The sequence below is a fragment of the Salvia miltiorrhiza genome, chromosome 6, assembly GCF_028751815.1.
Source record: "Salvia miltiorrhiza cultivar Shanhuang (shh) chromosome 6, IMPLAD_Smil_shh, whole genome shotgun sequence".
NCBI classification, from domain to species: Eukaryota; Viridiplantae; Streptophyta; class Magnoliopsida; order Lamiales; family Lamiaceae; genus Salvia; species Salvia miltiorrhiza.
In genome coordinates, this window is record NC_080392.1 from 36,118,380 (window position 1) to 36,190,468 (window position 72,089).

The 72,089-nt window shown below is 34.9% G+C and overlaps 3 protein-coding genes and 1 long non-coding RNA gene across 6 annotated transcripts in view; 1 reads left to right on the forward strand and 3 right to left on the reverse strand.

Moving 5' to 3' along the window:
- The first annotated feature begins 23,242 nt into the window (after window positions 1–23,242).
- On the forward strand, window positions 23,243–25,029 carry LOC130989316 (uncharacterized). Its single transcript, XR_009090561.1, has 3 exons — window positions 23,243–23,662; window positions 23,906–23,994; window positions 24,122–25,029. It is a non-coding gene; the product is annotated as an uncharacterized LOC130989316 (long non-coding RNA).
- A 4,905-nt stretch (window positions 25,030–29,934) lies between these two features.
- Window positions 29,935–32,634, reverse strand: LOC130989317 (protein EARLY-RESPONSIVE TO DEHYDRATION 7, chloroplastic-like). 2 transcript variants are annotated; one of them, XM_057913278.1, is made up of 4 exons: window positions 31,427–32,634; window positions 30,706–30,872; window positions 30,426–30,510; window positions 29,935–30,312 (listed from the first exon to the last, which is right to left on the reverse strand). In XM_057913278.1, the coding sequence occupies exons 1-4, from the start codon at window positions 32,314–32,316 to the stop codon at window positions 30,123–30,125; spliced, it is 1,332 nt and encodes a 443-aa protein (XP_057769261.1). In that variant the 5' UTR covers window positions 32,317–32,634; the 3' UTR covers window positions 29,935–30,122. The 2 variants fall into 2 exon arrangements, with proteins under 2 accessions (XP_057769261.1, XP_057769262.1); XM_057913279.1 differs by having other exon boundaries at window positions 29,935–30,510.
- Window positions 32,635–41,270: 8,636 nt separating this feature from the next.
- On the reverse strand, window positions 41,271–43,943 carry LOC130989318 (subtilisin-like protease SBT1.6). Its single transcript, XM_057913280.1, is given in 2 exon segments — window positions 41,271–42,086; window positions 42,088–43,943. Coding segments are annotated over 2 exon segments (2,388 nt in total). The 5' UTR covers window positions 43,915–43,943; the 3' UTR covers window positions 41,271–41,525.
- Window positions 43,944–70,268: 26,325 nt separating this feature from the next.
- The window catches only part of LOC130989319 (actin-depolymerizing factor 5-like), a 2,462-nt gene continuing 641 nt past the window's right edge, over window positions 70,269–72,089 (reverse strand). The window contains exon 3 of one of the 2 annotated variants that reach the window (XM_057913282.1): window positions 70,269–70,713. In XM_057913282.1, the coding sequence (XP_057769265.1) occupies window positions 70,563–70,713 (151 nt within the window). In that variant the 3' untranslated portion in view covers window positions 70,269–70,562. The other variant, XM_057913281.1, reaches the window with a different exon arrangement.

Genomic DNA, 72,089 nt, shown 5'->3' on the forward strand with positions numbered 1-72,089 from the left:
TAATTTTTATTTTATTTGAAAATATTATATATACATGTAATATTTGATTCATGGAATTCTAAGACTTGGTGAAATAAAATCAATATAACTATTCAAAAAGTATATGATTTTCAATATTATAATTTTCTTTAAACATATGTTACAATTTTATGTTTCAATAATATTCACAATCTTAACTTTGAATCTAAATTAGAAACACGATTATAAGTGAGCTTGGGTAATAAGTGGGTATTATTATACGAGTTTGGGATGAGAATGAGTTGTAAAATCATTGTTTTAATTATATTTGAGATTGGTATGAGTTTATAAATTGTAAATTAGTTCAAACATTAATCAATATGACTACATATTTTTTGTTTTTACTTTTTTAATCTTAGTCTTGTTATTTAGTTTATTTATATTAATATTTACTTTGTAATGTCATTTGTTACTGTGACAGATAATCAATTAGTGTGACAATATATTTTTATAAACTCAAATAGGCTCAAGTACATAGTGAGTATAATACGCATATTTGAGATTAGAATTAACAGTAAAATCACTTTTAAGTGATTTATGACGGGTACATGTATTTATATATATACTCCCTCCGTCCCGGCCAAGACGCTACATTTGCTTCTCGGCACGGGATTTAAGGAGTTATAGATTAATGTTTTAAGTGTGTAATAATAAAATGAAAAAGTAGGAGAGAGAAAGTAATAAAGTGATAAAGTAAGAAAGAAAATGTAATAAAGTGATAAAGTAGGAGAGAATGTAATAAAGAAATACTTAATTAGTGTTAATTAAGTGTTTAAAATTCCTTATATTTGCCAAATATAGAAATGTAGCATCTTCGTTGGGACGGCCCAAAAAGGAATATGTAGCATCTTGGGCGGGACGGAGGGAGTATATAATCTAGACGGGTTTTGAGTAGTTGAACTCTAGCCTTTTTATTCTAGTTGTAAATTATAAATAATTTGGAATATCACATGTATTTTGATTTATACTATTTATTAGGTTTGACAAATAAATCAGTTTTTATCTCTTTTTTATTTTGCTTTTCGTCGTTAGTAAGCTGGGGTTATTTAGGGGCGATTGTTCGGCTGGAGCTTCAGAAATAACCTCAACTCAGCTTACTAACATTTTCTCTCTGTAGTCGAGTACTCTTTTTCCTCACTAAGGTTTTTCCCTCGCGAGTTTTTCTTAATGAGGTTTTAATGAGGCTCGGCCTTAGTCTGTTTTTTTGTGCTTTCAAGGGTTCTTTAAGTGTTCTTTTTTCTAATAAAATTTAATTTAATAATAATAAGTTTGACAAATAAATAAGGTTTTCAAAATAAATAATTTTTGGTGGTACCTCTTTTCGATTTTGGTGATAGTAAATGTTTAGAATTATTAAAATATTACTTAATATAAACATCAAATTAAATAAACTATTTCATATTAATATAACACTGTAATACCTTTTCGATTTTGGTGGTAGTAAATGTTTAGATTATTAAGATATTACTGTTGAGATTGAACATGGATATAAAAATATTTTAGATAAATACATGTTATTAATACATATTGTATGTGATGTATTAATATATAATAATATTACTTTAATACTTCATATAATATTGTAGTACATTTTCGATATTGTGGTAGTAAATATTGAGATTATTAATACTCTCTCTGCCCCCCCCCCCCCCCAAATAACGTTCTAAGAGGGAGATACACGAATTTTAAGGTAAAATTGTTGAGTGTATTGAAAGTTGTGAAAAATAGTTAGGCTACAATTATTCACAATTGGTTGTCAAAAGTTGTAACTAAAAGATAAAAAAATTGTAAAAATAAAAAGACAAAATAAAAAAAATAATGAATAACCTGTCATGTGCATAGTGCACACACCAACCTTAAACAATCAATTATCTCGCTTATTATCATGACATGTTAATTATAAAATATATATATAACAATAAATAATAGTATAATAAAATATATTTTAGGTTGAAGTAGGTTATTGATAAAACATAATAGAAAATGATTTTTTATTAAAAGGTCAGGTTCAGATGGGTTGTTGATAAAGATAGCCTTATAATTAATTAGTATTGAAAGCGTTGAAAAGATGAAAAATAAGAATAATTGGGGTATTATTAGTGTTGGCGTAGTGTCCCAAAATGGATAGGAAGTTATTTGGGGGGCGATCCAAAAAAGAAAGATATGAAGTTATTTTGGGGGGGGGGGAGGGGGGCGAAGGGAGTATATTATTTAAGTGGCGGGTATTACTATAAGAAACTAAGACATGAATGAGTACGAAAATATATTTTAATTGAACTTGAGATTAATATGAGTATATAAATTATAAACATGAATAAATATATAAATTTGTAACAGCTTATATTTATAAAATTAAATAAGTTCATGTAAACAATCAAAATTGGGATGAGTACAAGTATATATACATTTTAGACGGATAAGAACATTTATCAACATGCCTTCGTGGAATTTTCTCTAATTTTAATTGTTTTATTATTCAAATTATCTGGGTATGAGTAACATACATTTTTTACGGGTACAAACATTTTATCAACATGTTTACATGATTTTTTTTTCTTCTAATTATCTCTTAATTTTGTATATGGGTGTTTATTCTTCAATATTCGAGTCTCTAATGAGACGGATAACCAATTATTGTGATAAGTTATATTTGTAAATGTAAATATGTGAGGATATTTAACACAAGTTACTATACACTTTTGTGATGAGAACAAGTCATAAAATCTTATTTACATAGCAAATTTATTACTTTAGTTTAAATATTATTATAATTATAAATATAACTAGAACAAGTACCCGGCCAAATTACACGCTAGTTACAAATTAAATAAGCTTGTTAGTTTTATCTATTGAAATCTTGTATGCTACGAAGAACTCTAAGTGGTTAAAAATTTACAAAAATTGGAGAAATACGTTCAAATAAATTAAAAAATCGATCAACTTCTTATGATAAGAAAATAAAAGGATTCAGGGGCAGTAGCGCGAATTGGTTGGAGTGTTGGGGCCGATCTGGGAATAGAGGAAAAATGAGGGCCTCAAACGTAATTAGTGAAACGTCAGCTATTAATTCCTGTGGTTGCCGTTGTGGGCGGTGGTTGGCCGCCGCCCGACGCAGACCGCAGCTCCCCTCCGTTTAAATAGTGGGCCCCACTCCGCCAACTGCATCCCGGGCCCGCTTCGATGTTTCTTTCTTATCTATTATTTTTATCGTTCCTGATATTATTTTCATTTTTGCTATTTTAATCTCTTTACGTTCATAATATTATTTTCACTTCTATTTATAATGGTAGGATTTGCAAATTTCACTCCTAATAATGATGAGACTAAAACTTCACTCACAATAATACTCAATACTATCAACTATTATTCATTATTTTTAAAAAAATTGTATCGTCCACAAAAAAATGAAAACAATATCCTGAACGGATGAAATTTAAATTACATAATTGCCCCACTAATTTTATAATTTATCATTTTCACTTATATTTGTAACTTCGTTAAATGGATGGGGCCCATTTCGCCAATTGCATTATCTCTTATCTCTTATCTATAATAAAATTACAACAAAATTACATAATCACGTAATTGTAATTTATTATTTTTCACTCATACTTGTAAATTATTGGTATTCCTCGAATTGTATTCTCTAAATAAATCATTTTCTCAATATTTATTGAGAAAGATAGTCTATACAAATTATAATTTTTCCCCCTAGGTTCCTAAATTTGCTAGTTTCTTCGTGTTTTATTGACTAAATGACGAGTTTAATAATTTGCTTAGTTTAAAATAATTAATGTGATTTTCTCTTACGGATGTTCAAGGTACTTGCCGTTTCCTTTTGCATATTTTTAGCTTATCACCTTTTTCTAAGAAGAATAATTGAATATGTCAACATAATTGTGATGAAACATATCTGAAAACGACATATTTAATACCTTGTTTATTCATCTTTTGCCGGAAATAAATATCCCATTATATGTAAACTAATATATATCATTGATAAATTATATACTACTTTTTCCTCAACACGTGTTATCATCCTACACTAAACGACATTTTATAGCATGAGTTTGCTGAATCATTCGTTGCAAAATAATCAAATTTGTTAAAAATATTTATATTTTAAATTTGTTAGTCTCTCTGTCAATTATTAAATCATGAAATCACCACCTGTTTCCATCGATGATTTCAGCAAATAATATAGAATTTCATATATCTTCTTTCTAAGCTGTATGTATTGTTCTATTTTACTAATTATTTTTGTTGTATTTAGGTTTGTATTATTTTACATTCTTCGCACAGAATGAGTGGACTCATTTATAAAATTACCTTATAAATCTATACTATATTAAAACAGCAGTTTTCAATTAGAAATTGATTTCAAATCAATTTGAAAATTGAATGGCGATTTTGTAGTTAAAACAAAATTGAAGATTTATTTATAAACTCTATTTATTCTTTTCATTTTCTTTTCTTTAACTTCTTATTTTTTTGTTTTATTTATTTCTAAAATTATGAAATTCGATTAATTATAAAATATTCAATATGCCTATCAAATTAAAGATCACGATAAGAGCTTTAATTTGATATAGTTTATGTAAATATAAGATTTAAAATGTAAAAATTATATTAGTTTAAATATTAAATTTTTAAAAATTTCTCTCTCCTCTCTCATCTTTTTTTTTACTAAATCTATTCTTTAATTCATTTTTCATTATTTTTTAATTTTGTAAACTTTTTTTTTTACGATTCATAATTTAAAATAAAATATTAAAATATTTAAGTCAACTAACTCACATTTCTAACAAACGTTTATTTACAGTTCTAGAATCTATAAAAAGGGTTTTATTTACTTTTTCTTTATCTTTTTATTTCTTTGTTTGTTCCTTTCAAAAATTTTGAAATTCGTTTAATTATAAAATATTTAATATGCATATTAAATTAAAGATTTTGATAAGAACTTTAATTTGATATATTTTATTTATAATATAAAATTTATATTTATTTAAAAATTAAAATTTTAAAAAATTATCTCTCCTCTCATTTTTTTTTTTTGAATAATTTTTTTAATTGTTTAAATTTTTAATTTTTTAACTTATTTTTTTTATTTACATAATATCAATTTTTTTATTATTGTGGATTCTTTTTTTTCAATATTCAATAAAATATATTTAATTTGTTAAAGTTAATTTTTTTTATTATATGTATAAATGTGATATTGAGTTGTTATCAATTTTATATAAATTTAGAAATATAAAAATATTTCCCGTGCATCGCACGGGGTGCAAATGCTAGTTTGATGAAATGCGAAAAATATTTACCATGAATCATTTACAGTTTTGTATTTAAAATAGCATTCCACGGAAACATAAGGAAAATAGAAGCATATAAATCCACATCAAGGAGATTGGCATAGTTGACAATAGGGATTTTAAGTCAACACTTCTCTCCCTCTCTCTCTCTCGTGTGTGTGTGTGTGGGGGGGGGGGGGGTTGTAGGAGGCAATTTGATTGACTTGAACTTGGACCAATAAACTAGCTAGTTCATATTTCATGATGGGATATATATATATAGGGGAGTGCTCATTGGAGACCCTTTATTTTTAGTGAGACCTGAGACACGATCTCGTGCGTTTATTTCATCAATTATATGGTTGATATTATATTTAGAGGGAGAATTTTTTTTTCTCAGAGTTCGAATCTTGGAGGGAGCAAAATATTTTAAATTTCGTTATTTATCAGTATTTACTGCATTATTCATCGGTATATATTGACTTGTTCATCAGTTAATGTCTTATTCATTACCATTTTTTTTAAATTTCGTTATTCATCAGTATATATATCTTATTCATTGTACTTAGTGTCTCACGAAAAATAGGGGGTCTTATACATATTTAATAATAATAAATTAACAGTACTAAATAAAGAAATTTAAAGATCGCGCCACAGGGGACTTGAACCCAAGATCTTTGGCCTTAGGCATTAACCCCTTACCGCTTGACCAACACATTTCATAATGGGATATAGGGGTGGGAAATTGTATAGTGAAATTTAATCTTTGAATTCTACTGTTTGTAATTTATTTTGGATATCGTCATATTAAAATTGATTGAGACTTTGAAATATTTTAAAGTTGATATTTCTTATAATCTGAGCTGAATTTCTCGAACATATCCTACTGAAAGGTGGGATTGGACAAATTTATATCTATATATTATATGAAAGACGAGTTTTAACGGTAATATTTTACTGCCATATTTTCTCTATCACACGTTTCTCCCTTACACGGTTTCTCTCTCTCCTCCAACGATCTCTTCATCTATCTTTTCATTTAACCTATCAAATTTTATCTTAAATGTCTCTTCATATACAAAACATCGTTGATTTTTTTTCCTCTACCCCAATTACAACGAATTTCATTTATTTAGAGCATTTACAATGGGTGACTCGATGGGGTTACTCGAGTCACCCACCCATCGAGTCACCCATCGAGTAAGCCCACTATGGCAAGGCCTTACTCGAGGCTTACCCGAAATTTTGAGTATGGCCCGATGTTGTTATAAGGGTGGCGCATGTTCATACGCGCCTAAATAAAAAAATTAATTTTTTTGAAATTAAAGTATCCAACAGCTATTTGGTCGATTCAATTTTTTTTTTCGTTTGTTTTGCTTCCAACAGCTGTACAGCCGTTTAACTTTTTTTTTCTTTTTTTTTTATTTCCTACCTCTCACCTCTCCAATTCATTCACACCTTCAATCTTTGTCTCTTTCTCTACTACAAGTTTTTCTCCTCCTCCAAAAATGGCCGAATGATTCGATGATACTTCGTTGTTTTCGTCCGACGGTGTTGCGCAAGAAATCATCGATGAGATCAAGAAGCAGAAACAAGTGATTGCTCAAATGTTCTCCCAACCAGAGCCGAGCGTGTTATTCACCACCGGTCTTACGTCTATCGTGATCGTGAGGCTACCCATTTACGTCTTATGCAAGACTACTTCAACGACAATCCAACCTACGGGCCTACATTTTTTTGACAGCGTTTTTGAATGCATAAGGAGTTGTTCTTGTGAATCGTTGATGTTGTGCAAGGTGAAGATAGTTACTTCCGGATGAGCCATGATGTTGCGGGTCGGGACTTTCTCACGCCTTTGCATACGGTGCCGAGTATCTTCGACGTCCTACGACGCCGGACGTCCAACGCCTTCTTCAGATGCACGAGGCACGACACGAATTTCCCGAGATGCTCGGGAGTCTTAATTGTATTCATTGGGCGTGGAATGATTGCCCAAAGGCGTGGCATGGCGCATATACAAGCCGTGATCAAGGGGAGCCCACCTTGATCTTGGAGGCTGTGGCATCCCACGATTTGTAGATTTGGCATGCCTTCTTCGGTGTCGCCGGTTCGAACAACGACATCAACATTCTGAACCAGTCGCCTCTGTTCTTCGACGTCTTGGAAGGAACGTCGGCCCCGGTGATCTTTGAGGCCAACTAACGATACTACCAGATGAGCTACTATTTGTGTGATGGCATGTATCCAGAATGGTGTTGCTTCATCAAGAGTCCACCGATGGCAACCAATCCAAAGGAGGCGTGGTTCAAAAAGATGCAAGAATCGGCACGAAAGGATGTCGAACGTGGCTTTGGAGTGCTTCAAGCTCGATGGGGAATCATTCGAAGTCCGGCGCGGAGTTGGTACGTCGAACATCTCAAGGACATCATGATGTGTTGCATCATTCTCCACAACATGATTGTGGAGAACGAAGGTGAAACGGCTACCCATTGGAAAGATGACGACGCAGGTTACGGGGCGTCTAGCAGTGACTCGACGGAGAGTGCTCAAGCAACCCTGCCTAGCTTCGAGGAATACATGCAAAGAGATGCGATTCTCCAAGATAGGTAGATACATGCTCAACTCCAACATGATTTGATCGAGCACGTTTGGGCACGTTTTGGACCTCTAGGGCCGGAATAGTTATTTTAGGATATGTTTTTACATTTTTAAGATTTATGTAATTTTTTTTATGTAATTTTTAGGATTTAAAAATTAAAGCAATTTTTATTTGAAGTAAATTGTGTTATTTAAATTGGTGCAATTAAATTTAAATGAAAAATACAAAAATCAAAACTAAAAATATCAAGTAAGAGAATGAGTCATCCCACTGTGGCCTCCTTATTCATTGTGGTCCCCTCCCCCATTCTATCAAGTAAGCTCCTTACTCAACCACTGTGAATGCAACTAATCTATTATTTTTCCTTTTTTCTCTCTTCCTTTTTTTTCTTTCTAAAAACCATGTAGTTTGAGTAATAAAAAAAATATTCAATATGCATATCAAATTAAAGAACGTGACAAGGGCTTTAATTTGATATATATTATGTTGAAAATGTATTTTAACTAAAAATATTATGAAAGTTAGAATCTCAAACATGATTTTTTTTTTTCTATATTAATGTAAAGAGAGAGAGAAGAGAGAACAGAGAAAAGAAAAAAAGGGGTGGAATTCACAGCCGATAATAAGGTAAAAGAGGATAGAGAAAAAAAATATATAGTGAGGATAGAGGAGAAAGAGAAAATATTTTTAAAACTTTAAATAATCATATATTATTTATTTCAAATTCATTTAAAATTGTATTATTTTAAATTAAAAAATTTGTCACGATCTTTAACTTAAAATGTATACTGAATAATTTTTTGTAAATAAAAAATATATGCAATATAAATATCTTATAGTATATAACAAGAACCTCTCCCAAAATAAGTTGTTGTACCATTTATTTATTTAAAAATCGTCAAATTTGAATTATGAAAAAAAAATCCGTATACATCTTAAATTAAAGATTATGAAATGATCATTAATTTGGCATAGAAATAATCAAAAAAAAATTGAGAACAAATAAAGCATCAGAAAACAATTTATAATTCTACAACAACTACTACTACTACTACTACTACTACTACTACTACTACTACTAATAATAATAATAATAATAATAATAATAATAATAATAATAATAATAATAATAATAATTACAACAACAACAATGTGTAATGTTAATTTAAATTACTGTTAGGTCCGGAGGGTCTCGAATAGGTGTGGGGGGGAGAGAATACACCTATAGGCTATTTTTCAATATCAAGATCTCAATACAGAGATCAAAAGCGAAACTACAAACACAAACTCAGACACCTGTTTACAGAAAAGAGTTTTGACCAAAACAGGGTTAACGACTGATACTGAAAGACTCTTCAGTAAGGAGTTATCAGTTAAGTTACGAGAACTTAACTGATGCACATAAGGCTTCAGTCGAGTTTGATAAACAGAGATGTTATAAGTCTCACTGACTATCAGAGGACAGATCAGTCAGACTGATAACACACGCAGCGAAAATCTTTTGTGTCGCAATAGCCTTTTGGGTTGAGCACGTTGTTAGTCTTATGTTTCTCTTTACGATTAATCAGTTTTCAGTTGAAGAGAGGAAGAACACAAGTAAGAAATGAAATACTGAAAGCTGTAAATAATACAGAGATTTTACGTGGTTCAGAAGATACTTCCTACATCCACGGTCGGTTGATCAGACCAACAACTTCACTCTGCAAGTGCTTACGGGTGCACTGCAAACAAATGCTCGTGCTTACGGGTGCACAGCAAACCGAACCGTGTGCTTGCGGGTGCACACAACCGAATCAACTGAAGATCCAATCTTCAATACCAACACACCTTGTTGGATTTCTCACTCCTAGCACGAACTGGCACTAGGACCTCACGGAGTCAGAGTACCTTCCTGAACTCCTTTGCAACTCAAACACTCGATTCTATCGGTCGAAGGGAGGTTTGAAATCTTGCCAACTGAACTTCAAAGAACAAGTTCTTTGGAGTTAGTTTGACCTAGACTTTGGATAATCAAGGTTTGCCTAAGGTCTAAGAGAATTTATGTAATTAGCAGTGACTGATTTTTGGCTTTGGGATTCTCTTCTTAGATTCAAGCTTTGGGAATTTGAGCTTTGGCTGAGAAGCAATTTTGGCAGAGCTTCAGCTTATGTTGTTGAATCGGTGAAGATTGAAGTGATCCTCGAGCTCTATTTATAGGAGAAGTCTTGAATAGATCCGTTGACGAAGAAGGTCTTCAAGATTTCTTCCGTTAGAGAGTAATTTGAACTTGGGCTGAGGCTTCAATCTTTGAGGTTCCTTGTTTGGTGAGAACGGCTATGTTGAAGAGCAGGAGATGCGACGTCTCTGATAAAGTAGTCACCAAATAGGAATGACCTCTGCAGAGAAAGGATGATCCTGAGATCTCTGCATTTAATGCGGCTGTACTTTTGGAGTACGTGGCTTCATTTGAACGTTGGAGGTTCAGTCCGAGGAAGAATGTTTAACTGATACTTGACTTTAGTATCAGTCCGTTGATTCCACGTGGCACGCATTAAGTAATCAGTTCAATACTGATTCTTCGACTGATACTTCAGTCGGAAACTTCAGTCTTCAGTCCTTCGTTCTTCAGTCTTCATTCTTCAGAACAACAACTAAACTAGAAAAGAACTCTAACACTTGAGTTCGAGCAGTTCTAATCTATTACAAATGAAACCTATGGATTTTGGTATCATCAAAACAAGGATTAGGATATTCCATAAAGTTCCCAACAATTACCTAGCAACTGTAATTATCATTACACTTTATATAAAGTTAATTTTTATTCTCATATTTGGATTTTTTATCGAATGATTGATGTGGATTATTTTATTTTTTAAAATTTATTTGCACTTGCTTATATTTTAATTATGTTTAATATTTATATTTATTTATTTAAATATATCTTTTAATATCTATGTTCGTCGTGCATCGTACGGCAGGATGTACTAATATAATATAAAATAGGAGTTTTTTTACATCCAAATTTTCTCTTTCCTCTCAAATTTTCCCACCAAATTTTCTCTCTTCTTTTTTCTATTTTAACTATTTTTAAGAAATTGTTAACTTCAATTCATGAAAAAATATTCAATATGTATGTTGAATTAAAGATTACGATAAGATCTGTAATTCGATGTAAAAAATAGTACTAAGTTATAATCTTTTAAAGTGTCAAATTATTTTTTTTCGCTCTTATTTATCTCTAATGTTGAACCTCGTACTATTTTTTCATTTGTTGGTGAAAAGTAAGTAGATGCCATTTTTTTCCTTTCCAAAAAGCTCACATGATTGTTTAATTATATTTATTTTAAAATAAGTATAATTTTTAATGCAATTAAGGATAGGAAACTTGTACTAACTTTAATATGAATTTGTAAATAAAAAATTAATTACATATCTTAAAATTAGAATTTAAAATAGAGTCAATATATGAAAGTAGCCATTTTCTTTTAGTAAACTTAAAATTTACCCACTCAAATAAAAACTTTAAAAATGATCCATTTTTGTGTTAAATGACTAAAGTGCCCCTAAGATTAAAATTAAAAAACTAGCCACATCTAATTTCTATCACTCTCGATCTCAAAACCTTTCAATCAAGTTCCCAAAACCTTTCGATCAAGTTGTGGATATATGGCGGAGAGCTGAAGCTCCAATCCTGCGTCAATTCCACCCTCATCTGTGCGGAAGAGTTGCTCAAAGAGCACAAAATCTGTTGTTTAATTTTGGTGTTATCACACAAGATTTTTTTCAAATCAGTTGCTCAATTCAACCCCCATTCCCGTTTTTCTGGTGTTATTGGCTCAATTTATTGTGAATCTCTTAACTTGAGAAGTTGACATGAATAATTTAGTTGAGCTCAATTTAAAGTTTCTGGTTTCTCTTGAGAATTTTTTGGCTTTAATCTTAACGTGTGGTTTTTTATTTTGATTGTGAAATTGGAACATTTTGATTAATGTTCTTAAATTCATAACCAGATCTATAATTCACAACTTAATATTCTTAAATTCACGATCAGATCTATGAATTCACAACTTAATGTTCTTGAATTCTCAACTAAAATTAGAATTCACAATTAACAATATTAGTAGTTGTGAGTTCATTTAAAACTTGAATTCATGACTAACAAGATTTCTAGTTGTGAATTCATTTAAAATTAACTTGAATTCACAACTAATGTTATTTATAGTTGTGAATTCACGCGAATTCACGACCAACAATATTTCTAGTTGTGAATTCACGACTAAAACTATTTATAGTTGTGAATTCTCGTTTTAAAACTTGAATTCACGACTAACACTGTTTTTACTTGTGAATTCGAATTTTAAAGCTTGAATTCACAACCAAAATAAATCTTGGTTGTGAATTCGACTGGGTGTGAAATGCGCGAGTATTTTTAAAATTTTTATATGCAAGGGTAAAATGGTAAGTGTGGGTATTATTTAAAGTTTTTATTTTAGTGGGTAATTTTTAAGTTTACTAAAAGAAATAGGCTATTTTCAAACTCCACTCTTTAAAATATTATATAGATGTAAGATTGTTTCCTCTATTTGGGACGAATGTCACAAATGGTTGAATATGTATATGGTATCTCATTCTGATCCCATCATACATTTTCTTCAACATTGCGATATTTTTGAAAAAGTAAAGTGTCAAAAGTTGCTGCTACAATTTGGATAGGAGTGGTGTGGTCGATTTGGAAGACAATAAATAAAATGGTTTGGTCTTGGGTTTTCTTACAGGATCGGAACTTGTCTGACGCTTCAATTGCTCGTTGGTTGTCTGATCCTAGGTCTTGTTTGAAGCTGTAAGGTGGTGATGTTTAGGAACTATATGGTAGGTGTTTTCAGTTTTGAGACAGTCTTTTTGTAAGGGACAGAGTACCCCCTGTACTCTAATTTTCTCTTAATTTATCTATTTTTTCCTAATAAAAAAATATAGATTTATTTAATTATATGTACGAATTATTTATTTACTTGTTTGAACATATTTGTTGTTACATTTTTCTATTTATATTATTCGTATCTTTCCTAATTTTTTTAATTCTTTTTGGGCTATTTAAATATCAATTTTTAATAATAATATAGTTTGGACTTTTAAGAACCCAATATTATTTTATTAAATGGCGGTTATTAATTTTGTTATATTGATGATTTTGTATTATTTGCTCAAAATGGGATTGGATTAAATTATTTGCTTTACAGTCTATAAATTTAATTATCATTATACATATTTAATTATTAGTATGCAATACTTATTAAATTTAATATTATATTCATTAAGTTGATAATATTATTAGTATACACTATTTTAAATCAAATACTAATGTTTAAATTAACATAAATTTTTTGTTATTAATTAATCAAACTCATTAATAATGACATCTAGATATTCTTTTTATATAATTTAAAATTTTAAAAATAAATAAATATAGTATGGTCCGTATAACGCACAGGAGGACGTGCTAGTAATAATAATAATAAAATAATAGTAATAAAGATAAAAATACTCAAATTTATATATCATCAATCATATAAAAAAAAACATATGTACCCTTTATATATACTACATTAATGCTTCTTTTTATGTCAATTGTAAATCATACAACGATTAATCATCCAAATTATTTTTTGGAAAGGAATTACAAGAAGGGGAAATAGTAAAAGGTCTAACATTGAAGAATTTGGATTTTGTATTTCAAATTGTGTAGGACACCAAATACATCAAATTCTTTGTTTTTTTTTTTGATCGGTCAAAGTCATGTTAGATGTTAGTAGTTAGTTCCCCATCCACTCCAAGAACCACCTTATCTCTCCATTCACCAAACTCCACCTTATATCTCCAATCACCAATTCGTTCCCAAGAGGGATCGAACCCGGGTCACTTCACTTAAGTGAGGACCCGGTGGCCAGTGGGCTAAGCCCCCTGGTTACATCAAATTCTTTGTACTTGCACCTACAATGATAAATCAAGCCTAACAATGCATTTAATTAGCAAATGGGCACGCATTAATTCCCATTACCAACCACTTGAAGATTGACAACGAAATATGGTGTCAAATAGGCGAATTTGATGTGATTTATATTATTATATATATACTTGATTTGATGTGCTCATAATTTAGTGATTTGTGTTGTTTTCAGTGATTTAATTGTGTGTGTGTGTGTGTGTTTGATTTTTTTTTTAAATCCATCGTTTTTATATTTTTTGGTGGGATGAGGGCTTAAATGATTTAAACTACTACTATTACAAACCGGATAATAAGCATGTTGGAATGATTAATTTAGAAAAATAAAAATAAAAAAAATCAGTTGTAAACAAACTGTAAAGTTATAAATCACATTAGTTGTATGAGTTTTTATAGCTTTGTTAATTAGCTTTAGTTGACTAAACAATGTAGTAAATGGCGTAGTAATTAAGCCATGCCATAAAAAGTCATTCTCATCTAAAACCAAAAGTCAAAGAATTATATGCTAGTAGTATTTAATTTTTAGACAAAGATATGTAAATAGATAAATTTTACTTGTATTACACTGATGCTCTAAACCACGCGCCGTATCTTTATAATCAATATACAATAAAATAAGAATTGTGAGCTCCTGAATTAGTTTATTCGGATTTTTGAGTTTCAACACTTGCTTTAAAAAATTCAAATAGTCTCAAATATAGAAATAACAGTTGGTCTTGCATGCGACCGGCCGTATACTATGTGACCGATTACTTTTAATAAGTACTACTCTCTCCGTCCCATGAAGCATGACACACTTCTTTTCGGCACGAGAATTAAGAAATTGGTATTTTGTGTGTTAAGTGTGGTAGGTGAAAAGTGAAAATGTGAATGAAAGGTAAATTTTTTGCTATTTTTAGAAACGTGTCATGCTTCGTGGGACAGACCAAAAAGAAAACTGTGTCATGCTTCGTGGGACGGAGGGAGTATAAGATATACATTTGTTCGCACAAATGTATATTTATATAGTAGTACAAATTCTCATGAATAAAAGTAACACTTATCGTGAATAAATATAATACTTTAGAAATTTACATTTTATTGTAATAATAATTATTTTTTGTGACGACAATTATTACTTGACTAAATAGTTAAGAATATAAGTACTCCCTTCGTCCCACGAATCTTGACACGTTTGGTTTCGGCACGGAAATTAAGGAGTTGTAAATTAGTGTTTTAAGTGTGTAGGTAATAAAGAATAAAAGTGATAAAGTAGGAGAGAGAAGATAATTAAGACCCTTTATTTTTGGACTAATTATTACCTTATTTGAAAATGTGTCAAGATTCGTGGGACGGCCCAAAAGGGAATACACATCAAGATTCGTGGAACAGATAGAGTATTAATAAGTAAAAATAACTAAAAGTAAAAGTTCTTATGAATAAAAGTTAACATTTTGTGAAGAAATGTAAACTTTCAAACCGATCGTATAATTTGCCTATAAGTAATAATTAGGACAACAAAATTACAAATACTACTTTATTACGTCACAAAACATCGTAAATAAAATTTCAGTTCACTGATTTGATTTTATTTTTTTGTAAAAAAAAAAGCCAAAAAAAAAAAAAGATCATTTAACTGCAGATCTCTACTCTTCACAAACTCTCAAAAACAAAAGAAACTCAACTTTTCTTCACGTAATATAAAATGCCAAAAACAACTCAAAAAAATACTAAGGTGCGCACGGCGCGCAGGATAGCAAAAGCAGGGCAGGTGAAAGAAGTTAACAAGTTTGGTGAGATATGATGAGAGGTGCGGTGGGCCCGTTGGGCCCATAGGCCCATTTGTAGATAAGAATTTGAAAAAGTTCATTTAACTTATTGAGGCAAATGGGCCCAACGGCCCATATCAAGTAGTGGGAAACGCCATCGTTTGGTGCTTGTCTCCCCTGCCCGTGACCATGATTTATTGGCCACTAACCTAACCCTATAATACTATATTCCTTTTTTTACGGTCAACTGCCCGTCCTTTTCCCCCAATTTTCCAATTGCTTCTTTTTCCCCATACTTACTTAACCCTAATTTAATACCGTGGGACCCACTTATTTTTTCTCTTTACTTTTTTTTTTTAAATATAAATATATATATATCATCAAATAAATCACTACACCGTATGCATGTTTCTTTTATATCGCACAAAAGTGATAAATATATTACACCACACGCAGACGATACCTTTATGCCATATGTGAGAAAATACTTTATTGAATGCAGGTGAGAGTGTCTCAATTTTGTCACTTAAATGTTGTGTTGGTAGCACTATGTGAGAGTTTTTTCTTTTTAATTATTGTTGTGTTGGTAGCACTATCTAGATTCTGCTTTCTAGTGAGTGAGTATTGTGAAGTGAATGACCGGATCTTATCTTCAACTTTGAACTCACATTTTTATTGTTTTATATTCCCATTGTTGGATTGGCATAGCGTGCATTTTGATTTTACAAAATAGTCTAATTTAATCATTTTAGAATATTCATAATATTTTTTTGGACAACATCTCATAATTTATTACCCTCAATATATTAAAGTATTTATATTATATGGTGTGCTCTTTTTTATACTCATAATAAAATTAATTATTATTATTATTAATTTTTTACTAAATAATTACTCTCTCCTTGACTTCGTCCCATTAATATAAAAGCTTACTTTCTTTTTTCATCTGTCACATTAATAATGATTTATCTCAAAAAAACAAAAATATTTTAAATCACAAAAAATCGTGAATTTTATCACTTTCTATCATTATTATTTTTTAATCAATTTTCTTTTAATAATCATGTTAAAAAATATGGACCCATATTTAATGAGAGGGGGGAAAAATCACTTAAAATTACAAATTCCTTTAAAAAATAAAAAAATTACAAATTCTTGGTTGGAGGGAAAAAAAAAATCCAAAGTCCAGAATATATCTGAGCAAACAGTGGCAAACAGTAGCTATAGAATTGGGTTTGGTAAAGGATTGATTGCGAACTGACAAATGCTGGGACGCAATTATTGTACATGCAAAGAAAAATACTACTCCATAAATTTATGCACACTAGTAGGGTCGTATTTATCCTCTTTTTAGCATAACTTCTTCAACATATATAAATCTTTATTTCAATCACACAAATCTTACCCAACACCACTAGGTATATTCACAATCGACTAGCTTCGCCTTTTAAATTCCATAACACGACTTACATATTTTAATACTCCATGTTTATAAATATTTTAATTTTAATTTGTAAGTGAGTGGATATATATATATATTGTAATTCGTGTTATGGCCTTAATTCGAACGTATTTAATATTATTGGGAAAATACAATTGATATTTTCATGTATATTTTTTTCACAATTGTATTTGAACCGATGCTGAAATAAGATTTTATTAAAAAGAAAAGAAACAACAACGTAGAACCAAAAACCCTTGAAAGCACAAAGCTGCAGACTAAGGGCCGAGCCTCGTTAAAACCTCATAACATCTGAGGAAAAAGAGTACTCGTCAAGGACCAAGGTTGACAGAGCTGAGTTAGGAGGTCTCAAGGATTCCGGCCGAACCATTACCCTTAGGCCTCCCGGCTCACAACCGATCCAGAACGAAGAGAAAAAAACCAAAAAATCAAGCGAAACGAGTAAAATAGGGAATAGAAACATCCTCCTTGACAAAATCATTTAAACCAGCAATGGCATGAGGCCAAAAACCCTCCTCCGAAGCTTGAGAAGCTAAAAAATCCGCCGATCTGTTGCCCTCACGAAAAATGTGAGAAATGCGCCACGTGAAAGAATGGAGTTTGGAGAGAGCAAGCTGCCACCGAGGCTTGAATCTCCAAGGAACCGTCTCCGATAGCGACTGAAGAAGCTGAACCACGTAAGAAGAATCCGACTCAAACCAAACTCTCTCCCATTTGGCGCGATGTGCAGATTCAATCGCAATAATAATAGCTAAAAGCTCTGCTTCGAACGCAACCCCATTGCCGCCTGAAAAATGATAACAACCAAGAACGTCGTTGAAGGCATTCCTAAAGACGCCCCCCGCGTGAATCCTCCCTTCACGGACCGAGCCATCAGTATTAACTTTAATCCAAGACGGCGGGGGAAGGTGCCAAGCAACGTAAATAAAGGAGAAAGGCTTCCTGGGTTGTCCGGCGATGGAAAGATTCTTAAGAATGAGTAGATCAGTAACCGAGTTGGCCATAGTGCCAAGGACGAAATTGTTGGCAGCTTCACAAAGAAAAACCCGGACCTGCTTGAGAATGAGGTGGCGCGAAGGTGCTAAATTGTTGTGTATGACGTTGTTGCGGTGAGACCAGAGACTCCAGAGGAGAGAGACCACCCCAACTTTCCACAAATTGCCAACTTGTTTGCTGTTATTCTGGTGGATAGAGAAGCGAATGATGCTGCCCACGTCCAACGGTAAAGTTTGCTCAATCAAAAACCAACGAAAGACATCCGCCCAAATAGAAGCCGAGAAGGAGCAGTTCAACAGAACGTGATCCATCGTCTCTTCTGCTGCGGAGCAAAAAGGGCAGCTGTTAGGCCCCTGAAAACCAAGGAGGCGATTCATATCAAAGGTAGGGAGCTTGCCAACAATAGTGCGCCAGACAAAGAGAGATCGTCGAGCAGGGATAAAAGGGGCCCAAATCCAGGATCCCCAGTCGACCTTAGGGAACTGAGGTCGTATGTGAGCAAAGGCCGATATTTGATTCGATTTTGTGGATGGTCGGATACTTAATTTTAAAATAGTACTACCATGTAAAATTAATTTTATTGTATGACTTTTTGGTCTCCATTTATGATGAAATTAATTTCGGATAATTATAAATAAATTTGAATCTCTGGTAATCTTGAATATTAATTTAAAATTTGCAAATATGGGGTATAATTGTAAAAGGAAAAAAAATGGCAATATTAAATAATACTATACGAATGGATGGTATTGAAAAGGGAAATGAAACAGTAAATAAAAATATTTTGAATTTGAGAGTATGCCTCAATAATTGCTTGAACAGTTGAAATGAACTACCTCTTTGTCTGCGGGGCCCAGGTACAACAAAGGTAGATTGGCAGTATAAAGAGTCTGAGATCGACCTAAATTAAATCGCCCAACTCCAATAAAAGATAAATAGTTTATAAATAAATATATACATATATATGAAGGAATTCTTTTCTCCATTTATTTTCTTTTTCCTTTCCTCCTTTCAACTTATAATCACTATCATACGTCTAAATTTTTATTTCAATTCAACAAACAAAAATATGGCCCTCACCAAAAATTTCAGCATGATAAGAAAGTTCATGCAATTGCAAAAGAAAAAATAATACTCCATCAATTCCATTATTTATGACTCAAAACTTTTGAATACGAAAATTATGTATCAATGTAAATTAGTTAAAAAATTATAGGATCCACACATTTTGAAAAATTATTTATTGTTTTTTTTTATAGAAATGAGCAAATAATAGTGGGATGGCGTTGTTTGAACCCGTTAGGGGCCACACAAATGTGGAGGCCCACGAAACACAAATCCTACGGAGAAACGGCCCAATTACTAAGATGAGTTAGAAAAACTGGGTATCAAACATTTCATAAATTTAGCCACGAGCCCAACTTCAACTAAAATGGGCCTACGTTTACGACCCAATCCGACTTATAAGGAAATACAAACATAGATAGGCTGATGTTTAAATGATAATTTTTATTTAAAATGAGAAAGAAGAATCATTCTCAGTCATTTGATCATGAAAATTCACAATAAATATATCATCTTGATTAGGGGTGGTACGGTACGGTATACCTTATTAAATCGATCATACCTTATACCTTACCTTTACTTCCGGTATGGAGAAAATTCATATCTTTACCTTACCTTTACCTACGGTATACCTTAGTTCGGTATACCTTAAGTACGGTATGGAGAATATACAAAACCTTTACCGTACCTTTATTTCGGTATACCTTACCGAATTTCGGTATACCATATTTTTACGGTATACCGCACTTTAACGGTATACCAAAATAATCGGTATTACCGAAATCGATAAAATTCAATACGGTAAAAAATTGTTAACTTATTTATTTAAAACATGTTTAGATAATTTATAAATATTTTTAAAAATATAAACATAAAAATATATATTATATATTTTACAACTATAGATTTTGATACGATATATACTGCGATTTTCGGTATACCAATATATACGGACAACTGCGGTATATCATAATAAGGTATTGTACCATATTATCGGTATATACCGAATATTAAGGTATACCATAATAAGGTATGATACCGCATCACCGGTATATACAGTAATATTCGGTATATGTCGGTATACCAGTAATACGGTATCATACCGTGTTCCGGTATATACCTTTAATACGGTATTTATTGATTTTTCCGGTATATACCGCGGTAACGGTATACGCCGGTATACCCCGGTATCTGGAAAATTCATACATTTACCTTACCTTAAATCTTCGGTACGGTATCATACCTTACCAAAAAAATCGGTATACCTTAAATTCGGTATTTTACGATACGGTATGGCCGGTATACCGAGTTTTTGGTATATTTTTCCAGCCCTAATTTTGATGGATGAATGCAACACTTGATGAGTGCAGTTAATTTCACAATAAATGGAGTAACTTTATATGTCAATACAATGTTTTCAGTTTTTATTTCAAATTGTGGTTTTCACGATAATCAACCCCTATCCCTATATTATATATATATATATATATATATATATATATATATATATAGATACTCTGTAGATCTTCATAATCGAAAGACTAAGAATGATTAGGGATAACAAACGGGTCGGATCTGGATCGGATCTCATCAATACCAGATCCAGATCTGTTTTATTTTATCAGATTCAGATCTGCCCCAAACGGATCTGAGAAATTTGTGATCTAGATCCGTTAGATCCGTTGGTCCACGGGTCTAGATCCATGGATCTAGTGCTGTTAATATAAATTCAAAACAACATATTTTCAGTACAAATCAGAATCAAAATTTCAATCATAAACATATACATATTTTTCGAATCAAGAATGGCATATTTTCGAATCATTCCCAACATCTAAATCTAACAAATTCAACATAAATATGGACATAGACATATCAAGTTTCTAACCTTTGATTCAGAGCATCTTGTGGTAGACATAGACATCTGGTGGAAATGGATGAACAGTGGCGGCGGTGGAGTGTTTTGGCAGCGAAAGGTGGAGGTACTGGCGACGAACGGTGAAGCCTCTGAACGCGTGGCGAGGCAGTGTTCTGGGCCGCTGAACTCGCGACGTTGGCGCCGAACGGTGGAATATTCTGGTGGCGAACGGTGAAGAAGTCGTTGTCGTTGAACTCGCCACGATGTAGTTTCTGGCCGCTGAACTCGCGATGTTGGCACCGGACGGGTCGACGACATTGGCGCCAACCGGCGAGATGGATGGAGATGGAGATGGTCAGATGGGCAGCCAGGGTTTCTTAGTTTTAATTTCTAAATCACTTTTGAATATAATTTGTGTATTATTTTTAATTTTTAATATATTTAATATTATTAGTAAAATAAATACTCACTTCGTCCTAATAAAAGTGGCACATTTCCATTTTGGTTTGTCCCATTAAAAGTGGCCACTTTCTTAAAATAGAAATGTTTAGTTTAATTAAGCTCAATTAATTAATTTAATTAACAAATTTCTAATTAAACATAAACCCTCTTTAAATAAAAACACACATACAAACACACGCGCAGACCCAAAACCTCCCCCTTCTCTCTTCTTCTCTGGCGGACGACAGCAGCGCTGGCCGTCGGCAGCCAGCCCGCCCCTTGACCGCCCTCTTCCTCGCCTTTGCTCTCTCTCTCTCTCTTTCTCTCTCTCTCTCCCCCTCTCTCACGTTGCGTACACACACACACACACACCCACACCGTAGTGCCGCTCAACACAAAACCTTCTCCTTCTCTCTTCTTCTTCGGCGGACGCCACCCCATGGCCGCCACCGCCTCTCGCCCCTCTGGACTCTCTCATAGATCCAATTGTGTTTTGGGAAAAATAAGCTTCAGCCAAACATCAACCTAAGGCCGATTATAGTTCTGCTTCAATCCATGGCTTCGGTTTGTAGCAACTCTGAATTTTAGCTTCGGTCGAGTGAGTCGACCGCGACAGTTGCAGTAGGCAACCACCCATCGGAGCAAGTCGCCAGATCGCGGGGTCATGGAGGGCGGCCTTACCACTGGGACGGCGGCATCTATTTGTCGCTGATTTGGTGGTGGCGGTAGGTATCGATTTGTGATATGGTTTGGGAATATGATTTTCTAGCTTTATTTTTTAGCCTCAATTCATTTCTAGTTTGAGATTTGCTTCATTTCTTGAAATTTTTTCCAAGATTTGAGCTGGTTTGCAATTTGCGATCTGGTTTGCTTCATTTCTTGTGGGATCTGGTTCGCGATTTGCGATCTGAGTCGCCGGCGACGCCGTCGACCAGAAAATGGAACAGATGTAGTGAAAAGAAGACTTAATTAACTCTTTAATTTTGGTGGACAACACTTAATTAAAACATAACAATCCCTTTCTTTATCTCTGTGCTGAAAAGAACGTGACCGCTTTTAACGGGACAGAGGGAGTAAAATATAAAAAAATATATATATATAAAAAACGGATCCACGGGCCGAATCTGAATCTAAAATTTCAAGATCCAGATCAAAATCCGTTTTATAAATTGAGATCCAGATCCGGCCCGGATCCGTCAGGTCCAAAAAATTGAGATCTTGATCCTTAAAAAAGGATGTGGATCCACGGATTTGGACCGGGTCCAATATCCATTGCCAACTCTAAGAATGATTCTCTATTTTCATTTTATTTAAAAAAATTTATTTGAATATCTTCCTGTATACTTTTTTTGTGACTCCATCAATAAAAAATAGTCATAATTTTTCTTTCTTAGATGGCCATAAAAAATACTCATATTTTACTTATGAACACTACCCCACAATATATTACCTTCAATCTACCAATTTATTTATATATTTGACCACATTTGGCCCCACCACTTATTATCTCCATTATTCACTAAACCACTAACTTTAAGATGTCTTTTTTTTTTTTCACTCATAATAAACTCATATGTTATTTATAGACTCTATCTCACAATATATTACCTTTAATCTACCAACTTATTTAGATATTTTTCCATACTTCCCATTATTTTTATCCCCATTATTCATTAAACCACTAATTTTAAGATGTCATTTTTTCTTTACTCATAATAAACTCAACACAAAAACTTATATGAGCGCAGTTCAAATCTTGCGCTCACGGAACGCGCGCGGGCTGGGCCGGGCCGGGCCGGACAAAAAGTGGATCTGTTGACTTATCTGGCTTTCTCTCTCTCGAAAGCTCCACTGCTTTCTCTCTCTTTTCCCTCAAACTCCCATCGCCGAAGACGTAGCCACCGCCGCCCTCAGCTCCGTCCTCTTCGACGAAGTCCAGATCTGCCTTCTCAAGCTCCATTCGCTGACGTCGCCGCTAGCTCTAATCGTTGGTCGTCGAGTCTCGCTACACCCTATATCTCTCCAGCCGCGTCCCCTCCAACCGTCGCCGCCCGTGAGGCGTTGCTCCGTCTCTGCAGAGCCTCTCTCTCTTTTCATCTCTCCTTTGTGGAACACCTACATCTCAAATCGAGCCCTAACTCTCTTTTAAATTCGGCCGCCTCTCTCTTTCTGAAATCCAGCGAGTCTCGCCACCGCCTGACCAGGTGACCCTCTCTCTCTCACACACTCGATTTCCTCTGCCCTCTGTTCTCTCTCTCAATCTCTCTTGCTTTTCTGTCTGTAATTGGTGGGTATGACGTTCTTAGACTGTAATTGAATCTTTAATTTTAGAGGTTTAATTTCACCTGCTTGGTATGGAATGTATGGAATCAGTTGGGTGAGTCGTGGGGATCACGAGATTTATGGCTAGTTGTCTTGTGATATTTTACATATGCCATTTTTCGCAGTGCCCGGAGGAAAACCAGTTATTGGACCGGTGCCTGGATTATCAAAGACTTTTCTTGCCGTTGGACACGAAGGAGAAGGGCTCTCACTGGTGAGCTTTCTCCCAACATTATTTGTTTTGTGGTACACCACTATGAAAATGTTTATTTTATTGAAGCAGAGAATTATAATCATTGCAGTTTTACATGTATATTCCTTAGAAATTCCTTTGAAAACAGGTCTGCATCATGGAGCTATAGATCATCGGCATACAGAATAATGCATCAGACCATTACAGTGAAGCTGACATCATTTTCCCTTTAATCTTCCCACTTATCACCACTTCAAATGATTTCTTTTCGTACAATGCTCCAAACGCAAGGATGCTAGGCTTCACCACGATCTTATTGTCTGGACCACTGCTCGTTGCAGCCTTGTACGTTGGTCCTACATTCTTAGCTGTTCTTGTGGTTCTCTCTGAAAATGTCACAACTCGATCACCTTTACCAGCATTGATACGACTAGTCATTGAAGGGTAATTGAATCTCTCCGGCTTGACAGCTGACATTTCCTCGAAACATTTTTGTGAGCAGTGCAGCATCATCCCCCAAACTGCAAAGCATTTTGATGTAATCTTGTGGAGATGTCTCGTAGACTAGGCCAGGATTGACAGCTTTGACTGGATCAACGAGCCCTGCCCCGTAGGAAAATTCTGCTTCGGAATCCCTATGGGAATCCATTTTCCAAGCTATGCATAAAAGTCATGGCGAGAAACAAGATTTCAAAGACTGCAGGAGAAGAGAGTTGACATTACCAGCAGTCATGAGGGCTAATTTGATAGCAGAAGGTGACCAATTAGGATGGAATGACTTCACATAAGCAGCTGCTCCTGAAACATGTGGGCAAGACATCAATGTTCCTGATAATACGCACACTGTACTTAACCGATCTGTGATCTTTATCGCTGTCAGAGGGCGAAGCTAGAGGTGAAAATGCTGCTAGGATTTCGACCCCGGGTGCTGCTATGTCTGGCTGTATAAGTATGATTAGTTACATTTTGCTGTTGTAAAATTTAGCAGAATAATTAAGCAGCATTGTTTATACCTTGACAATATCTGGGATAATGATAGTGTCTTTTATTAATGCAGATATTGTCTTTTACTAAGAAAAATAATGACTTTTACTAAAAAAAATAGTGTCATTTAGATTTGTTTAAAATGTCATTTGTAATCTAAATATATGTATCTTTTATTAATATAACCTTGTAAATGAAATTTTCTAAATTAGCACTTATCGAAAATATAAATGACACTATTTGTCAAGTGATATTATTAATACATCGAATTAACATTATGTGCTTTTGAAATGACACTACTTATAAGAATGACACTATCATTTATTCAAAATGAAACTATGTTACTTGTTAAGTGATACTATTTGGATATAGAAATGAAACTACTTATAATAATTGACACTATAACGTTGTAAATGACATTTTCTATAATTGACACTATTCGTAAATATAAATGACACTACTTGCCAAGTGACACTATTAATACATTGAATTGACATTAAGTGATTTAGAAATTGACACTATAACATTTTAAATGACATTTGAAATAACACTTTAAGATTTAGAATGACACTTAGCCATTTCGAATGACACTACAAGATTTCAAATGATTGTTTAACATTTCAAAGACACTACTCCAACATAAAAATGACACTACAATATTTCAAATGTCACTTTAACATTACAAAAGACACTATAACATTTGAAATGACACATTAATATTTTGAATAACACTACAAGATTTCTAATGACACTTTAAAAATTTGAATAACACTACTAGATTTCAAATGACACAATAACATTTGAAATGATACTACAATATTCTAAATGACACTATAATATTTCAAATGACACTTTAACATTTCAAAAGAAACTATAAAATATCAAATGACACTATTATATTTCAAATGACACTATAACATTTCAAAATACACTATAATATTTGAAATGACACTTTAAGATTTAGAATGACACTACAAGATTTCAAAAGACACTTTAACATTTGAAAAGACACTATAAGATTTGAAATTACACTTTAAGATTTAGAATGATGTTTAAGACATTTCGAATGACAATACTAGATTTCAAATGACACTATAACATTTGAAATGACACAATAACATTTGAAATATTATTGTGTCATTTGAAATCTTATAGTGTCATTTGAAATGTTATAGTGTCATTCGAAATGTTATAGTGCAATTTGAAATGTTATAGTGTCATTCGAAATCTTATAGTGTCATTTATAATCTCATAGTGTCATTTGAAATCTTATAGTGTCATTTGTATGTCATTCGAAGTGTCAGTTGAAATCTCATAGTGTCATTTGAAATCTTGTAGTGTCATTTTGATATGTTATAGTGTCTTTTGAAATCTTGTAGTGTCATTTCAATTGTTGAAATTTTATTTGAAATGTCATAGTGTCATTTGAAATCTTGTAGTGTCATTTGAAATGTCATAGTGTTATTTGAAATCTCGTAGTGTCATTCAATTTTTGAAGTTTCATTTGAAATGTCATAGTGTCATTTGAAATCTTGTAGTGTCATTTGAATTGTTGAAGTGTCATTTGAAATGGAATAATGTCATTTGAAATGTCATAGTGTCATTTAAAATCTTGTAGTATCATTTGAAATCTTCTAGTGTCATTTAAATTGTTGAAGTGTCATTTGAAATCTTGTAATGTCTTTGAAATCTTGTAGTGTCATTGGAAATGTCATAGTGTCATTTAAAATCTTGTAGTGTCATTTGAATGTCATAGTGTTATTTTTAAATCTTGTAGTGTCATTTGAAATGTTATAGTGTCATTTTGAATTGTTATAATGTCATTTGAAATGTCATAGTGTCATTTGAAATGTCATAGCGTCATTCGAAGTGTCTTTGAAATGTCATAGTAACATTTGAAATCTTATAGTGTCATTTTAATTGTTGAAGTTTCATTTGAAATCTCGTAGTGTCATTTGAACTGTCATAGTGTCATTTGATAGTGTCATAATGTTTAGGGTTTAGGGTTTAGGGTTTAGTATAATGTCATTTACATGTAAGTGTCATTTGAAATATTGTGGAACAAATGATACTATTTTTCTTACTAAATGAAACCTTTAATATAGAATAAAAGAACAAATGATACTATTTTTCTTACTAAATGAAACCTTTAATATAGAACAAATGATACTATTTTTCAAACTAAATGAAACCTTTAATATTGAACAAAGAAAGAAACTACAAAAAAAAAACTACATACTTAAAAGAAAGAAACTACAAGTATTATTTTAATAAATAAATTACATATTTAAAATAAAGAAACTACATACTTAAAAGAAAGAAACTACAAGTATTATTTTAATAAAAAAATTACATATTTAAAAGAAAAAAACTACAAAAAACTATATTTAAAAGAAAGAAACTACAAAAAAAGAAAGAAACTACAAAAAAAAACAAAAACTACAAGTATTACTTTAATAAACTACAAAAAAAAAAACTACAAGTATTATTTTAATAAAGAAATTACATACTTAAAAGAAAGAAACTACATACTTAAAAGAAAGAAACTACAAGTATTATTTTGAAACTACAAAAAAAAAGAAACTATATACTTAAAAGAAAGAAACTACAAGTATTAAAAGAAATAACAAAATAAATGAAACTATATACTTAAAAGAAAGAAACTACAAGTATTAAAAGAAATAACAAAATAAATGAAATGAAGCCCAAAATTTCGCTCCTAGTGGGTTTCGAACCCAGGTCTAGCTTGCATAAGCTGTGGAGCCTAAACCAACTGAGCTAAGGGCTCTCTTGATATTCAATGCTTTAACAGTTTTATATAATATATTAAAATCGGTTATATTTTTTTTTTTAATATTTAAGGTGGAGCCGGATCCGGGTCGGGTCGTGACCCAGACCCGCGCTCACACCATGCGCGCTCACTCCATGCGCTCACGTAAGTCCATCTCTAAACTCAATCACTTTTATTAAAATTCGTATGATTCCCCTTCATGCCTATTTTTTGGTGAATGGTAAGAGCATGTATATGTATATTTAGTTCATTTTTTTTCTACCTTATTATTTATTTATCATTTCGTGGACATTTCGTTTGGTTTTCAGTAAATGATTATGTAGGATAATTTGTAACCAGGATATTTAGCGTGGATAATGATAGATTATTAATACTGAGTTGGTATTTGCTATTATGGCTAAATAGAGAATATCCCGGTTTAAGTTAATCCTAGGGGGTAGGTGGTATTATTAATCCAGATATCTGGATTAATAATACTCGATCGTGGGATTAAACCGGGTCATCCGCATTATTACCAAATACTAGACTGATCTGTACTAAATTAGCTAATATAATGTATTAGCCAATATCAAACCCCTCCTATTTCACTTAACTTCTGATTTTTTTTTTTTTTTTGATCGGGCAAAGTCATTTTAGATATTAGTAGTTAGTTCCCCCATCCACTCCAAGAACCACCTTATCTCTCCATTCACCAAAATCCACCTTATATCTCCCCAATCTCCAATTCGCTCCCAAGAGGGGTCGAACCCGGGTCACTTCACTTAAGTGAGGACCCGGTGGCCAGTGGGCTAAGCCCCCTAGTTAACTTAACTTCTGATTTTATTGATCGTTACCTACCTTTTGGACTTGTTTTCATTTACCCCGATGATTTTGGCACTTATTTCCATCTGTTTTTTTTTTTTTTTTTTTCTTTTTCTTTTTTTTTCATCTGTATTTGTCGGTGCACAAATGAGAGAGGGTGAGAGATTTTTAACTATCACCATCTTTTCCAACATCGATTAAATTCACAGCAAGATCAAATTTTATAATGGGAAAATTGCACCTTAATACACAAACTTTGCCGAAAATCCATTTTTGACGCGATTCCAGGATTTTACATTTTAATACACCAATTTAAGAAGTTGTTCAATTTTGACGCAATTTTGAATTCCGGCGACCGGGATATTGACGTGGCAGCCGGAATCGCCACGTCACACACACACACACACACCCCACTCTCTCTCTCTCCACACGTCAGCTTCCCCCCAACCCCCCTCCCCCGGTCGGACCCTCCCCCTCCCCCAGAACCGCGTCGCACCGCCGCCGTCGAGCCCCCAGCCGCAAACCCTCCTTCCCGCCGTCAGCCACTTCCCCCTCCCAGAACCGCGTCGCACCCGCCGCCACTTCCCTCACCGGCTTCCCCCACCACCATCACTCTCTCTCACCGCCTCTTCCACCGCCGCCCCTGCTCTCCCCCACCACCACACCTCTTCCTCCACCGCCTTTCCCCACCACCATCACAGATCCGTCGCCCCTGCTCTTCCCCACCACCACACCTCTTCCTCCACCGCCTTTCCCCACCACCATCACAGATCCGCCGCCCCTGCTCTTCCCCACCACCACACCCCTTCCTCCACCGCCTTCCCCACCACCGCACTCCCCACGAATCTCTCCCTCCACCGCCCTTCCCCGCCAACAAAATCGACAAGGGATTAGGGCTCGATTTCTCCTCAAATCCAAAACCCAAAACCCGAATTCACCTCTGCAATTCCCCAATTCAGTACTCCGACAACGCATTTCTGAGGACCATGACCCCGATTCGGTACTCTGACGATGGGCTCGGCGGTTGTGGGGGAAGTGGCGGCGGGTGGTGGGGGAAGAAAAAGGGTCCGACGCGGTGGGAGAAGGGGGAGGGTCCGATCGGGGGGTGGGGGGAAGCTGACGTGTAGAGAGAGAGAGAGTAGGGTGTGAGAGAGAGAGGGTGGAGTGTGTGTGTGTGTGTGACGTGGTGATGACGTGGCGATTCCGGCCGCCACGTCAATATCCCGCTCGCTGGAATTCAAAATTGTGTCAAAATTGAACAACTTCTTAAATTGGTGTATTAAAATGTAAAATCCTGGAATCGCGTCAAAAATGAATTTTCGGCAAAGTTTGTGTATTTAGGTGCAATTTTCCCTTTTATAATTCAATTTCCAGAGCAAGATCCATGATGAGAAAGATGAGTCCATTGTAATGTAAAACCACATCATATATATAAAACAATGCCCAAACAATTTTCAAAATCCGGGACTGAGAGAGAGAGGGATAAAACGACATCTCAAGCAAACATAACACGTTTTATCTTCTAACCACAAACTACAAAAGGCTTTGTGCAAGTTGATTTGCCCAAAAACGATCATTTCTTCTGTTCATCCTTCAACTTACCAGCATTGGCCTTGGCAGCAGCCTTGACGAAGGCCGTAGGTCTAAACGCGCTTTTCGGGTTGAGAGCCTTCCTCAATTTGAACACGGCCCACGCTGTGCCAATGGCGTGACCTGCAGCCCCCATCCCGTTGTTTGTTGCTTCCCCCGCTTGCTCTCCATATCTACAAAAAAAATAAAAAAAAAAAACTCAAATCATGTACTCTATCTTACTAATCATGAAAGTTCTAAGTTCTCTGCAACACAATCTATTATCTTAAGACTGTAAAAGTTTTACTTTTGCGAGACGAGCTTCGTTGTAACCACTGATGTAGTCGACATCACATTCCTCCCAGAAACCTCAACGGCATCAAACACTTTATCTGTGATCACACACCAAAAAGGTTTGAGTTAACAATAACTTCCACTTCCCCAAAAAGCATCAAACAATATAGAGGAGCCAGGTGGGGGCTGAAAAGTGTAATTTATATAACACATTCCAAATGACAAGTCTCTCTCTTTCTCTCAGAGAGATAGATAGATAGATAGATATGAAAAGTGAGAGAGATTAAACATACTGAATCCATCCAAGGAAGCAAGGATGATCTCTCCGGGAAGTAGGCTGAAGAACTTCTGGCCCACCTTAGAATTCACAACTGAGCTTGTGAAGAAACCAGAGACCTTCAATACCCCGGAGAGCAGCCCCGTCGCCACTTTCTCCGACCTCTTCGTCATCTGCTTCACCCTGCCAGAATTGCAACCGTACATGGTCAAGACATGGGTAAGACTCATATTCCATTGATTCAAGAATTTCTAGAATACACCGGAGAAGTTGAAACAAACATCTATATATAGACTAAAAGCCCATAAACTGATGCAACATAAATAAAAGGCTTAATAGTTAAAATAAACTAATAAATAAAACACTCCAGTGTCATTCTCCATCACCACGCAAAACACACTTGTACATACAGCATTAGTACCAGTACCATAACTAACACAAGATGAAGCTCTCACTACACTACCCATTCAACAAATTTGCAATCCAAGAAAATGAAGCTCTCAAATTACCCATTTGGATACACCACAAACATACCAAGAAGTGAATGCAACCATAAAAAAACAAACCCTATTCAACAAATTTAAAAATTGGCAAAAAAGAAAATCAAAATCAAATCAGCCATATTAGATACAACAAACATACCAAGAAGTGAATGCAAGCCATCACACACAAAAACTCAATCTTGAAAAACAAATCTTTTTCAACAAATTTAAAGACTAAAAAAAAAAAAAAACTACCTCTTCAACCTCCTCATAGCCTGAGGGCTAATTTCAGAGCTGCAGCCCTTCCCCATCCTCTTAGTCAAGAACTCATTCCCCCATTTAAGCCTATCCACAGTGACATCCCCACACCACAAAATCCCCCTCACCAGCTGCCCCGACCCCGCCGCGATCATCTTCGCCACGCTCCCGCTGTACTCCTCCACATTCGGCGCCAGCGTGGTCCAATACGCGGTGGCGCTCTTCTCCACCTCCTCCTTTTTCTCCCCCTTCATCTCCTCCGGCGACACCCCCCTCGTCACCGCCCCCCACCACCCCTGCTCCACCCCCGCCGCCGCCTCCTCCACCTTGAACGCGCTGAACTTCTCCAGCACCGCGTCCAGCTCCCTCACCTTTCCCTCCTGCCCCTTCGCGGCAATCGTCAATCCGTAATTCAGCAAATCGTCGCCGTTGCCGCCGTCGGCGGAGGCGGGGACTCTGAGGCTGAAGAAGTAGTGCGAGTCGTCGAGCTTCACCGCCGCCTCGTCCCGCGCGAGCGGCCACTGGATCTCCTCCCCGATGCGCGCCAGCGCCGCCACCGCGTTGCCGCCCTGCAGGAGCTGCACCACCTCGAAATCGCCGCTCGCCAGCTCCACGCTGCGGTGCTTGTCGATCAAGTGCACGATCGCGCCCGGAATCGTGACGAGAACTTGCTCGAACGACTCGAATTCGGGTTGATTCGGCGCCCCTCTTTTGGGGATTTCTTCTTCGTCGGTCTCAGGAAACAGATTCTCAGCTAATTCATTCATCTGGATTGTCGGATACATGGAAGAGGATGAAGAAGAGTTATTGGGGATGAATGGAGAGTTGGATTCTGGGTTGGTTAGGGGAACTTCTGGATAGAGAGATTTAGGAGTGTTTGAAGACATAGTTGGGATATCTTGAAATTGAGGTGATGATATGGTGTGATATTTTTGGAAGATCTTAGCAATTAAGGAAAGAAATGGCGATGTCGGTTGAAGGAGAGGGAGAAAGTGTGAAGACTGTGACACGAAGCAAGAGACGCAGAAGCCGCGTTGCTGCCGCGGCGGTAAGCTGTAAAAGGTAACTGTTAACGGTTTACTAATTTGTTTGTTTTTGAGATTTTTTTTAAATATACATATATATATTTATCCACACGTCGGTAGATATTTAATTTAAAACAATTTGTACCGTTTAGGTCATTCGGTAATAGAAAAATAAAGAATTTATTATTATTATTATTATTATTATTATTATTATTATTATTATTATTATTATTATTATTATTATTATTGACTTGTATTTAGATAATGGAAACCATTGAAAATTGAGTAAATAAATAATAGATGCTATTTCGACAAAATATATTTAGACATAAAAGGTCAAATACATTAAATTTTTATTATTATTTATTCAAAACAAAAAAAATTAATTAATTTTACTATGTGTGTGTATAAAAATTATAATTTTGTAAAATACAAAGAATTACAAAGATAGCTACAATGTGGATAAAATAGTAAAATTAATTAAATTTTTTTGTTTTGAATAAATAATAAATGGACAATTTTTAATTTTACAATATAAAAGTGGCCATTTTAAAAATCCACTCTTTTATATATATATATATATATATATATATATATATATATATATATATATATATATATAGGGTGTGGTTCTAGAGAGAACTACATTATTTGTGAGAACGGGAGAACCATCAAATCTAATGCATCCACTGTAAAAATTAATGCATTCGCTGTTAAAATTAATGCACTAAAAAAATTAAAAAAAAATGCTCCCTTCAGGATTCGAACCTAGGATCTGCATTCATCCAACAAGATGATGCATCCACCGTAGATCTTGATGATCGAATGGCTGAAAATGATTCTCCGGTCTTCTTTTATTTATGGTTCTTTCTTGAACCTCTCCCTATATATATATAGTTGATTTTTAAAATGGCCACTTTTATATTGTAAAATTAAAAATTGTCCATTAAGATAAAAATATTAAAAAATGGCCACTGTTACCAAAATACCCTTCCACATTAAAAATTAAAAAAATGTCCACTTTACATCACCCCTTTAAACAATCCCGCAATTCACAACCAGTGTGAATTCACAACCAAAATTTTTTGGTTGTGAATTCACACTGGTTGTGAATTGAGAATTCACAACCAGAATTTTTTGTTTGTGAATTCACAACTAGTCGAATTCACAGTCAAAATTTAATTTACAACCAGTCGAATTCACAACCAAAATTTAATTCACAATTAGAATTTTTTGGTTGTGAATTCACAACCAAAATTTAATTCACAACCAGATTTATGTTGGTTGTGAATTCACAATCAGTCGAATTCACAACTAGAATTTATTTTGGTTGTGAATTTAAGTAGTTGTGAATTTGAGTTTTTAAAGTTTGAATTCACAATTAAAACTGTAATTTATTTTAATTGTGAATTTATAGATTTGGTTGTAAATTCAAGAATATTAAGTTGTGAATTCATCGAGCTAGTTGTGAATTCAAGAACATTAAGTTATTAATTCATCGACCTGGTTGTGAATTCTTAAATCTAGTTGTGAATTCATAAATGTGGTCGTGAATTCAAGAACATTAAATTGTGAATTCATAAATTTGGTTGTGAATTTAAGAACATTAAAAAAAGGGAAAAGGTGCAGATTGGCCCCCGAAGTAGTAGCCCTTATAGCGTATAACCCCTCTTACTCACTGTGTGTGCAACTAAACCCCTGAACTCCGAGAAAAGGGTGCAAATTCCCCCTCTGACCTAACGCCGTTAAGTGTCCGTTAACGTTTGGGTTTAATTGCACCCTCTACTTCAGGGGTGGATCTGCACCATAATTTTTTATTTTATTTTATTTATAATTTCAGCAACCCACCTCCGGCATCAATTTAACCACCCCCATACTCATCGATTCTGACTTGCACATTGTCAGCTCGCACGCGCCCAATCTCTTGGTTGTCGACTGCCCACCGCTTACATGCAGCAACGCCACCAGCTTCTTCACCGCCCCGCACAACAGCATCTCCTCCAACACCTTAACCTTTTAGGCTTATCTTATGATATTACTTGTGTATATATTTATCTATATAATATATATTTAAATTTTATTTATTTATTTTTGAATAATTATTAAAACTCTAGATAATAATTATGATTTTATTTTTGGTTAATTTAATATTTGTAAATTTATTTTATAAAAGAAAAAAGAATGGATCCGAGTCAGGACTCGAGACCCTGTGAATCTAATGGATGTGGACACGAATCTCGTTTTTTTAGACCTAATGGATTTGGACAAGATCCTGACCTAAGTAAAAAAATACGGATATGGATTTGGACCAAGCAGGATTCGATCCAGGTCCACATCTGGAGTTGGTGATGCTGCTGCATGTCGGCGGTAAGCAGTCGACGATCAAGAGATTGAGCGTGTGCGAGCTGACAAAGTGTAAGTTGGAGCCGATGAGTACGGGGGGCGGTTAAGTTGATGCCGGAGGTGGGTTGTTGAAATTAAAAAAAAATTAAAAAAAATTAAGGTGCAGATCCACCCCTGAAGTAGAGGGTGCAATTAAACCCAAACGTTAACGGACACTTAACGGCGTTAGGTCAGAGGGGGGAATTTGCACCATTTTCTCGGAGTTCAGGGGTTTAGTTGCACACACAGTGAGTAAGAGGGGTTATACGCTATAGGGGCTACTACTTCGGGGGCCAATCTGCACCTTTTCCCTTAAAAAAATAATTATACAGCTCAATCAAATTGTTGTACAACACCAAAATACAACAACTCAATCTACCATCAAAATACATCAATTCCTCTAAATCAACAATCAAAATACAACAAAATATTATCCGAATCAATTCAATCTACAATCAAAATACAACAATTCCTTCGAATCAACAATCTCAGCATTCAATCTCCAAATCAACAATCTCAGAACGAAAATCATTCACAAACGTCTCAGATCTAAAGTTTTTTTCAAGGAATTAAGACAAAAATCCCCAAAATTATTCAGATATGTAACTAGGATTTTTTTTGCCTGGAAAAATGTGCCGTCTCTGAGCGGCGCTGCTGCCGCTATGCATCGAGAATCTCCTCATCAACTCCCAATCAAACCCTGCCCAATTCGACGTCTTCAACCTCGAGAAATCCCTAATCCTGCCGCTCAGCGGCCGCGATTCGCCGTCGGCGATCGCCACCACGCCCTACGGCTCGCTCCACGTCGCCCACGGCAGCAAAATCACCTCATTTGATTGGTCGTTGCGGCGAAAATCCACGATTCTCACCCAATTCATGGTCGTCGATTCGTTGCTGGCGCTCTCCCCCTCCCTCGCCGTCGGCGGTGCCACCGACTTTTCCGGTCTACAGATCCTCGATCTCGATGAAGGCACGGTCGCAGAAACCCTAAATTGGAAGAACGTGACTAGGTCTGGTCCACCACCAAAACCTCCACCAACACAGAGAGAAACTAGAAAATTAGAAAGAATCTATCGAGAGAGATCTGTCGAATTGAGAGAGAGATCTGTCGAGAGAGAGAGATCTGCCTGAATCTGGATGGCCGGCGGATCTGGCTTCTCTTCGCCGGAGAGAGATAAGGGTAGGGGTGAGGACGTCTGGATTTGGGGGAGCTAGGGCTCAGGCGCCGGAGCTCGAGCAGAGAGGGAGAGTTGTTGAGGGCGGCGGCTGTAGCAGGAGTTGTGGTCGCCGGAGGAGATGAGAAAAAGGTGTTGTGCGTCGCGGTGGTGGTGGCTGTGCGGTGCTGCCGGAGATTGAGTGGCCGCGCGGCGCGGCGGACGAGTGGCGAGAGGGAGAGGGAGAGAGAGAGGATTGAAGGTGTGGTGTGAATTGTGACCGGCCATTTTTTACAATTTTTAAGTGGGGGGTAATTTTGTACTTTTACACAAAAACTGGCCATATTTTAATGTTTTTATTTCATAGGCTAGATTTTAGTTTTACAATATGAAAGTGGATACTTTTATATATTAACTCTATATAAAATATGAACAAAACAATAAGATGGATTAATTTTTTTATTATTATGAACTCAAAATTTTAAAATTTTGTTTTTGTGTATTTAACTACTTTTTATCTAGGCTTATTTTATCTAAATAGTTATTATTTTCATATGTAACAAAGTAACAAGAAAGTGAGAGACGAAATTATATTTATTGTGGATGTATAAAAAATACTCCCTCCGTTCACAAAAAGTTTGTGGTGAAGTGAAAAGCACGAATTTTAATAAAATAGTTGAAAATGTTATTTTAGTGTTGAAGGGTTCGACAAAAGATAGTATTTGATTCACTAAATTATAAAAAGTAAATGATGAGTATTTTATAAATATTGAATATGTCCCCAAGGGGACACCAAGCGGTGCGACCTCCTGTGTGTGAACAGTGAGGTCTCAGGTTCAAACCTCACTGCTCCCCCTCCCCAACTCCCCCAAATAAAAAATAAATAAATATTGAATATGGATATAAATAAAATTCTTATTTAAGAAAAACACATAATTTTTATGATTAAATAAAAATAATAATAATATACAATCTTCTTGTGAGTATTAAATATTTAGTGTAGAGCAAACCGTTCGCTTATGTATTTACCCTATCAAAAAAGTAAACCAACATATCTGTCAGAAATAAAATATTTCTCTTGGGAGTTTGTAAACATTTGACCAGCCGAATCTCAAGGTTTAATATTTTTTTAATAAATAAAAACTAATAGTATCTGATTTCTTTTTTAGTTTAAAATAATATCTAATCAGGTAGGTAGTTTTGTACATTTTGCGTCATCACAACATGGTGTTTATAATTATACACACTCGAGATTTCATGTTCCATTTTATTGTGCTTCACTAGGGTGTGTAATTATTTTTTAACATGGAGTATTTCAATTACATTAGTTAATAGGTGGCTTTGGATTGATTATTTAATAATTAGGATATGTAATTTTTTAAACTTCAATTTTTAATAATAAAACATTGATTAGGATTCATCATATTATGATAGTTTTTGTTTCTATAATAAATCTCATTAGATTAATAAATTCTACAATGGTATGCTAAATGAAAAGGGCCGAATAATAATATTAGAGGTGGCCCATTAATAGCCCAAACTTAAAGATTCGGGCCATTATAAAGCCCATAAAATTTCCTGCCATTGGGCTCAAATAATTGATGTTGACACTCAGAAGCCCAATCCCCAATTTAATATTAACTGATTTAAGGCAAAGTCCCAAAATAAAATATTTATTTTATTAAACAAATTTTCAGCTTATCAGGTTACCATTAGCCTCTAAATACAGAGTGATTCAAATGAGTCGAAATATACAACGCGTAAAATATGAAGCATTATCAGGATTTAGATCGCGAAAATTGACGATGGATTTATCATTTTTATTGAATGAATTCATGGTCTATGATTCTAATTTGGTGAACATTTCATTTTTTTTTTTGAATAAATCATTTTCAAAATGAAATCTTAATGTTTCAGTTACTCCCCATACCACGAATCTTGATACGTATTCTTTTTTGGGTCGTTCCACGAATTTTGACACATATTATTACCTTTTATCTCATACTTTATCACTTTTATTACATTATATTTCCTACTTTATCACTTTATCACTTTTATATTTTATTAACTATACATTTAAAACACTAATCTACAATTCCTTAATTCTCGTGCCAAAACCAAACGTGTCAAGAATCGTGGGACGGATAGAGTAATTCAAAGAGATTCATATAATAAATTTGGTTTGTATAATAACGCAACTCTATTTGTGTATATGGTATGATTTAATCAATTTGAGTCAAATATACTATTTTGCAAGTTCTGAGAGCTTGAAAAAAAATTATATTTATAACGTATTCGACTAGTAATTAAATAAAATTTGGGTGGATATCAATTAAATATACAAAAAAAATGTGTGAGACCGTTTCACCATGAATTCATGAGACTGGTCGAAATTCAAATCCAAATCCATATTTCAGTTATATATTTTGAATTATGCTAACTTATAATTATAAACATGTCACTAAATATGAATTTAAATTAATAAATCAATTCATCTCATAATAAAACGATCATCCATAACTCTGTCACACATCACACATGTTTGATTTTTTAATTGCTAGAAGTGCATTCCAAATAGATGGGCAACACTCTAGCATGAAAGATATATATATTTGGTAGGTAAAGTCATACAAAGAGAGTAAGAGCATCCGCAATGCTTGTTGCTTAGAGGGGTGTCTTAGGAGTGGGCCCCACCTAAGACACACCCCTCTCCAATGTATTGTGTCTTAGGTGGATGCTTAGATCCTCATTTTCACAAAATTCACATTTCTACACTTTTATTTTTAAAATTCATATTTTATTAAAATTAAAATATTACAATAATTAAAATTTGGTAAAAAAAAACTTAAAGAATTCAAAAGAAAAAATAATTTTAAAAGTTAAAAAAAAAAAAACAAGTAAAAAACCCAAACCCGCCCACACACCCTCTGCCTTTATTTGACTTCCCCACGCCTGCTTCTTCCCCAAATTTCCTTCGCCATTTAATCCCCAATTCATTATTTTTTCTATTGCTTTGCGCGTGTAGCGCACGAATTCAACAAATTCGGCCATCGACCCGTGTCACCGCTAAGACGCAGCCTCAACCTTGCCCAGGTCTCCAGCGCACAGCCTCCTCCCTCGCACCGCGTCGAACCGGGTCTCCACAGCTGCGCTGTGGATGCTCTAAGGTGACATGATTATGTATAATTGGCCTTACTAATCACATTGTAATTTTGTTTAGTTTCATTTGGTGAAAATGCCTTTTTGATTCAAGCTTAGCTAGAATCTAAATGGCTTTTAGTAGGTAAGATCATGTCAGCTGCATATTAAGCATATGGTCCAATCCCTATTATTAAATTGTCTTATTATGGCCACAAATAATGTTATATTACAATCGGGTATATCAAATATCACTTAATCTCATATTTAGTACCACAAGTATTGAAGATTAGTATACATAAATGCTAGATCAACTTAACTTCGTATCGAGTCGACGATCGTAAGATCTTTAAAATCACTTAACTTCGTATCGAGTCGACGATTGTAAGATCTTTAAAATCACCTTGTTCATTCATAAAGAAAATGTAACATTTGATAGTGTGATTTTAGATGGAAGTATCATGTGACAAACGATTAGCATCTGTATGTACGTAGCTATACATATGAGTATATGGTTGTTCTGCTCTTTGTTAACTTCGTTATTTGGAGAATTACACATTAACAAATTCATCAATCATATATGAACAAATCGATGTAATACATGGATAATCATATTAGATGAACACGTTATTCATATATTACGTTGATTTGTTCATATCGAGTTCATTGATTTATTGATATATTTTTATTCCTCACGGAAGATATTCATTTTCACTAAATCCATTATCTCTATATACATAAAAAAAATTATACTTCAAAAATGTAGCACATTTTTTGGGCACATATTTTGATAAAATGGATGATGATTTTGATGTAGTGAAAAAAGTGTCTCACTATTATATGGAATGAGTGATTGAGATTGAATTATAGATGTTTTTTTTTTTTTTTGTAAATAAAGGATATCTGTAAAGATAAAAATTAAAGAAAATATGTGGGCCATGTACTAAAATGAAAAATGCCTTATTTTTTGTGAACACCAAAAATAGCAGTTATGCCTAATTTTTAGTTGACGGTGGAAGTATTATTTGATTAAGAACTACACATAATTAACTCCAGAGAAAGTGATTATAAAAGCATAAAATTCATTGGATGCTGACTATAATCATTTCTTGTTCAAACACTTGTGCTTTTTCAACAATGCTTTGCCTAAATGCACTACTCATTTAACCCCCTTTTGGCCCCCTATAAAGCTAATGGTAGTGCCTTCCTTAATCATGATGTTGGATCACAAATTCACTAGGCATCTTATAAACTACTTCGAGGATTTTAATGCATGTCAATGTCATAAAGGGAATAGACAACCTAAACTAAAATGAAACTTGACTTGTATTAGTTTTTGTTAGATAGGAGACATAAAGTATTTCAATTCGAATTTTGTAAGAGATCTTCACTCCACCAAATAAATCATGTCACTATATGTTTTTATTGGTGTAACACATGCTACTCTTAAGTTTGCAATTAATGATGCTTGGTAAGAGATGCATCTTGCTAACTTTCGGTCATATAAATTAGTTATCCAAGATAAAGCAATTTCATGATCACCTTTACCTTTAGTATAAGATACTCAAAGCAATATAAGTATTAAAATAAAGAAAGTGTAAGTTATAGAGAAAAAAGAGATCCAAAGCTCTTAAGATATATTATTAGATCCAATGTGGATAAAAGCATAGTATAGTCCATTTTCAGGTCGAAATCTTCCATTGCAAAATCTTATCTCATACTCCTATTTGACAACATTCATCATTTAATTAATTACTTCTAAATACACAAACTTGCATTTGTTCCAATTTTGTCGCACAATTAGTTTTTATCTGATATTAATTTAGAAGCTAATGGACAACCGTATGAAAAATTAAAATAGACAAAAATTCGTATAATTAAAGGCATAATTTTTAATTCGTGTGCGGAGGCCAAAACTTGATGAAAAATATACCTTAGGCACAATTATCCCTTACTAACTCAGACATTCAAAGAGCCAAAAAATGAGATGAAACACCATTCACACGACCTACTTGGTTGGTAAGAAATTATGATATGTTTCACATTTCAAAGAAAAGAACAAAGCCTCAAAATCATTGCAAAAGTCATATAATGATATCCTAGAATGCAAAAAGATTGTATATCATCATAACAAGAAAAGAAAAAAAAACAAAACAAGTCTCTGTCATTAACAAGAACTTCTCTCTCTATTCTTGGACAACAACATGATCACTAAACAAACATATCACCTATAAACACATCATCACAACATTAATCTCAACTCAAACAACTTAGTTAACTAACAAAAACGAAAAACAAAATTTACAAGCAAATAGTTAAACATCACACTAACACTCCCTTCTCCCCTTTCGCCCCACCATCAAGATTTCTTACATGATTGAAAAATCTTTTTGATTCTCACAAAGGTTCAATTTGAGTAACTACAATGGGACTTCTCACCACATGCTTCCCATCCATCCACGAAAGAGCCCCAAACACCGCACCGGAATCATCCATCACAAGATTCTTGCCGTCGATGGTGACCGTGACGAAGTAGCCGAGCTTCCTCACCCCCTCCGAGAAGACGAGCTTCCCGGGCTTCACGGTAACGCTCACGCCCTTGGGCGGATCGACCTTTACTCTGTACACTGCGTTCGCCTCCTCCCCCACATTCGTCACCATTCTAAAGAACGTCTTGCTCGCCACCCGGCTTCCCCCGCTCGGAAATAGGGCCGCGATGGAAGGGTAGTTGAGATTCTCCGGCGCCGGCTTCCTTGCCGGGCAATGCACCGGCGACCGCGTGATCACCTGGATCGTCTTCGGCCCATATTCAATTGCGCAGAGGAAATTCACGTAGTCCACGTTCGACATATCGTAGACCAAGCCGGGATCCATGGCGCGATCGAGATTCATGTGGCCTGCGCCGAAGTCGTAGGGGGTGGCGCGTTTCTTGCTCGACTCGTCCAGCATTGCAGTCGAGCGAGTTGTCGGTGAGGCTCGCCGTCGTCATCATGGCCGACCGGATCGCAGCCGGCGACCAATCCGGATGTGCGGATTTTAGCAAGGCCGCTGCGCCGCTTACATGGGGGCACGCCATGGACGTGCCCGATAAGATATTAAACTCTGACCGCCGGTTGTCGGAGTCGAGCCCGGTCGGACCGACTGCGTCGGTCCAGGCGGCTAAAATGTTGACTCCGGGGGCGATTAAATCCGGTTTAAGAATCTCTGGGTTTAATCCGTTCGGCCCCCGGGCCGAAAACGAGGCCACCACCGGCGCCGGCTTGATTCCGATCACCGTGCCACGGAAGGAGATGGTGGCGGTGGCGGACGGGTTCGACGCGAGGTAGGTTTTGATCGCGTCGCCCTCGGCCGAGCCGAGCGCGACAGCAGGGATTAAGTGAGCGTCGCCGACTAAACCCTCGCCGTTGGAGACGCCGTTGGCGAGGATCATCCCAACGCCGCCAGCTTTCTTCACGACTAAACCCTTGGCGACGCGGGGGCTGCTGCCACGGTCGCAGATGACGATTTTCCCCCTGATTTCGTTTGGATCGAGCGAGTTCTCCATGCATAGGGAGGCGGAGAGCACCCCTGATTTTCCCGGGTAAATTAAATTGTGCATTTTGCCGTTGAGGGGCGCGCCGGAGTAGAGGGACACGCCGGAGAATTTCCTGCCATCGCTGAGGATGACGTCCGCGGGGAAATCGCGGTCGATTGTGCCGGCACCGACGGTGGTGAGCCACGGCGCGAGGTTGGTCACTGACATCCCGTTGGGGCCGTCGTTGCCAGCTGAGGAGGAGACGAAAATCCCCCTCGAAACGGCCCCGTATGCGCCGATTGCAATGGGATCGAGGTAGTAAGGGGAGGAGATCCCCTCTCCGCCGCCGATTGAGATCGATATCACGTCGACGCCGTCGTTCACGGCGGCGTCGAACGCCGCGAGAATATCCGAATCAAAGCAGCCTGCATTCTTCCAGCAGACCTTGTAGACGGCGAGGCGCGCCTTCGGTGCGACTCCTTTCGCGATTCCGGCGGCGTAACCCTCCATGCTCGCTTTAAAGGCGTACCTCCCCGCCGCCGTGGAGGCGGTGTGCGTGCCGTGTCCATCGGCGTCTCTCGGCGACTTGAATTCGACGGTCTCGTTGATTCCACCGATAAATCCCCCAAATCCGGACGCCGCCTGGTGCCCCTTGTCGAAAAACCTAGCTCCGACGATTTTCCTGTTGCAATTCCTCTTAGTGAATCTCACTCCAGCCTCACACGTGCCTCTCCACCGCCTCGGCACGGGGCCGAGGTTCAGATCGGAGAAGCTGCGGCGCTCCGGCCAAATTCCAGTGTCGAAGATCCCGATTATGACATCGGAGCCGTAGTCGGACTCGGACCAGAGCCCGCGCTGGTTCCTGAGGCCGAGGAACTGCGGCGAGCGCGTGGTGTGCAGCTCCCGGCGGCGGTCCTCGAATGCGGTGAGGACGGAGGGGTGTTTGAGGACGGTGGAGGCCTGAAACGGAGTTAGCACGGCGGAGAAGCCGTGGAAAACGGTGTCGTATACGTGGAGAATCGCTGCGGGCTCAGTGAACTCCGCTGTGTACCAGTGGTAGTGAGTTGGGAAAACGGACGGCTTAGATGAGCTGTCGACTCTGATGATGTAGGTTTTAGCCGTCTGATCGGCGCAGATTTGGGTAAGGAGGAGTAGATAGAGAGAGAGAAAGAGATGTATAGGAACGCAACCCATTTTGTTAGAGAGAGAGAGAGGGATTTGAACTTCCAAGGAGTGAAGACTAACCATGATATTCATATAAGAGAGAATCATTGTCTGAAAATCTAAACCAGTTTTTAATTAATCTATGTTAGTAGCCGTTAAATGAGGGTTATTTTGAAGGGATTAATTAAAGGTTAATTGTAATTTGTGTGGGGAGTGGAGCATGATTTTGTCGTGTTGAGGACTTATTAGTCAGCAGATATTGCTGCGGACGAGGCGGCATATTTTTTCTTTTTTCTTCTTTTCTTTTTTGTCTTTAATATAAACCCTAAGATTTAGACTAATAATTATCGAAACCAAAGGATACCAAAAATGATGAATTCATACTTAAATTTGGTTTGTTCGTATTGGAACGATAAAGATACAAAAAAGAAATTAATTTAATTATTGAAAAAAGTATTGTGTGAATTTGTTGTACTAATATTGAGGGTTAATTATAATTTATAGTCTAAATTTCCAATAAATTTTAGTTTATAGTTTCAATTATAATTTTCTTTTTATTAGCTGAATTTTTAAAAATATATTTAATGATAGCTATAAATTGCATTATGACAATAGCTTATTCTTCGTTGTAATTACAATGACTTATTTTATATCGTTATTACATTTAAAATGATGATCAATGAACATAAAACTAGAGACTAATATATTCTATACAAAAAAAAAAATTCAATAATAGACAGTACATCGTCATCAAACATTCAATGTAATCGAATTCACGCATGAAAGTTAGTGTAATGATTTGAACTTTTATTAAACGAGGGGCGGCTGACGAGAGATAGAGATTTCAGGCAAAGAAAAACTTTAGAGTTTCAGATTCGAGAGAAGAGAGAGCGGCGGACATGAGCATGAAATTAAGTGGAATGGAGTGAACAAGAGACGGTTCCAATTCGGACGAGAGAGAGAGAGACGCGTGCCCTTTTTTTATTTTAAAGTTGTTTAATTAGACTTTTAATTAGGGATTTCATTAACATTAATAACTCCCTTATTTTTTCTAAAATAGGAAACATGCCATAGCGAGGCAACCCAAAAAGGAAAACGTGTCATTATTAACGGGATAGGGGGAGTATTACACATCATGTCACACAAAATACCATTATTACATGAAAGTAACAACTCTAGTAAAATCATTTTAATATTTGTTATTGTGATTAAATGTAGAAGAGACTGTAAATTTATTGATAAACATTCTATAATAATGAATTTAAATTTTAACTATAACTTAAATTTAGCGTAAAATGCGTACTAGAATGTGCATCTCATAGCATTATTGCTAAAAGGAGAGAATATATTACTCCATATATTAGTGATCTCGGAATATTTAATTCAGATGAAAAATTCCAAAGGTGTGCAGGCTCTACACACAATTAAATAAAGAATACTAGTCTTAAAAGACATGTAATGATGTAAAGCAAAAATGAAATTGTCTTGAAAAGGAAAAAGAAAAGAAAAGCATGCTCTAATTTATGCCCCTTAATCTTTGTAAAGTTAATGTGGGCCATGATCATTATTGAGAAATATTTTAAGAATTATTTTCATTGCTTCTTTAAAAAGTAGGAATTTTCTTTTTATGTGGGCACCATTTTTAATTTTTTTTAAGAAAAAGGTGAAGCGATGCATGTTATTATTATACAAGTACTATATTATAAAAAATGTCAAATTTAAAATAATGTGTATACTTGAAAAGGCAATGTGAAATTAGTGGGATTTAGGTAGCATGTTTTTGTCCTTTTTATTGAGGAGAGAAATTTAAAGTATGAAATAAATTGTAATTAAAGAATCATACAAAACTATTCTGAACAATTAATGTCGGCGTACTGTTGTCACCAAATTGTGCATTAATTAATTAGTGTGGAATTAGATATAAATTAATGTATTTAGGTTGAAATTCGTCAATTTATTATGATATGTTTGGGATATTATTTCAACATCTGGAGTTATTGCAGTCGCAGCTGTGTCATCATTCTGGTATTTCTCACGTCTAATTTTATTGATTTTTAACCATCTAACCAGAAAATGACTGCCTATTTCCAAAACATCAACCAATAAATATCTAAAATATCAATAGATTTATTTTACAGTCCAATAATTCAGATTCTACCTATTTTTTGTTTCTTGTCGCCGACAATTTATAATGGTTACTTTATGTTGTAAAAAAGCTAAATTCTACGCGCCATATATATAGGGTTGAGTTCCATATTTGTTTATCATGAATAAATCTATAATTTTACGAACAAATCAACATAACTATTAAATAGACATATTTAGTAAAAACAGAGAAAAATTCATCACCATCAGGATTCGAACTCATGCCAAAATATAGTTTATCTGGTACATTAATTTGTTCATTAAAATTATAGATTTGTTCATTTTTATTTCACGAATTCTCTATTCTTTAAATATTTAGCATTCTTTTTTTTTTTTTTGATCAATAAAAATTCATTAATAAACTTGGATGGTACCAGAAGTACCGAAAACATCAAACAAGTGGTGAATACTCGTTAGAGCACCACATTGAAAAGGAAACATTGGACTCAACTACATGAAAGGTTTTGTTCCAACTCCAAAGCCTTCCTTTGATATCTTTAACAAGATTGGGCACCTCCCAATTCTTGTTTTGAAACCTACTCTCATTCCTATATTTCCATATCAACCAAACAGTGCCTATCCAAAGACCTTTAAGAAAATTCTTGTTTCTCTTACCTCTTCGTCCTCCGATAAAAGACATGAAGTGATCTTCGACTCTTTGTGGTTTAGCCGTATCAATTCCGATCCATTGATGGATTTGGTCCCAAACTCGATCGACTTTCGTGCAATGGATTAAGGAATGGTCACCTGTTTCCTCCCTCCATACACACGAATTGCACCACTTTTCTTCGACTGGGATCGGAACATTCCTTTTGATAAGATTATCACATGTTGGCAACCTGTTGCATATGCTTCTCCAAGCTGTCACTCTGGCTTTGTTAGGTGCCGGTGCCGTCCACAATTGGGCGTTAGCTTCAATGTATCTTCCCGGATGTTTACCTTCCGATTTAGCGCACTCTTCATAAGCCGCTTTAGTCGAGAAGGTTCCCCCCGCTGCACTCTTCCAGTTCCAGCCGTCCTTAAGATCTGGGCTAGGAGAAAGAGCCCCAATGAGAGACCTCATATCCGCTTCCATCTCCTTCTCCCTCTCCCTCAGCTCCCTTCTCCATTTGAATTCCCACACCCACCCTTCCTCCGTCCATTTCCCTGCCCCCTCCACGTTACCGTCTTTAAGGAGACTCAAATTAAAAAGCCTAGGAAAAATGATCTTAAGGGGACTATCCCCCACCCAAATCTCACCCCAAAAACTAACCTCCCTACCATTCCCCACAAACCTTTGAATATTACCACTGAACCACTTTTCTTCCTCCCTCCCCGCACATCGAACAATTTTTAGCCACCAACCCTTCATCCCACCCCTTTTCTCGACCTTCCACACCCCACCCTCCTCTCTAGACATTTCCCCATACAAGGATTGAATCACCCTCACCCATAATGTCCCTCTCTCGACCAAGTATCTCCAAACCCATTTAAACACCAGGACCTTGTTAAACCATTCGATGTTTCGAAAGCCCAAGCCCCCTTTAAGCTTATCAACACACAAGTCTTTCCATTTAAACCAGGCAATCGACCTCGATATATCACCTCCCCCCCACAAGAATTTTCCAAAAACAGAGTTGAGATCATGGATTACCGATTTAGGAATGAAGGAAAAAGAGAGTTGGAACACTGGGATGGCTTGAAGAACCGACTTCACAAGAACGATGCGTCCTGCTAAAGATAAAGATTTCTTCTTCCATCCTCTGATTTTCCTCCTAACTTTTTCCACCACACCACTCCATTCCACACTGCTATTAATCCTTCCTCCCACGTTGATACCGAGATAATTGAAAGGAAAAGATCCCTCCTTACAATTGAGAATACCTGCCCATCTTCTTAAACACTCGTTTTGAACACCAACGGCCATCAAGCTACTCTTTTCGAAATTGATCTTTAACCCTGAAAGGAATTGGAAGAGGAGGAGGATCCTTTTAATAAAAGTGACATTCCCCTCATCCGCCGCCAACAGAAAGATTGTGTCATCTGCATATTGTAGATGAGACACCGGTATTTTATCCATCCCCACAATAGCCGGATTCAAAAGCTTGAGATCAGTTGCTCTCTCCATCAGGGCATTTAACCCTTCGGCAATGACTAAAAAGAGGAAGGGGGACAACGGGTCCCCCTGCCTTAGTCCCCGTTCCATTTTGAAATCTCCGGTGGATGATCCGTTAACCAGCACGCTGCCAGACGCCGACTGAAGGCATCCCTTTATCCATTTCCGCCATTTCTGATCGAAGTTCAAAAGACCGAATAAGGCATCAAGGAAATCCCATTGAACGGAATCATAAGCTTTCGCGAAATCAATCTTGAAGAAAATACGGCCGATCTTCTTTTTCTTTGCTTCCGCAATTGCTTCGTTAAGGATTACCACGCTATCAAGAATGAACCGACCTTTGATAAAAGCACTCTGATTGTCCGAAATAATAGACCCCATCACCATTTGCATCCTCCCTGCATCGAACATTTCTCTTTCTGTCTATATATATATATATATATATATATATATATATATATATAGGGGAACGCTCCAATGAGACCCCTTATTTTTAGTGAGACCTAAAACACGATCTTATGCGTTTATTTCATTAATCCTATGGCTGATATTGTATTTAGAGGGAGAATTTTTTTTCTTAGGGTTCGAATCCTGGAGAGAGTGAAATATTTTAAATTTCGTTATTCATCAGTATATACTGCATTGTTCATCAGTATATATTGCCTTGTTCATTAGTTTATATGTTTTATTAATTACCAATTTTTAAAATTCTGTTATTCATCAGTATATATTGTTTTGTGGCCATTGTTCATCAGTATATACGTCTTATTCATTGTATTCAGTGTCTCACGAAAAATAGAGGGGCTCACTGAAGCGCGCTCCTATATATAAAAAAATAAATTTGGTTCGTATGATTTCAGTGATTGAACGGTTTCAGATAAAAAAAGATTTAATATAAAAAATGATTAAAAATTTGTGTTGACATTTAGGGAAGGTTAAATATGTAAGTTTGTTTATCACAAATCTTCCATATCCCTAATTTTCCTTCATTTGGGTGTATACCACTTCTTTCTTCTCCCCTCAGCCGTCTCTCACTCTCTCTATTTCTATCTCACCGGTGAGTCCTGCCCCCCAACATCATTGCTTGTGGATTTGTGTATGGAAAGTCTCTGGCTGTCGGATCTGCTCTAAGACTTGCGGGGACTCTTCTTGACTTGTACTAGTTTCAATCTCTTTGGCCCGTTCTTGCTGCTTCCTCAGGATCTTTCATTAGTATGTGAATTGCAATTAAGATTGCGAAATGAAGAAAATACATTGCTTTTCTGGGTAGGGGTGGTAAAACGGTTCCGGCTAACCAGTTTTAACCGTAATCGAACCGAAAAAATCGGTTTTTACCGGTTCGGTTCGGTTATCGGTTAGTGTGTTCATCACTAACCGATTAATCGGTTTATTTTATATTAAATTAATTAATTTATATTTTAATACTTTAATTTAAATAATACATTAATATTTCAAGTATTTATAAAAAAAATTATTCTAAATTATCACAAGTTATGAATTGGTGCAGTGGATAAGACCTTATTCTTTCTTTCAAAGGTCAAGAGTTCAAATCTTCAATTAACCGGTTAAATTCGGACAAATTGAGAAATCGTGGATTAATCGGTCCGTCCGATTAACCGGACCGATTAATCGGTGATCCAATAACTAGTTCAATTACCGGTTAGAAAAATAGTCCTTAACCGGTTCCGATTAACCGAATCGAACCGATCCGATTTACCAGCCCTATTTCTGGGTAATGAGTAGGGCTGAGCATAAACCGAACCGGACCGAAAAAACCGATCGAACCGATCAATTTTGGTTCGGTTCGGTTTTTAAATTTTTGGATCGGTTTTCGGTTCGGTTTGCAAAATTAAAAACCGATCAGTTATCGGTTCGGTTTCGGTTTCCCGGCCATGGTTCGGTCGGAAACCGAACCGAACCGATATATATATATATATATTTTATTAAATAAATTATTTAATTTATATATATATATATATATAATATATGTAGTTAAGTGATTCAAAACCCTAACATAAGAATTCAGATCTGAATCCACGCCGCTGCGCCTCATCACTCTTCTTCACTCTTCAATCACTCACCCCACCTGCCGGCCGCTGCAACCTTAGCAGATCGGCGCCACCAGGCCGCTCCCTCTCCGTCCACCGGTGCGGCCGCTCCCTCTCTGTCCTCGGCTACTCGTGCTTCACAGCCACAAGCCCACAGAGCACTGCCTTCGCCTCTTATTCTCCCTCTTCGCCGCCAGCGGCATAGCCCGCCGCCTGTACTGCGCCTCGGCCGGCCTCCCCTCCCCTCCTCGCCGCGACGCCACCCTTATTACGGACTGCTGAGTAGTTTGCTTACTCATCAAGCATTTTCTAATTTTTGGATATACGACTAATATGCTTATGAATCTATTAGTGTATAACTTTAATTTATTAATTTTGCCTATGAATCTATGGTATACAATAGGGCATATGTTTGCAACTCTCAATTGTCTATCGAAGCTTTTGAATTTTTGATATGTGACAGAAGAATTTGCTCCTTCACTGATTGATTTTTTTTATGTGACTAAAGATCGGTTGGTTCGGTAAACCGACCGAAACCGATTGGTTTTTGCCGGTTCGGTTTAGGTCGGTTTTTCAGTTTGACTCGGTTGGTTCGGTTCTTGTTTCTAGCTTATCGGTTCGGTTTCGGTTTTCTTAATTTGGTGTCGGTCGGTTCGGTTTTGAACCGATGCACACCCCTAGTAATGAGGGCTTTTTTCAATGGTGGTGGTTAAGCTTTTTCTTAACTTGCTTTTTTGCTTTCAGATTGGGATTCCCCAAGTCATTTTCTTGCTAGATACTGTCTACCAATTACTATATGAAATTGGTGAATAAAAAGGAATATGTTCAAAAAATTGTGTTATGTTCATAAGATTATACATGTTCTTTTCAATTAAAAAGACACGGATATTTTAGATTATATAATGAGCGTCGGATTTGATAAATGAAGGGACAAGATTGATTCTCAATTCTCAATTTATTTATGATTCCCCACATATCCTTTCTCTCTCTCTCTCTCTCTCTCTCTATATATATATATATATATATATATATATATATTGTATTAGGATGGGTTTATTTTAGTAATAAATTTTTAATTAAAAATAATGGATTAAAAAAAGAGAAATATTATTTTTTTTCTTACTTTTTTATTATATGTTTACTAGAGATGAAAATATTGAAAAATATTACTCCCTCCGTCCATGAAAAAGAGTCTCATTTGGGACTCGGCACGGGTTTTAAGAAAGTTGTTAAAGTAGGTGTAAGTGGAGAGAGAAGTAAATTTATAGGGGTAGTGTTAATGAATTTTTTTAAATTCTTAATCCTAAATTAAGTTTTGAACTTCGACACCATTGCTACACCATCATTCAATCACCATTTCTCGGCTGAAACTTGAATTCATTCATCAAAAAAAGCTTAGTAACCCTCAGACCTCAATTGTCATCACAGGGCGACACAGACCAAGACAAAGCATCAAATGCAGTTTCATGTTCTGATCCAACAGACATCACAAAAATATGGCATCACCAGCCCCCCTCACAAAACCAACATTTCAGCCACCACGTGAAATCGAAAAATAGAACAAATTCACCACCACATAAATAGATTCACCACCTAAAATCGAACAAAAAGAACAGAGGCGGCGAGTCATAGAGAGGCGGCGACTGTGAATCAATTTGTCTATTTGTCGATTCATCTCCGAAAATCAGAGGACGACGGCGATTTGCAGGAGGCGGCGCCTTAGGGTTTAGGGCTCAGAGGGAGGCGGCGATTTGAGGGAGACGACACCTTAGGGTTTCGGGCTCAGAGGAAGGCCGCGATTTGAGGGAGACGATACCTTAGGGTTTCGGGCTCAGATGGAGGCGGCGATTTGAGAGAGGCGGCGCCGAGTTTCGGGCTCAGAGGGAAGAGAGGCGGTCGGCGGTGGCCTTCTTCGCCGGGGAAGAGAGGCTGCGCCGCGCTGCCTGATGTCGCGCCTCTCTCTCTCTAAAATCCCGCTTGCACCGCCACGTTCTCTGTCGCCACCTACATAGGCCATCAATGGTCACCAACTCAGGCCATCAGGAGGGGCGGCCTCAGCAGAGAGAGGCGTCACCCTCGCCGGAGAGAGGCGGCGCAAGTGTGGAAGAAAACTAGGGTTCCAAAGAAATGAAAGAAAGTGAAATGCGTTTGATGGAATTAAAAAAGGGGGAAGGATTGATTATGGTTTAAGAAAGTGAAAGTGAAATGCGTTTTAATTAAGAAAGAGTCCTGATGGAATTAAGAAAGTGAAATGCGTTTTAATTTTAAGTGTGGAAAATTGATTATGGTTTAATTAATGAAATAAGTAGATTGTTTATGATTTATTGGGGTGGGTCCATAAATGGCAAATAGAGTAAATATGTAAGTTAAAGAAGGGTAAAATTGTATAAAAAGCAAAACAAGACTCTTTTTGTGGACAAAAAAAAGAGGGGAAACATGACTCTTTTTCGTGGACGGAGGGAGTAGAAAATATTTATGCACTAGTACCTAAAGATAATATTATTCAACATTAGAGAAAAAATGAGATAAAAGAGTTGTTCGAGAAAATATTTCATTATCCTCAAATAAAATTTTCTATCATAATAAATATGTGAAAATGCACTCTTCATTTATTTAAGTTGGTTTTTCAATTTTCCACCAAAATAATTTTCTTTTAATTCTTTGTATGTTACATTCTTTGTATGTTACATTTTGTATTTTTAAATTTAATTAATTTTATTTTGTCAGCTATTGTAGCTGGAAAATTTTGATTTCAGCACTCTCAAATGTATATGCTTAAATGGTAGGATTTCAAGTGCTAGCTAAATTCATTGGGGCCCAAGGAAAAATTTTCTTGATTGATTAATTATACTATTTATAGTATGATTTTTGAGCGAATTTTAATTTATAATTTATTTTTTATATAGTCTGAACTTTGAAAAATTATTTCATTATAACCACAATTATACAAAAACTATTACAATAATTGTATTATCGAAATTACACTTGAAAGTTGAAATGATGATCAATCGAAGAGCTTAATGTATTCTACATAAAAAGATATTTTCAATGGTAGGAAGCCCATCGTCATCGGACCAATGGTATAGTCGAAGTCAGGTATGAAAGTTGGTGTAGGTGTACTAACTTTTAGGTGTGATTACGACCACACCAGTGATTCGATGATGATGAAGCTACTTACCGTTAGAAATCACGTTTAGTGTAGACTCTATTTGACTTCGATTTCGTGGCAATTGATCATTGTTGCAGGTGTAATTCTGATAAGGAAGATCTATTATCATAATTTTAGTGTGATTGTGAATTATATAAAAAAATAAATTAAAATTTAAACTATAAATTAAAAATTTACTGAAAATTCAAACTATAAACTATAATTAGCCCTTCTTAATTTAAGTTGGTCTTTCAATTTTTCGTCTTAAATATGTAGTTACGAAAAAGTAGACTAATTGAGTTGAGTACAAAAAAGAAAAAAAGAAATTCAAATGTATCGAATTCAGATGGCTAGTTTGAACCTTGGTCTTTCAAATATATTCATATGAGCTTGAACTAGTTTTTAAAGATCATAATAGATAAAGGAATATTTTATTTGCTTTCCAAAAACAAAATTTTATATTAATTAATTGTGTCAATCAAAGGTCCACCTCACATGCAAATTTCATGTAGACGACAATAATGGGTCTATTATTTATAAGCTCAAATTGAGGCCCACATTATCAGATCATCTTGGGCCCATTCATTTTTATATTATTGTTTTCACTCCTATGATACTACCTAACTTAGCTTACATAGTCATATTATTTGTTTGCTTTTTATTTGAAAATAATTTCCTAGATTAAGAACTATGGGTAAAATTCGACTTGCCTGGAGTCTAACTAGTTCGAAATTAATGGACTGATCCGAATTAGTGGTGGGCTAGAAATAGTCGATTCCGAACCTAAACCAACTATTATGGTTAGTGGTGTCCAATTCAAACCGGCTCGAATCGGCCCGAAATCAAAGATTCGATCAGGAACCGGCACAGTCGAAGTCCAAGGATCGATTACGAGCCTCCGAATTCTGAATCGAAAACTGATGGTTAGTCGCCGGACTTGCACGGTAGACGAGGCGTTTGGGGGTAGGTGGTGCCAGGCCTAGGCGCGGGCAGTTTTGTTGATTTTTTTTTTAATTCAAATTTAAAATTTAAATTTCAGATTCCCCCGGTCCCCAATTTTATCTATAAATACCTCTCTTTTTCCACCTTCAAAATCATCTCATTCTGTTAACAATTCTATACTCTTTTCTCTTCTACTTCTACTGCATTCTTTATGTGCTAATATTGCTCTTGTTAAATTGCTTGTGTTATTGTTAAATTGCTCTTATATATTTTTGTTGCTCTATTGCTTGTATACTATTAATACTATCTATTATCTAATATCTCATCATCTATTACTATCTACTGCTATCTAGTATCTATTACTCCCTCCGTCCCTGAAATGGCTTCCTCTTTGGGGACGGCACGGGTTTTAATAAAAAGTTGTAAAGTGTATTGATAATGGAGAAAAAGTGATATAATTATTATTGGAAGTTGTGAAAAGTGTTATAATTAGTATTGGGAGTGGTGAAAAGTGAAAAGTAAGAATAAATAAAGTATTATTAGTGGTGGGGTATATTTCCAAAAATGGAAAAAAAGAAAGAGGAAGTTATTTGTGGGACGTCCCAAAATGGAAAAAGAGGAAGTTATTTTAGGGACGGAGGGAGTATTATTTACTTAAATTGCACACCACTCACTATTATCTCTACTCTACTTGCTACTCATCATCAATATGTCTTCATCTCGTGGTAACCGTGGCAAGTCTATCAACCTCGACTCCGAGAAAGATGTTGGTAGCACTACCTATCCTCCTCATCCATCATCATCAAGGAGAAGGACTCCATCAACACGCCGTGAGGCTGCCGAAATTATCGGTGAACAACATGCTCGACGGTTCAAGAAGAGGAGGATGAAGCCTATGCACGTTCTTTGCAAAGGGAGGAGGTTGAGAAGATCAAGCACTACATAATGTGGAGGAGGAAATCACCACTAGAGGTAAGGTAAGGGTAAAAAATCACTTACTTTTAACATTTTCGTTAAACATTTTAGGAAAGCGAGTAGACCAAGAGATCCAAATGAAGGTCCCAATGCTCCAGAGAGATTCACGGCGTATTGTAATTATTGTACAAGTAGTTACAAATGGACGGTATGAGGAGGTTATTGGTACACTCTCAAAGCACATGGAGCGAATGCATCCCACCGAATTTGGAATCCATACAACTCAAACTTAACTACATCCCCAACAAGGTAATGAACAATAAGGTACGAGTACTAATGTTTTATGGAAATATGATCATTTAAATGCGCAAGAAATAATGGTTCATTTCATTGATATGAAATATTTACCTTTTCAATTTACCGATAAAATGACTTTCAAGCATTCTATAAAAAATTCTTATAATCTCACTGCTACAAAAATTAGTAGAAGTACTATGGTTATGAGAATTGCCCAACAAAAAAACGAAAAGAAAAAAACGTGATTTGATGAAGTGTTTTAGCATGTTAAAACAAAAATTTTCTATATGTTCCAATATATGGAGCGATGCTTTTCAAAGAAATTCTTATATGGGTGTTACTTGTCATTGGATAGATGAATGTTGGTTATTGATTGCATTTAGAGAGTTTAATGACATACATAATACTACTAATATTGCTCAATTGATTATTTCCGTTTTAAATGAATATCGTTTGTTAAATAAAATATTTTCTGTTGGTTTTGATAATGTGGCTGCCAGATCCATTCCCGAATTAGTTACCGCGTGCTCACCAGCTTTTAATGGTAAATATTTTCATGCTAAATGTATTTGTCATATTTTCAATAGATGTATACAAAATTCTTACAAACTTATTAATGATTCTGTTGATCCCATTAGAAATGCCGTTAAAATTGTACATGCAAAAATGAATATTCCAAAAAAATGGCAAAAATATTGTCGAACTAAAAAAATTCGTTATACCAATTTTGTTAAAGACGTATCAACATGTCGGAATTCAACATATGTGATGCTTGCATCTACCATGGACCATACCAGATTCTTTTAGAGCAACTCCCGTGGCTAATATGATTTTGTTGCCATCTTATTGGAAAAAATGTCATAATTTATTTCAATTTTTAAAAGTTTTTGAAAATGCAACAACTGATTTATTGGGTGTTTATTATTGCACTAGTGTTAAAGTTTAGAACATTCCATGTATATTGCTATTGCTTTAAATGCTTGTAGTACAAATGAAGATTTATATGATACATCATATGAAATGATGCTTAAATGGCTTAAATACTTTATGCAAATTCCCGATGTTTTTTTAGTTGCTAAGGTTTGAGATCCTCAAATGAAACTTGCTGGTGTTTATCGCATGTTAGAAATTTATTATGATGTCTTTCGAGGTATGCCTTATTATAAGAAGAGACCAGCAAATGGGCAAGAGATAGAATGGTACCTTCCCGGCGTATAAAGTATTAAGATTAGAATAGACCAAATATTGAGGGTCTTATTTTATAATGAATATGAACAAAAATACTTTCAATCAAACCCATCATCCTCCTTAAATGTAGGTAGTAGTAGCCAATCTTATACAATCCCCGTATGTGCTTTTACTTGGAACCCCTTCGCTCAAGCCGCCGCTTCATTGTTCCAATCACATAGGAGCCGAACTACTAATGAATTAGATATATATTTGTCTAGCACTTCTATTTTCAAAAACAAATGAGGTAGTCAATTCGACATCTTGCAATGGTGGTCCTTGCCTGAAGGAGTTTCCCATTCTCACCACGATGGCGAAGGAGTTATTTGCAGTTCCGGTCTCCACGGTCTCCGTCGAGTAAGCATTTAGTCTTGGTGGGCTTGTCTTGGATGAATGAAGAAGAAACACAGATACTCGAAACATGGAAGCCACCATGTTGCATGATGATTGGTCCAAAGCCGAGTTACGAGCGCAAGAAAACCAATGGAATCAAGCCAACGAGAGTCTAGACAATGAAGTGACCGAGTCCGATAGATCCGACGCTATGGCCTTCGACTAGGTAAGTTAAGGTAAGAGAACTACGTGAGCTTTGATTTTCATTATTCAATGAAGATACGTATGCCACTCAATTTTAATATTTATATTAAACTTGAGCTCAAGCCCTTTATTCATTTTTTCCTTCTTGTAATAATATTTCATGTTAGAATTGGAATAGTTAATTAGTTAGTATTAGTTACTTAACTTAGTTTACTTATTCAATGTTATAATTTCAATTTCGAAGATTGTATTTTTTTTAATATATAGATGATGTCAATTGTAAATTTGTAATTTTGTAAACTTTGTATTCAATAAATACAAATTATATTTTTTATAAATGTATTAGAATTTTTTTTCGTTTATTGTATTTTATCTTGAATTAAATAATTTCAACACATGTAATGTAATTTCATAAAAAAAAATACATAATAGATAAGAAAAAAATTTAAAAAAATTATATAGAATTAGAAGAGAAGATAAAAGAGTAGAAAAGAAGAGAGTATAGAATTGTTAACACAATGAGATGGTTTTGAAGGTGGAAGAAGTGGATATTTATAGATAAAATTGAGGGGAGAATATGAAATTCAATTTTTTTTAAATAATTAAAAAAATCAGCAAAATCACCGGTTTTGGACGGTTAACTGCCTAAAGCCGGCGATTTTGGCATCGGAACCCGCGCTTAGGCCTGGCACCGCCTGCCCCCTACGCCTGTTCCCTGTGCCTCATCTGCCATGCAAGTCTGGCGGTTAACCGCCGATTTTCGGCTAAGAATTTGGAGGCCCGTACCCGGCCCTTGGACTTCCGTGGTTCCAGTTCCAATTTTGACCCGTGGTCAACCGATCGGACCCAAACTGTTGACTCCGAGTTGGTTCAGCCGGTTCCGGTTCAAATTGGACACCACTAATCCCAATATAACTCGCAACTAAATAATTTCATAATTCACTATGATTGATATGTAAAATAACTCAAATCTATAGTACTAGCTGAAAATTTGAATAGGTTGACCTCGTTGATAAAAAAAACTCATTACTTGAGTTCCAAACTTCATTACTTTATTTTTGAAAATTAGTAAGTTTATGGGTTAATCCAAATACACCAAGCAATAAAGTGTTAGAAATTTTAATAACCCATAAAGGAATAGTCCAACAAACCGATAACATTGACTTGAAAATAGCTCAAAATCGATAATACTGGCCCGAAATCTGAGTAGGTTGACCTTATTTACCCCCTTTGTTCATGAAAATGAGTCATACTTACCTTTTTTTGTCCATCAAAAAGAGTTTTATTTCACATTTTAAACTATCACATCATACCTCATATATTTAACTATAAATTGTACTTTTATTCTATTTTTTTAATTAATAATTTACATTTATTCTACTTTTTTGTACTAACAATATCCTATAAATTGTACTCCCTCCGTCCCAATAATCTTGTCCCACTTTTCTTTTTGGTTTGTCCCAATATTCATGTCTCATTTCAATTTTTAGAAAAAATTAGGGGTCTCATTAAGATTAATTAATCAGGGCATTAATTAATCATCTTAATTTATTCCAGCTGTCCTCTTCCATGACTAACCTAAACTACACTCGGCTCTCTCTCTATCCCAGCCGACCTCTTCCATTCCTCTTCAAAAACCCTAAATTCGCCGGTCAAGATCCACCGGCGCCGCCTCCCCTTCCCCCTCTATATGTGTGCGTTGCTCGTCGCCTAATATTTGGGCGAAACAGTGCATCTCCATTGACGACACACCGCTCTCTCTCTCTCTCTCTCTACCGATCGACTTTCTCTATTCCTCTTCGAAAATCTTAACGTCGCCGGTCGATTTCCACCAGTGCCACCTTCCCTTCATGTCTCTGATAACCATAAGCTTCTAATGTCGAGTCTAGAATAGTACCTCTAGGCTTCTAAGAAATTTGTTGACCCTCAGCTCGCCGTCACACTGCCGCAACAAAAAGGTACGACTTAAGGGTTTCAATGATTTTAAATGCTTTCAAAGTTTTTAAGAAGTGCGCGCTTTCAATGAACGATGTCATATGAATTGCTTATCGCTTTCATATTGTTATTTTGAGCCTTTGACTCATATAACCAATGTATGTATGTATGTCGTGTTTGGAACTACCCGAGCCCTTAACGAATCAATGAATTTATGGTCGAGTTAGATTCCATTAATCTTTCCGACTTAAGAAAAATTTCATGAAAGGGACATTTACTGTCCAAATGTTTTAAGGTTTCAAAAGAAACAAATGATTGAATGAATGAAAAGTTTTATGTTATCGTTTTAGATCCACTGCCTATACGAGTTGAATGATGAGTCCTCTTACAAATCGTTTGAGAACTACCCAATGATGCCTTAGAAATATTAGTCGTGATAGCTCCGCTTGATCGATTTAAGTAAAGATGATAAGATAGCAACGTTTAACATAGATATGTTACAACATAGAAGAAATGTCATGAGATTAAGTTTCTACTTAAGTTGTTCCACCAAGAGAGATCAGTTCCCACATAGAGTTAACCTTTCACATGGTTATACCATAGAAACGATATATCTCGTGTATATCTATGTATGTATGTATGCCGATTGAGTCTCTTCGTCTGTTGATTCTCGTCCATCAATCAGAATGGAAGGTGCACTAAGAGGACGTGATAGAGGATGAGGACGAGGCCGTGGGAGCGGTAGAAGAGTTGTCCCCGAAGAACCTATTCCACAAGTAGCACCGAATCGCACAGCTGAGGAAAGATTTCGTAAGGAAAAACCCCCCCAACGTTTGATGGATTGGGTGAACCCGCGGATGCCGAGAAATGGGTTAGGGCAATAGAACGAATCTTTAACTACATACGTTGTGATGATGAGGATAAAGTGGCATGCGCAACTTATCAGTTGGTGGACGAAGCTGACTTTTGGTGGGAGTCAGTTAGGCGGACAATGACTGACGAACAATGGGAGACCAGCTGCAAAAGACGTTGTCTCGAACTTAGAGCTTGATGGGAGGACGAGACAAGTTTCCACGACATAACGACGTACCAAGTTTTGAGGAAAATTTTCTAGTTTGCTAAACGATGTCGCGCTGTTAGGGAATTAAGTACGTGTATGATTTAGTGCCGCATAAGAGTTGAGTGGAATGAAAGTCTAGTATCCAAACTAGATGACCCAGATATGCAATTTCGAGGACGAAATTTTTATAAGGAGGGAGGGATGTAACACCCCGCCCATTTATATTAAGTTTAGAATAATTTTTTAACTTAGATTTAAGATGATTCACGCCGGATTAAGAAAAGAAATTATTTTAATTCCAACAAAAATGATTTACAAAAGCATTTGTAAATTTAGTAATTTAATTTATATGTGTTGCATATTTATTTAATTAAGCATTCAAGCATTTTAGGTATGTTGGGATTTAATTCATGTTGGGCCTTATGTTTTATTCACATTTGAGTGCATAAATGAAAGCCCAACCCACCACTTTCCTTGATATTTTCGACCACCACCACCGCCTCACTGTTCTCTCTCTCTTCAATATATATATATCTCCTTTGCTGCACTCCGATCTTTCTCTTCCCATTCACTCACCACCTTTTCTCTTACACACACAAACACCAAGAACACACACTCCCTCCATTAAAGCTTCTTCAAGCTTTTGAGCTCCGATTTGAGCACTGAGACGAGCGCTGATCATCTTTTCGATCACGTTTTTTCACGTAGGTAACATCTCTACCTACGTTTCCATGGTTTTCTTTTCGATTTTCGTCGACGTCGAAAAACGTCGATTCTCGACTTTATTTTTTGAAACAACGACGGATCGTCGTGAGTTTTTAGTATGTTGTTCTTGGGTAGATGTTGAGCATGTTTAATGAAGGAGTTAAGGTTGGTTCGAACCATAGCAAGGGAACCCAAGAGGGCAGCCCGGCTATGTTCTTCGTCGTCGTCACTTGTTCTTCGATTCTGTTAATCGATGTAACTTGTGTTTGTATTTTAGGAGCATGATAGGTTTGTTCTTTGTTTATCATTGTTTTTACCAAGCATGTTAGATTGTAGGTTGTACAAATGGTTGTGCTGTGCGTGAACTTAGAAATGCATATTAGGGTTTTCTTGAGTTTTGTGTTCTAAGTTTGAAGTTGAGCATGATAAGTTAAGTTTAAGGTTTTGAGGAGTGTTAGATCGAGAGAGAAGCATGAGTGTTGTTTTTGTTGAGTGGGTGCGTGAAGTCCAGCTCTGGCGTTCCAGCGGGTTCGTTCCAGCTCTGGCGTTCCAGCGGGTTCGTTCCAGCTCTGGCGAGTGATTCCTCTGGCGAGTGATTCCTCTGGCAGTTGATTCCTCTGGCGAGTGATTCCTCTGGCGAGCGATTCCTCTGGCGAGTGATTCCTCTGGCAGTTGATTCCTCTGGCTAGGCGATTCCGCTGGCTAGGCGATTTCTCTGGCTTGCGATTTCTCTGACAGGGCAGTTGAATTAAGTGTAAATGTTAGAGTTTACATGAACTTAAGGCTGTTGTTCGTGTTCAGTTTCTGGAGTCATGCATTGCATCATGTTTTAATTGGTTTTTATAATTCCTATTACAAGAGAAAGATGAGTAAGAATATTGTTGGTGTTCTTAACTCAAGAGAAATATTTTCAATTATTTATTCTTTAAATTTTGAAAACCAGGCTAAGTGAATCATAGAATGTTAAGCACTTTACCGTGACTTGGTTTAGATTTAAGAGACCTATTAAGAATAGATTTCTTGTAGGCTTTAAACGTCAGGAGGATTAGCACTGCTATTTCGATTTAGAGTTAAGATTAAACGACAGGCATTGCCTAATCAGGTGGGCTTATTTTCCAAATGTATGATTTAGCTATTGAGCTTAAATGTTTCAATGAAATGAAAACTGTTTATCCGATAAAATATTTTGTGCACTCTGCTCTGTTTAAGGCTCGCAACAATGAATCGATCGAGGTTCTCTCTTGACCTAACACGTTATTTGAGAATTGTGTACACCTATTAGCTGACTCGGTGGGTTGATCTCCATTCGGGCACTAATCATGTATGAGGCGTTATAAGGGTGCTTGACGGGATGTGTTCCGGAGCATTGGATCCCAAATGGGAACTTGACTGGGTTACGCCCTCAGTTCAAGTAAGAAGGAGTAATGGATCCGTCGGTGGCTAAAAGGTCCGGGATCAGAAGCGAGTAACGGAAAGGGAGTGTGACAATTGCGCGCAATACTATTAAATGTTTTAACATGCTTAGAAGTTATTTCAATTTAAAATCTTCTAAGTCATGTCAAGTATAATTGGATAAACTGCTCTTATGATTATGAAATGTTTATAAAAATGCTAGCCCACTAAGTACATTAGTACTTAGCCCAAAATTACTTTCAAATGTTTTCAGGTTGATTGGTCGGTGCTGACGGAGCGAGCTGAGGCTAGGGTTCAACTCTGTATTTTGTCTTCCGCTGTTGCACTAGCTCTTTTGTCTTTTGTTTCTCTGACTTAAGACCTATATGTAAATTCTGAATTATGTTTCTTATCGAGCTTAGACTCTCAACTTTATATATATATTTTGTTGAGTCGAGACTATTATTTCACAAGTATTCCATTCTAAATGTTGGTTATCAGAAACATGACACTAAACTTGTGATCCAAAGGGGACTAGCCCGACTTGTTATTTTATTCGGGTTTTAACAAGGTTGTTCCTTGTTTATTTCTATGATTTTAGTCGCACCTCGATTATATTTATTCATTCCAGAATTGGGGTGTGACAGTTTTTCCCTTTCTCGGTGACTTTTTCGGAGGAAGAAGGAGAGTTTGACGTGGTGGAGGAGATTGGAGCCGTGTGTTCGCCGATTGGAACCCTAGCTTCGCCGAAATCCAGGTTCTCTTTGTTTAGGCGTCCTGCCCCCTTGAAATATATGCAAATGATTGGCTCTCCTGCTGTGGAGCCTTTGGTTTCAAATCCTGATGATTCTTCCTTCATTTGTGAGAAAAATTGGGACGATGTTGATCGTTATTGTGGTCCAGAGGCCCCTGTGAGGAAGTTCTCGTACTCTCCTGCTATGTTGGCCTTCCTGAATGGCCTGCTCTATTTTCCAGAATACTTGGTGAGATCCTCCAATTTTATCTATTCCCTGTATATTTGCTATGGTATTGGTATAGGCTATGTGAGGCCTCTGTTTTTTGAACTATTGCATGTATATGTGCTCTGATATAGGCTCTGTGTGGCCTCTGTACTTTTAGCTCCCTGTATATGTGATTTGCTATAGGCTCTGTGTGGCCTTTGTTCTGTGTTAACTCAATGAAATTGTGTGAGGCACTTGTTGGGGCAATTTGTAGGCTGCCTCTTTTCTGTGATGTTAGGAGTGTAGTGTTTGAATGGAGTGTTAGGCAGATTTTATAGATTTTGCAAATGTATTTTGGTGGGAAATTTTCAAAATTGTTGAATTTTGGTAAAGTAAATGAAATTTTCAAGTTTGGTACCAATTTTGTTTACAATCTGCCGCCTTTTTTTTTTGTTCATATTGAATTGCCTTTAAAAATTGAATAAAAAATAAACAATGAATTAAATTAAAAACTGAATTAAATTTTAAAACTGAATTAAAAATAGATCTGCCGCCAATTTTTTTTTTTTTTTTGTATATAAACTGATTTTTAAAGAAAATGAATTGAATTTAAAATTTAATTGAATTTAAATATGTTAGCCAACATTTTAAATGACTCAAACACAAGAATGATTAGGCCATATTTACTTTTTCTTAAACATGTGGGGCCTTACACTTTACAATACTAATTCAACACTCCTTAGTCTCCGTGCCCAAAAGAAATGGGACATGATTATTGGGACGGAGTGAATACTTTTATTCTACTTACAATAACTTTATTAAAATTCGTGTTCAACATAAGATAAGACTATTTTTATAGACGGATAAAAAATTACTTTGTCTTTTAAAATTTGTATACTATTTTTTTTTTTCTTGATGCTTTCCGTATATATTTTGATTTAATGCATAAAAGTTATACTCATAGTTCCATTTCTTCCCCTTTTTTTTTTGAAACAATTTCTTCACATTTTTTACTCCAACACTTATCATAAAGTGTTCTGACATGAATCAATATAAAAGTAAAATAAGCTCTATCCTACGTGGCGAAATAGAATCACTCTATTCTAATTTTCCTCAATTCTCATTCATTCTTATTTTTTTTTAAATTTTTAATCAACAAATTTCTATATATCTAATTTCGAACCTATCATCAACAAATTTCTATATCTAATTTGTTATGCATTAATTATATCCCAATCATATATATCTAATTTCGGCCTCATGCAGCCACGTTTGAGCTCTTATTTTATTTACTTCATCCTATCATCTTTATCTCTTTCTCTTGATTTTATCTATAAATTTATTTATATATATTATAGCAAAATAAATCTTATCCTACGTGGCATCGTATAATCACTTCATTCTAATTTTTCTCAATTCTAATTCATTCTTATTTATTTATATATTTTTAATCAATTTTTACATTATAGCAAAATAAATCATATCCTACGTGGCATTGTATAATCACTTCATTCTAATTTTCCTCAATTCTCATTCATTCTTATTTATTTATACATTTCTAATCAATTTTTACATTTAAAAACTATTAAATAATCATATAAATTTATAGATAAATTCTATACTATTAAATAATCGTATAAAACTATTAGATAAAATCTGTACTATTAAATAATTGTATAAAACTATTAGATAAATCCAACATATCTATTTAATTATAAATCCTACATATATTATAGCAAATAAATCTTATCCGGCGTGACATCGTATAATCACTTCATTCTAATTTTCCTCAATTCTCATTCACTTGAAAATTTTAACTTGATAAAATGATGGCATCCAGAATAGGAATCCTTATACCCACTTAATTGAGATTGTTCCAAGTGTGACTAAAACTTAAATAAAGTATATAAATAAATTAATCCACGAAAAGCAATCAATTATTCATTTTTTAGAAAAGATATTCTTCAACTAAATGTTATAAATAAGTAAAATACATGCCTATGCCCAATCTATATCTATATATATATATATATATATATATAGGGGAATGCTAAAATAAAAACGCTTCTTAAAATATAAATTAGGAACCATTTTCAGCCCTTAGATCATCAAGATCTACGGTTGATTCATCACCTTGTTGGATAAATTCATGGTCCTGAGTTCGAATCCCAAAGGTAGCAAAAAATTATTTTTCACAATTCATACCTTTATACAATTTATTCATGCGTGTTATACATAAAATTCATGCATTTTTGCTGGTTCGTAATTCTTAAAATAAGGGTGGTTTATTGAATAACCGCCCCCTATATATATATATATATATATATATAAAAGATTTATATTTGTATTTTATTTTATTATATAATATTAGTTTAAGTTTATCACATCATACTCACAAATTAATATGTACATATATATATAATGTATTTTTATATAGATGTATTTACTTAAATAATTAACTATATATATATATATATATATATATATATATATAATTGAATATGATTTCAAATTTGACGATGTCGTTTAAAGTTTGAGACGAGATTATTCTCATAACTTAATTATAGTTTCACAAATTCTAGACAAAATGATACTTACAAGTAAGTTATAATCTTCAAGCTCCATACAAGATGATGCTCGAAATTCAGATGTTGTATTTTAAACTCCAAAGAATATGATTTTCAAAATTTTGACGTTCAAATGTCGTATGTGGTCTTTAGATCTTCATATTATTATCTGGTCTTATTAGGTCCATATGAGATGATACTCAGATGACATATGTTTAATTAAATTATTTTTTATCCGTCAAATTTAAAGAATTTGAACAAACTTAATACTCCCTCCGTCCCCCAAACATCTTCCTAAGAGATGATGACATAGGTTTTAATAAAAGTTAGTTATGCATTTGATAAGTGAAAAATGGATCCCACAAAAAGTGAAATTGTAAGAGTGATAATTAGTGAAAGTGGAGAACGAGTCCCACAAAAAGTGAAATTGTAAGAATAATAATTAGTGAAATTATTTTAAAAAATAGGTTAGGAAGATGTTTTGGAGACGAACCAAAATAGAAAAAAAAAAGGAAAATGTTTGAGGGACGGAGAGAGTAAATATTATCGAAATATGATTAACAGTAAATGTGACACATCAATCGTACATCATATCATACTTCAAATTTACATATTTTTTTCTTCTAAAATATTCAATCCCACATCAACTTTTTATAAACTTCATCAAATGAATATTTATATAAAAATGTATTTCTATAATCACAACCTACATTTAATTGGCGAAAGTGATTAAGATTAATATTATTTCAAATATTGTATTTGTTGGGAACCTTGTGGAATATCCTAACCTTTGTTTTGATGATACCAAAATTCATAGGACTTATATGTAATAGACTAGAATCGTTTAGAACTCAAGTGTTAGAGTTCGTTTCTAGTTTAGTTGCGGTGTCGAAGACTGAAGACTGAAGACTGAAGAACGAAGACTGAAGAACGAAGACTGAATACTGAAGACTGCAGATACCAACTGAAGTATCAGTTGAAGAATCAGTTGAAGACTGATTATTTAATGCGCGCAAAGGACTGATACTAAAGTCAAGTCTCAGTTGAACATTCACCCTAGGACTGATCTTCCAACGTTCAGAGGAAGCTACGTACGCACAAGTACAGCCGCATTAAATGCAGAGATCTCAAAAATATCTTATCTCTGCAGAGGTCATTCCTATCTGGTGGTTACTTTTCAGAGATGTCACATCTCCTGTCCATCAAAGAGAGCCGTTTCCACACAGACAAGGAACCTCGAAGATTGAAGCCTCAGCCCAAATTCGAATTGCTCTCCAACGGAAGAAATCTTGAGGACGATTTACGCCAACGGATCTATTCAAGAGTTCTCCTACAAATAGCGCTCGAGGATCACTTCAACCTTCACCGATTCAACGACATAAGCTGAAGCTCTGCCAAAATTGCTACTCAGCCTAAAGCTTAACCGCCCCAAAGCTTGAATCGAAGAAAAGAATTCCAAAGCCAAAATCAGTCACTGCTGATTACATACATTCTCTTAGACCCTAGGCATATATCTGTTTACCCAGAAGCCAAAGGTCAAACTTGCTTCAAAGAACTTGTTCTTTGTAAGTATAGTTGGCACTCGTTCAAACCTCCTCCCCATAAGAGTGTTTGAGTGGTTCGGAGTTCAGGAAGGTACTCTGAACTCTGAGTGAAAAGTCTGAGCACGAGGTGTGCTTAGCAGGGAAATCCTACGCGAGGTGTGTGGGTGCTGAAGAAGGGTTTTCTTCAGTTTACGGTTGTGTGCACCAGGCAAGCACACGGGTACGGTTTGCAGTGCACCAGTGAAGCACTTGCGGAGTGGATTGTTGGTCTGATCAACCAACCGTGGATGTAGGAAAGGGTTTTTCCGAACCACGTAAAAGTCTCTGTGTTATTTACAGCTTTCGGTTTTACATTCTTACTTGTGCTATTTCAATTGATAAAACTGAACACTGAATAATAGCAAAGAGAAACTTTAATCCAACAACCTGCTCCACCGAGGCTATTACGAAACTAAGTTTAATTTCCGCTGCGTATGTTATCAATCTGACTGAACTATCATCTGATAGTAAGGAAGAGTGATATCATCTCTATCTTTGCAAACACGACTGAAGCCCTTACTTGGATCAGTTAAGTTCCAGTAACTTAACTGATAACTCATTACTGAAGAGCATTCAGTATCAGTCGTCAACCCTGTTGGTCAAAACTGATTTCAGTAAAACAGGAGTCCTTATTTGCGTGCAAAGTTTCGTTTTGATCTCTGACTGAGATCCCTCTGATTGAGGTCAGTAGATTAAGTCAAAAATAGCCTATAGGTGTATCCCCCCATACACCTATTCGAGACCCTCAGGACCTAACAGTATTACTAATTTAATTTGATCATATCAAATTAATTAAAGAAATAATTTATATATAAACTATTTCATATGTTATAGTAATAAAAATAATTATAAATGACAACATAAAATAATTCTCGTCGAATTTCGACGGGTTAGATGCTAATTTTTATAAATAGACAAATATTTGTGTAATCATTATTCATTACCCTTGAAAGAGTGCTTACCTAAGGATGAGAATGTAAACTCGAAGGCAGCGATTGGTAGGTTCGGTTCATATACAAAAACTGTTATTCTAAATGATTACAAATGTGGTCTAAACAATCTAAAGCCCACTAACATTCATATTATGACTGGTACGCGCCCGTGCGATGCACGGTTAACATCAAAATTAAATAATATTTAAAATAAATAAATATAATTAAAATATAAGTAAATGTAAATCATTTGTTTAAAAGTGAAATAATTCACATCAATTACTTAATAAAAAATATGAATATGAAAGCATATGAATTTTTAATTTTCAATATTTGAAATATTTAATTTTAATTAATAATGAGTACAAATATGTAAATTTATCCGGTCATTTTGTTTAAATACAAATTTTATAAAAAAAGTTTCCAAAAAATTGATTTTTCAAAAAGAGATAGGATTTATTTTCATAAATAACAATTGCCAATTAATTACTTAAATTAAAGAACTTTAAATTGAGCTAATATAATAAAAATAAAACAAAATTACTATAAAAAAAAGAATAAAGATAAAAAGTCGTAACATTATATTGAAAGAAAGAAAAAAGAAGAGTGGAGAGAGGAGAGATGAGAGAAAAAAAAATAATTTTTATGATTTCAAACGATTCTAACTTTTTCGAGTTAATTTTTTATATATATAAATTTTACATCAAATTAAAGATCTTGTCATGATCTTTAGTTTAAGATCCATATTGAATATTTTTTATTAATCGAATTTGATGATTTTTAGAAAAGAACAAAAAAAAGGAGAAGTGAGAGAAAAATTCATGGAAATCATATTTAATCAAATACTATATGGATGTTAAAATGGGTGAGAGAACGTGTAGATGAGGGAGATAGGAGAGAGAAAGTGGATAAAATAGGTGATAGATGAGAGAGAAAAATTGGCGCAAAAAAAGAGCCGTTAGAAACTGATGTTTCATATATATATAGATAGATAATGGGCCATGAATATATATCTATTTCAATGTAACAGCTACAACATCTCAATCTCAATTAATGTATGTATAGGATACTGGGTAACATTCATATAAAAATTAAAGACAAAATTAAAACTCGCCAAAAATTTGGAAATATGAAAGCTCTTTTGCATGCCTCAACTTCGAAAAATTCTGGTATCTCCACAATTCATGATTAATAACTTCAATAATAATTTCTGAAGTATTAAAATCGAAATAAATGCATAATGTTAACATATGTTAAATGAGACCGGTACTCATATAATATATATATCCTATCATTCTTCTATATATACATATCTATTTATAAAAAAAATTAAGATACATATTAATTAATATCAATATGATTATATATCATGTAGACACTACTTTTATATTCACGTTATAAATTCATATTTTATCAATATAGAAAAAATAGCATATACTCCCTCCGTCCACTAATTGTTGGCCTAGGAGGCAAAACACGAGTTTTAAGAAAAAATGTATTTTTATTAGTTGAGTGGAGAAAAGGACCCACAATTTACTAAAGTCAATGCAATTAGGCCACAATTTATTAAAGGGACCCACAATTTTGATTAAAATATGAATATAAACTTACCCAAAATAGATAGGACATAAATTGGTGGACGAACCAAAAAGGTAAGTAGGCCAACAATTAGTGGACGAAGGGAGTATAAAATAAATTTTTAAAAATTCATTCATCTTCCTTGCTTTTTTTATTGCATAAGTATTTATTAAATTTTTTTATGTTCAATAATAAATCACTCTCAATAAATAATTAACTTAATTCATTCAATCTATCAGCTGTATGATTATAATTGATCTTAAATAAGATTTTATTAATTTTAATTTTGAAAATCTTATTTCAACAGAAGCAACTATTAAGTCTATTATAACTATAAGTGGGCCACTTGCCCTCGCTAGTCGCCACACAAAAACGTACTAGTACATTAAAGAGAGAGAAAAAATAAGAAAAGAGATTTATGTGAAAAGGTACCAAGTTGTTAATCATTAGTAACCAGATTATTAGGAAAATACAAAGTGTTTATTAGAGGGCTCCAAAAAGATGATATTCTCACTGTATTTTCTAAGTTGATATCCTAATTTAATCACATATATATATATATGTGTGATTATACAAAATACGAGATTAGAATACAGTGACAAATAATACATCATAGTTATTGCAACGACAGTAAGATTAAAAGAGATTAGATGCCGATATCATGATTAATTAGGTTTATCTTAATTGTGGAATTAGGGTGAATAATTAGTTATTTAACTCTATCCTTAATAACATCGAAGCCCATCTCAGTTGGATCAGTTGCTTGAACTTCATAGTGAATGCCCTCTAATGCCCTCCTTAATCCATCTTTCGATGTCGCATACAACATTTTTGCCCTAATCCTCGAAGCACTTGGCGCCCTAAAAATGCAAAATTGGAATGTAAGTAAATTCATCATTAACAAAATACAAGTAATTAATCATCGATTTCTATTTCAAAACGTAATGCGGCTCAATTGATAAGACATTTTTCATTTAACAATTAAATCGAGGGTTCGAGTACTCATTACATGGGTAATCATTTCTTCAATTTTTATTATTTATTTTTTTTTGTTGGGGGTGTTAATATACTAACAAATTAGAATAGATTTATAGGAGTATAAAATTTGTTCCAACAAAACTTTATGATTTACATGGGCCTTGTTTTATACTTAGTATTACGAATACTAATACAAATGATTACTTAATAGTTTTATTAGAAATTTAATTTTGTTAGAATATCCTTGTAACTAAAATTAATTAAGTAAAAATGAAACTTAGAAAATAAACATGACGATAAAATTAGAGGATGCTTAATTAATTAAAAGTATTTTTTTATACTACATTCACATGATTCTTTTTTCAATTTTATGAGTTATAACATTATACTTTTCAAAAATTATCCAATAATTGATTCAAAAAATATACTAAAATGACAAATGTTTCTATAAAATAAAATAAAATATAATATAAATTTACATTCATAAAAAAATATTTATTAAAATAATTCTTTTTTATGTGTGAATGCAAGCTGCTAATTCCAATAAAACTCTATAAAACATTATGAATTCTATGTGAAAAATGACGTATTCAAGAAAATGAATTTTTCTTCGCCTATAAGATTTGAAATTTAAATCACAGTTTCATTCAGCAACGTGTTGAATTTATCGTGAATTTTTACGATTTAAAGATTAAAAATAATTCTTATTTATACCATATATATATATATATATATATATATATATACACACACACACATATATATAGGGAAAAGTTCTATTGAGAAAGACAAATATTTAAAGAAATGAGAAACAATTTCATCCATTGATCATGATCCATCAAACGGTCCAGAATTAAGAATAAATCTCGTGTCCAGATTTCGATGAACATATCAATAATTGTGATGAACATGCCAATATTTTTTTATGAACGAACGTATTTATTGAAAAGATGTATTTGTTTAAAATTTCGCACTCCAGGATTCGATCCCAAACGTTCAATAAAATTATTGCTATGTTCGTCCAAAACCATTGACATGTTCAACATTCATAACTTTCAGAAAAAAATAAAAATAAATAAATAAATTCTCCATAAAACCTAACCATATATATAAACTCATTTCAACCACTCCCTATAATCCAAAATATTAATTCGTCATCTAGATTTAAGTGAAATCCAAATAACCATAGAAACCTTAGGCGAGTGACTAACGTGCTTAATTATATGATATGGATGACGTGCAATGATAAAATAAAATA

Excerpts from the sequence above, each read along its gene's own strand:
- LOC130989317 (XM_057913278.1), bottom strand. The coding sequence starts at position 32,316 with ATGTCTTCAAACACTCCTAAATCTCTCTATCCAGAAGTTCCCCTAACC. Across the intron at positions 30,511-30,705 it reads TGCTTCCTTGGATGGATTCA|ATAAAGTGTTTGATGCCGTT; the intron begins GTATGTTTAATC and ends GTGTGATCACAG. Across the intron at positions 30,313-30,425 it reads ACGAAGCTCGTCTCGCAAAA|ATATGGAGAGCAAGCGGGGG; the intron begins GTAAAACTTTTA and ends TTTTTTTTGTAG.